This window comes from Chelmon rostratus, chromosome 2, assembly GCF_017976325.1.
Source record: "Chelmon rostratus isolate fCheRos1 chromosome 2, fCheRos1.pri, whole genome shotgun sequence".
Classification (NCBI taxonomy): Eukaryota; Metazoa; Chordata; class Actinopteri; order Chaetodontiformes; family Chaetodontidae; genus Chelmon; species Chelmon rostratus.
In genome coordinates, this window is record NC_055659.1 from 4,432,841 (window position 1) to 4,504,929 (window position 72,089).

The window sequence follows — 72,089 nt, forward strand, 5'->3', positions numbered from 1 at the left end:
ACCCAATTCAGTCTTCAAAGACAGGCTGCGATAAAGAGGGAAAGACAGAGACAAAGAATGACCACACCTGGGTGTCCGTGTGGGTGACTCAGACCCTTCAGACGGTAAACTGACTCACTGCCAGCTCGACTATCATTGTCTCAGCCCGCTGCCTGTGCCAAGGCCTTCTACAGATAACACACAGACAAACAGAGGAGCTCTGTCTCTTCTGCTTTTACTACATTAGAATTTATGTGTGAGGAGATTTTCAGTGAACGAACGGCACGTGTTGAGAAGGATAACTTTACATCGCGGTTCAGACGCACCAAACTGCATTCAAATTTCAGCGAAAATAACACAAAGAGGGGAGCAAAGTAAGATGTAGTGCTCTACCTTTGAGAAGTAATTTTATTCAAAAATTAATACACTGAACGCCTTAATAAATTCTTTTTATCTGTGCGCAGGTGTTTATTCCAGAAGCAGGTACAGTATGAACTAATCATCTTTTCAAAGTGGGACAGACGATTTGTTAATGTTTGTTAACCTGCCAATGCATTTTAAGACTATTCTAGCATGCCAACATACATTAACATGGTAATACATGTAAATATATGTAATGTAATGGAAATTAGGAAACATCTGTGCATTTGTTTGAATCCTAACAAGCTGCACATGCTAATTTATCATGCTAATGAATTTTAGCCTGCTAGTGCTTTACGCAGCATCGGTGTACTCACATGGAGAAGCAAAGCGTCACAAACTGAGGGCTGGTTGACATCAGGACTGGATTAATTAGTTGTTTGTTGATACCGATGTACCCACACATGTATGTCCTCTTCAACTGTTCCCCTGCAGCTCGACTAATTTACTAAATAGAAGGGAATAACAGTCATTAATGAGCATGTAAGCTATCACAATCATATTCACTGTGTAGATGTGGTTCAATTACCTTAAAAACTCTTGGTAGTGAGTAAACTACTAGCTCCCTCCTGCTAGAGATGGCAATGATGTTGGTCAGTCCACCACTTTGGTCCAGACTGTTATATCTGAACATGTATTGGATGGATTACCATGAATATTTGCACATCATGTTCTTCAGAAGATGAAACATGCTGGCTGTCATTTTCTTTCCTGTAGTGCCACCCTGACATCCAAATTTATTTATTTATTTATTTATTTTTTTTTTTTTAGTGAAACATGTTACAGCTAATGGATGGTTTGCCTCAGTATAGAATTTAGGTGTCCACAGTGCCCAGGTCATATTCTTAATGACTGTTGTGATCCCTGATGACTTTTCCTGTAGTGCCACCAGCAGGTAAAAGTTTCCACCTATTCTGTGAATGGTGGATCTACTGCACGGACTGACACAACATTTTGTATAGATGTTCCCATTTTGTTCTAATTATCAAATGGCAGCATGGCAACATGTCAAACTAAGATGATACACATGGTGAACATTAGGCTACCTGCTAATCATCACCTTGTGAGTTGGGAGAAATCAGATTTAAGCCTTAAGGCCACTGCAATCACAAGAGCTTTTTCTCTACAGCTCAGCACAGAGAATGAGGTAAGATGTTCATCCCTTATCTCTATGATCCAGTATCTCACTGGGGGGTGTTCAGAACTTGACAACAGCAGAACAAGGGAGGTGTGTTACCATTATTTTGTTTAGCCTCTGCACAGTCCAGGTGGTATCAGTGCTGCTGGAGTCCAGCAGGGGGCAGCAGAGGCCCTATACACACTGCAGTACACTTGCGGATCTTATTTATGGAGTGAGTGGACTGCTATTCTGCAATCCCATTGAAGTTAATGGCAATCAGCCTGAAAGGTGGACCTGATTTATCGTCTTATTTAAACCTGACTGGAAGGTGTTACCATATCATTGAAGAAGTATTCACAGGCTACAGTTAAATGAACATGCTAGAAGAGTCAATTTACACAAATTACAGTAAAAAAAATACTGTTTTAATTCATGAAATTATGAGATTCCTACTTGAATATGTTTTTTTTGTAATTAAAAAAAAACTATCCTTTAATAAGTTAGTTATAATCACGTCTACCAACAGAAATGTCAGTTCAAAACTGCTGGAATGAGGCTTAAATAGTTACCTCAGTGGTCACAGGTCTGGCCCCTCAGCAGCTATATGTCCTTTGATCATTTGTCAGTTACTTTTGATCAGATTTCAGATTTCAACACTTTTCTTGCAAAAGCGCCATTTAAAAAAAAAAGTTGTATTTTTCTGCACAAACTGCACAAAAAATTGGGCAGTATATGTTTTTCTTTCTACAAGATTATGGCTTTGGCGAGTCCAGCTGGCCAATAAAACCACTTTAACATGCAGCAATAAACTCAAGCAGACCTAAATTGAAAGTTGACTCAGATGAGACATGCTGTTACAGTCTCGCCCCATTGGTCCCTGGGGCCTGTCAATCACGGAGGTGACGTAATGCTGTCTGGCTTTGTCGACCCACTGCGCGCACACACACACACACACCCAGACACTGATATTCAACATTTTGAGTCAGCTTTTATAGCACTTTTGGGTTTATAAATAATTTAAAAGTCGCGTGGATATCTGGATACATGTGTCTGCTGCTGTAAAATTCTCAGCTAAGTTCTTAATGGGTTTTTGCCTGCATGGCTATTAAGCATGTGTAACTGAAATGAGAAAGTCGGCTTATATTTTGGCAACACATTTCGAGTGGCAATATAATATGCTGTGTTTACATGTTTTGTCACAAGACTTAGAGCTATGCTGAAGTTCATTCCACCCCTATTTGGACCTTTCATCAGTGAAGGCCACAAAATAAGGGTGAAAACAGCAACGAGTCAGCGGTGGAAGGCTTTCGTTATGAAGCTGCTGCCAAGTGTTGACTTTTAACCACAAGAGTTTGACACTGAATTATAACTTTTATACACCAGTTAGTATTTCTTGCAAATTAAGATAAAGTTTTTTGCAACAATAGTAACAGAAATCTAAGGCTGTTGTTGTCAGTTCGTTAATGAAGACCATGAGATGTGGCTGACAGCCCAACAAAGCTAGTAACATGATCTGGAGTTAAAATCATTTTTCCATGCATACTGACACTTTGGATTCAACCTGTTGAACATGTGTTGTGTTGTGAATGGTTAAAACGCTTTGTGTGCGTCACTGAGAATCCCAGAAGTTGCAATACCCAGTGCGGCCACTAGGCCAAAATCGCTCCACAGCCCAGCATCGCTGCTGGGGGCTGTAACCACTGTTTCTATTCAAAAGCAGTTCTTGGTCTGGTTGAAAGCTCTGGAAAAAGATAGAAAGTGGTCATAATTGTATCTTTGACTTTCCTTAAACACATGTTAAAATCTTAACATCACTGTTTAGCATAAATCATGACCACGAAGGAGACGAGTTATTTATGTGCACAATTTATTTATTTCAGAGCACAAATTACACAAGTTAAGAACATGAATCAGTCATTTGTGTGCAACCTATTAATTCAGGTGCACAAATTAAAATTTGTGTGCACGATTTATCAATTTGAGAGCAGGAGTTAAGGAACCGGCCAGCGTCAATTTGCAATTTTTACACGCAATTTATGAATTTGAGAGCACAAATGAGTCATTTGTGTGCACAGTGTATTAATTCAACAGCATGAATTAGCAATTAGCGGACCTGTTTCATTTTATGACACCTGTTTGGCTCCATAACAAAGCACCGTTATTGTTTAGATAATTATCTGCTGTGTAGAGCTCTCATGTGGCTACATCATCATCATCATCATCATCACCATTATAGTCTAGTAGATTATAGAGGGTTTTTTTTTCTTTTGTGGATGAATGCAAAACTGGAAATAATTTAGGTGCCATCTAGTCATTAGCAAATTCACTTGTTCAAGGCCTTGTGTGTTCAGTTAAGTCCTCTGGGGCTAAATAAATAGCAGAAACAGACTCGACTCGACTCGTCATCGTCTTTATTTTTCCTTTATCTGCTGTTTCCCCTGCTCGCTCTGGCTGAGCTGCGAGGTGCCAAAAAAAACAGTGGAAATTGGAAATGAGAGACAGACAGAGACAGTGTCACTGAGAGGGGGGGGGGGGGGGGGGGGGGGGGAGAGTCACTGAGAAATCCCTGGAGAGAGAGAGAGAGAGAAAGACAGCGAGAGAGGGGGAGAGAGACAGAGAGAGAAAGAGAGACAGAGACAGACAGAGAGAGAGAGACACAGAGAGAGACAGTGTCACTGCGGGGAGGGGGGGTCACTGAGAAATCCCTGGAGAGAGAGAGACAGACAGACAGAAAAAGAAACAGACAGACACACAGAGAGAGAATGAGACAAGTGAGAGACAGAGACATATAGACAGAGAAGGAGACAGACAGACAGAGAAACAGACAGACAGAGAGAGAGAGACAGGAGAGAGAGAGTGTGTGTGTGAGAAAAAGACAGACAGAGTGAGAGAGGAGACAGACAGACAGATAGAGAGAGAGAGACAGACAGAGAGAGAGAGACAGAGAGAGAGAGGAGAGAGGGACAGACATACAGACAGAGACAGACAGACAGACGGATAGACAGGGAGAGAGAGAGAGAGAGAGAGAGAGAGAGAGAGAGAGACAGAGAGAGTGAGAGGAGAGAGGGACAGACAGACAGACAGACAGACAGACTGAGAGAGGAGCAGACAGGCGGCCGTTAGCAGATTAGTCTCCGGCCGGTCACTCGGCTGAAATCACGGAACCATCAGAGCTGCTTTGGAAGCGGACATTTAAACTAGCGGTGAACTACATCTGAGCTGCGTTCAAACTACATTCAGCGGCTCCAACGACACTCTGACGGCTCATAGATAGATAGACAGATAGATAGATATTCGGAGGAAGAGGAGGAGAAAACCGACGAGAGGAGGAGGAGAGAGCCGAGACAGGAGGAGGACTGACGGACCGGAGGGGAAGGAGAGGAGGCTGGAGAGAAAAGAGAAAAGGGAGGATTTTTTGGGGGGAGTTTGGTGCGGTTTTTGGTCCCCTCTCCTTCTTCCGATCGCTTCCTCCTCTCCAGCCCTTCTCTGTCTTCCTCTGCTGGAGTATTTATGTCTGATTTTAGGAGTCCGTAAATGTTGAACTTGATGGGTGTTTTAAACACCACCGCCGCCAATGTCTCCTGTACTTGTAACTGCAAGCGCTACACCTCCCTCCAGAGCATGGAAATCAGTGAGTACGAGTCGGCTTTCATGACTTTTTGTGTTGCTAATTCACTGTATTTACATCGTGACTGCGAAGCTAACGTTGCACACCCAGTTTTTAGGATTAATAAGTCACCGGAGCTAGTTTTTGTGTCATCGGCTGGTTGTCTGCACCTCCTCACAAGTGCAGAAAGGAGAAAATGTGCTTCATGTTGTAGTTTGCGGAGTGTTAGCGGATAGTGTTTGGCATATGTGATGTTGGGCTGTGTTTCTGTGACACGCATTTGTCTTTTCACCTCACAAAATGTCCTCATTTTTCATTTTGGGGCTATTTAACGTCCGTTATTAATGCAAATTGAGCCTTTAACGTTGTTTTTTTTATCAAGACCGGTTAACCTTATGCGGGTTACTGTTTATATTAAATTAGCAACTAAGCTAGTGAGGTAACTGGCTAGCTTAATTAAAAGAGTTTTCCCCTCCGTGAACCCTTTAATTACCCAATTGTGACTAACGCTTGATTTTGAACTTGAACCAAAACCGCAAGCTTCCCATCTCTTTCCGCACAGCCGATGTGAATAAATATCCTTTTTTGCTTCATTTATACATTTTAGGGTTTTTTTCTAAGCTGTTCTGGTCGCTATGAAAGCTAAGTTTGATAAATATTGTGATTTTTCGGTCGGCTTCCAGAGCCGCTGGCGTTGTGTCTGCTTTTTGATCTCAACGTTCAGCTTACTTCATTTGAAAGACATTGCCTCTTCGCTGGGTTTTTAACGGTAAAAATACGCCTTGAAGTGCGTTCAAACTACCGGCAAGTTACCGTAGAGGACACTGAAAGCTTAACGTTGTCGGGAAAGGTGGGTTTTCTCGGTGGAAACGGGGGGGAGTTGGAAGTTTTGTCGCCGCTTCGTCATTCGAGCAAAGCCAGACGTCTGTCTAGCAGTCTGCTGCGCGCGCTTGCGCGCTCGTATGTGTGTGCGCGCGTGCACGGTTATGCGTGTGTGTGTGTGGTCGTATCCGGGAAATCCCTGTGTTTGCATGTGTGTGTATGTTTATATATGAGTGTGCTTTTACGTGAGTATCTTTGTGTTGGTGAAGCAAGGCACTAAACCTTGCCCGGTTAGGGGTTCTAGTCTGGTCCCACTGGGGACACCCATGCTGGTAATGTATACAGTCATAATACTGAAAGGTCATTTAGATGAAAGCTGTGTGTGTGTGTGTGTGTGTGTGTGTGTGTGTGTGTGTGTGTGTGTTTCCAGCTGAAGTCACTAGCAGGTCTGACTCAGACAGCTTCAGAGCTGAAGCAGGTATGATTCAACTGTTTGGACAAGACGATGCAAAGAAATGCAAAAAATAAAAGGTTCAAGATATTGTCTTCAAATGTCTTGTTTTGTCACAAACAGTTGATGAAGATATTCAGTTTGCGGTCATAGAACGATAAGAAAACCAGAAAATTCACTCTAGAGAAGCAGGAGCCAGAGACTCAGAATGATTAATTGATAATCAGGGTTGCTGCAGATGAATATCCAGCAGATCAATTAATCTACTAATTGTAGTAGTGGTAATACTAGAAGTATGAGTAATAGTAGAATAGCTGAAGATATTATTCAGTCTACAGAAAAATAATGGGCAACTACTTTAGTAACTGACCAGTTGTTCAATCATTTTCTAGGAAACATTTCCTGGTTTAGCTTCTCATTGTGAGGATTTGCTGCTTTATTTTGACACATTAGTTTGTGCTAATCATTGCAGCTCTTTACTCAGTTAATCTAGCAAATAATGAAAATATTATTGATGTAAATTTGAACATGCTCATAATGGAATGGAAGCAGGCATTTAAACTCACAAAGCCGGACTATATATTCGCCGGGTTCAGTTCATACAGCATGATTGGAGCCTGGAAAACATGCGCAGCGATTAATTCAGCCTTCAAAACCCCAAAACCTTGTGAAAAACAATTTGCTACAGACTTGGACTGGCTGTGGAGATACTTTGACAGGCTTTTTATGGCTTTCCGGGTTTAAATTTGGAAGAAAGAATCACTGAAATCCCAGTGAGTAATTTGTTCACCTAATCATGTGTAGGAAGTGTTCATGCTGGTGACACCAGTCATCTGCAGCCTACTCGAAATGTTATTTGTCCCACGCAGATGCTTGTTGAGCCTTGTGAGACCAGTTTAAACACCAGTAAAACCATCATACATGATAGTCTTAATATACTCAGTTATCATCTTAGTAATAGCATTTGTATCAATATAATAGTGTAAAAGAGTATTATTTGTAAATGTAGTATTTTTAGTAGTAATAGTGGTAATAGTAACAGAAGCAACAGCAGTTGAAGTAATACTAGTACCAGTACTCAGCAGTAGTTTGGTTTTGGTCCTGTACAGTCAGAGCTGCAGGAGTATTAGTAGTAGCAATAGTTCTACCTCTTTATTCAGTACAATTGCAGTATCACACCAAGTATTAGCAATAATAATAGCAGTACATTACATGGCCAAAAGTACGAGCATGCTGGAGCATTTTCTTGGGCATTAACTTGCTGCTTGTAACAGCCTCCTCTCTTCCTGTTTCCGCTTTGCATTTCATCCCAAGGTGTTTGATGTGCTTGAAGGCAGGCCTCGGTGCAGCCCAGTCAGGTTCTTCCGCACCAAACTGGGAAAACCACTTCTTTATTGACCTGTGTACGCACTGTCATGTCGAAACAGGAAAGGGCCTTCGCCAAAGCGTGGCCACAAAGTTTGAAGTACATTATTGTCTGACATATCATGGCATGCTTCAGATTTCCCTCCCCTGGATGTGAGGGGTATGTCTGCATAGATCTCAACAGTTGTAATGGTAATAGTAGGATAGTAATCAATCAGTGAAATACAGGTCATTGTCTGGACAGACACACACACACACACACACACACACACACACACACACACACACACAGACACACACACACGCACACACAATTCCTCTGTCTGAGAACGGACATGATGTTTAGTCTGGAAGACAGAGGGAGGGAAGCAGATAAACCAAAGCAGGCCGCCTTTATTTGAAAAAACAGTGTTATGTTTGAGGTATTTCGGCTTTGCTGGGCATTACGCAGTGGAGTGTGACAGCACAGATGAAAGACACGGTGAGAAGGAATAACAGAGGATAATCCACGCTGTACACTTGAGATGTGGTGATCAAAGACAGGGGTTTCCAAAATTTCTACTTCAGAAGTTCTCAAGAATAGACCCATAAAAAGGGCCTCATTTTAAAAGGTCAATTCACCCAAATAAATAATACAAATGTTTTATTAGATTATCTCTCATGCCTCTAGTTGTATCTGTCCATGCAGACAGTTTTGGTGTTATTTGTTCATGTTTTGAACATAATGCAAAATTCAGCGACAACATGTCTTTTCAGATTAAATTACTTCCAAGGATCATTGATAATCTAGGGATCCAAAACAAAATAGCTAGCTATAGCTGCTGTATAGCTCATACATAGCTAAAACATAATAGCAGCTCAGTTGTGGTTGTATTAGGAAAAGGTCAGTTCACTAAAGCTGTTATATATTAACATTAGTGTGAACAGGCAGCTCAGTTTACCTGCAGCCCCATGCACCTGTAACAGCTGTGTCGAAGGCAGTTAAATACTTGTAAGTCTTTAAATTCAGATCAGCTCAGACCTCCCGGACTTGTGAAGGAGCTACAGAGACCCTGACTCACTTCAAACTATCGTTCATCTGTCTGCCTGTCTCTCCTGCACACACTGTTCCTCCTCTGGATCTGCGAAGCTGTAATTGTAGGGTTACATGTACCTGTTACACCCTCTGCCATATAAGAGCGCACACATACACACTCTAAAATGCAAAAACACATCTGTTCTGAGCGGCAGACATTGCTAATCAAAGCACATGACATCAGCATTACTCACAGGCTAGCCATGTGTGTGTGTGTGTGTGTGTGTGTGTGTGTGTGTGTGTGTGTGTCTGTGGTGAAGTCATCGCTGGTATCAGGTCGTAAGAATCATTTCCTACCAGCGGCTTGGTTTCCCTGTACATTTGTTACTACATGTCTGGCCTTCTTTAACACCAACACCTCCACAGTCTGTCTCTATAGCCAACATAAATGTTATGCACAGCGTTTGTCTGAGTGTGTGTGTGTGTGTGTGTGTGTGTGTGTGTGTGTGTGTGTGTGTGTGTGTGTGTGTGTGTGTGTGAGTTCAGCTGGAGGGTAGTGGTATTTTCTTTTTTGGTTATTGAGTTCGAGGAAAAGAGTCAGAGTGTTCCCGTGTGGAAAGGAGAGGACTGCGGCGTCGGGCAAAGGAAGGAAACGCTGTGACTCTTCCTGCTCGACACGCATTCCTGTGCCTGTTCAGCCACAAGTTCGATCCCTTGGGGGAGGGTTTTGTATGCGGGGGTGAACCAGGTGTTGATACAACCTCGATATGTGCTTAGAGTTCAACAGTAATTCATCAACTCTGAATCCAGTGTCCAAATCTGCTCATCGAATGCTGAAACCTTTCCAAAAAGACTCATTTGAGATCATGCTTTTTGTTAGCTGAGTGGGCAGAATCATAATTAACAGCACAAGCTTACAACCTGATAATGAGATGAACATCAGAAGATATTAAATCTTGATGTAATATTTATTGGACACACTGCCCACTTGCAGAGATCGTACAGAGTGCTGCTCACAGTCCTTGGCTGAGCACAGACACCAGCTTGCAGAGAGTGTTTCAACCAGACAGCAGCCAAGTCTCACTGTGGCCTTTTCGGCAGGTGACACAGGACGTCAGTGTTAATGAATTACAGCGGCGGTTAAGGGACGCGACTGTCTGCTCAGGCAACATCAGAGCCGCATCAGATCATTTTCTGAACATATTTGGGATTTCCAGCCAAGCTGATGAAGTCAACTGTAAATGTCTTTATCTGTCTGGACATCTCACTGTCACAGTGTCTCTTCTCAGAGGCCGTGTTATCCACTTCTACTTTATTTAAATTAAATATGTGTACAAAAGCACCAGCAGTCAACAATATTTACTGTATTTCTAGCTTGAAAAAAAGTCAGTGTTGCATCTGAAACCTGTCATGTGTCATTCTGTCATCGTCATGTGTCATTCTGAAGAAAAACATCACTCTCCACATCCTGTTCAAGCTGCAGCCCCCCCCACCCCCCACCCCCATGTGACACAGAGATGATGTTCACTAATCAGCGTAAAAAAAAAAAAAGAAGAAGCACTTCCACTTTTGACAGCATATGTATGTGGTGCAAAGCTACGTCCCGAGGCAACCCGCAAGCAGCTCTTTCTTTGATCGCTCAAACTCTAATAGCCGAACCAGAAGCAACGTTTAACTGAAATAACTGTCAGAAACGCGGCTGTCACCGTGGCTCAGCTGACACGGTGCCAGCAAAGAGGCGCAACAATGCAGAGAAAGACAAAGAGTTTGAGAAGACATATGAAGTCAGCCACACGCTGTAACTGAACCGTGCTGGAGTTTTTGTCTGCTCGCGCTGCTCTTTTTGACTTTGTTGTCAGTTTATAGAGGTGTGACGTTTGGGATTTATTGATAGAGGAATATCAGTTGTCCAAACTGATCAGATGTGAGCGGTGTTTGAGTGGCTGCAGCCTGGGAGAGAGATTTCAACTGGGTGCTCCATAAACAAGACAAAAAAAGTGAAACAAGAGTTCAGCTCTCGTATTTTCAATCAGCTGCATCAGGCACTGTTTGTCTTTCTTGTCTCTGTCTTTTAGCTTTCATTGATTGGTTCTTTCTTTCCTTCTGTCTGTGTCTCGTTCTGTCTCTTTTTCTCTCTCACTCAGTGAATCATGGAAATTAAATGATTGAGTCTGTTCTGGCTGGCCTCCTAGACTTATTATGTAAACCTCTCTGTCTGGCTGTCTCAGTAGTCTGTGCGAGTGTGTGTGTGTGTGCGTGCGTGTGTGTTAGTCGGCGTTTGTCTATTAATTTCCCGTCTGTGAGACTGTATATTTTTGTGTGTGCGTATATGTGATGTCGTGATAGTCAGCTGAGGGTGGATTTGTAAAACCGTGTCAAGCATTTTGTTCTACTTTTGCCTCTTCTTGCAGTTAAGAAGACATGCTGATGTCATGTGTGTTTACAGACGCCCGTGTGGATCACACTCAGCCTTTTGTGTTTTCTGTTCTTTGATTGACATCTGGCGTCGTCCCAGCGCCAGAATCGCTTTAATCCACGTATACGATAAACAGACAGCAATTTGTCTGGGAGGAAATGATTTATCCGCCGAAAGTCGACTCAGCTGGGCGCTCTTTGTTTGCCTGCGTCATGTAGCACATGATACTGGGAGCTGCCCAGTACAGCCACGGTCTCACTGGAGCGGTTGCTCAAGAGCACGTCAGTGGTTGCTGTTAATGCATTTCCATTGGTTCATTTTTCCCATAGGCGATGCAACTCGACTCATAGCTGGAGCTTTTCTAGGACTTGGATGGGCATCCAAGTCTCTTGTTTTCAACGAAACAGTTTGAATTTGCTTCCATGCTAACTGGTTTCCTCTCCGTGGCAGTGGCTCATGGGTATTGTAGTATTTATATGAAACAACAGATTTCTCAGAAATCGAGTTGAGGCAATTAAAACTGGTGTCCATAGCATAAACCTGTAGGATCATAACATTATCCAGGAAAGTCCTGCGTTCCTATGTTGAGAAACACTGAAGGTATCATTAATAAACTACAGACTGGAGTGTAGCGCTTTGTGACAGCGAGCTGTGACTTGCGACTCTATATTGTTTAGTCTCTGTTGTCTTAAATATCTTTTTTCCTTCTTCTTTACTCATTTTTAAACTCCTTCTTGACCTCTTTCCGTCTTTGCTCACATCCTTCTCCCTCGCTTCGTTCCTCTCTTCTTTGCTTCCTTCATGCCTTTCATTCAGCCTCTCAGCTGTCCATTGTTTCTTGGTCTAGACACCAATAACACACTCACAGAAACCAGAGAAAGTTACCATCCCGGTCTCATCATGCATATATGTAGATGCATGCAGCATGTGCGTCTAGGGGTCAAGGTCATCCTCAAATTGGGGGTTGTGTGAGTTTATGTGTGCTTTCTGCATATAATCTGCATACAAGACTGCTCAGCTGAGGCCCTTGTAGTCTGCCGGACCCATATTGTCCCATTAATTAGTCTGAAGTCAGAGCCGGCCTTATATGTCTGTCTCGCAGTGTGAATAAATCCATACAGAGACTGTCTGAGGACCGAGAGGCTGCACTATAAATAAAGGCAATGACCGTCTGCCTATATATGCAAAGAGTGTCATGTGACAATGTGGAAGAGATTGTCTCTTGTTTTTCATTAATTAGTCTGAAGCAGAAAAACCCTGTATGGCTGTCTGGTCCTCTAAATACTTCAATTGTAGTCTGTTTTTAAGTAGCTCCAAACAACCGTGTCTGTTCTCTCATTAATTAGTCTGGCTCAGGCGAAGTTGGTGTAGGATTGTCTAGTTTTGCTCACATTAACATCTGATTGTGTGTAAAGGAAACGCTTAAAAGTGTCTTTTGGCCTTTTGTTAATTAGTCTTGTCTGGTCTACAGGCAGCGCTTAGTGTCGTCTGCTAATGTCTCTTCAAACAAGGAGGTATATTTTAATGTCTTCAGATCGGCTTAAAGTGGACCCAGCTCTGCTCTGATTGTTTTGTATTTTAATTAGAAATGAAATAAACCAATTAGACAATCAACACAAACAAGCGATCTGAAGACATCAGATGCCTCTGGCGGACATTTTTCACTGTTTTCTGACACTGAATCAATTCACCAAGAAAAGAATCGGCAGATTAAAGATTATTCTTTGACCATCAGATTACATGTTGTCGGCAGTCATTAGTTTCTAACCTTGAGAAGGTTAGGGCCTTATTGAAAAAAAAAGATATATTTAAGTAATTTTATTGTCTAAGTGTTTGAGTAATTATATGAATTCAAACAACTTTAATTGCATCTGCTTCTGTTGGGACTGAAGTTGACATTTCCTGTGAGCTGTTGAGCCTAAAAGTCAACATATAAACTTGTTTATTGTTTGTTAAAAAGAGAGAGGATCAACTAGTCTGAGCCTGGGTAAACTGCCTTGGCTTTCTAAAGCGTCAGCTGATGACATGGTCTAGATTGCAATTTGTGTTCCATTATTTAGTCAGAGCCATAAGTTCTAGTTTTGTAAACAGCTATGACGCTGTCATTTGGTGTGATTTGTCCTTTGGGTTTCTTTAATTACTCCTATCCACAAAACACAGCACCAAAGTGTCGGTCTAATTAGCGAGCCAGGATTACGTCTTTGCAGTGCTGCTGTCCAGATTTGTAGTATGACACTGAAAACAAACCCAATCGTAAAATAGTCTGAACCAAAACATAGATATAGAGGCAGTTCATCTGTAATGAAATGAAACAAATGAAATGTTTGTTTATGCTGATGGAGCAGCTAAGAGGAGCTGCACTCTTAATGTTTTAGCTGCTGGTGACTCTCTTTAGCTGCCTGAAGGACCATCCGTCGTTCCTTCTGAATTAACTGATATTAATGTTTAATGTGAAAGTAGCAGAGTCATTTTAGACGGGAAGGAAAGAAATGCAGCCGTTCAACAAACGCACATCTATTTTAATGTTATTAAATGTCTGTGCCAGCCTGATAAAGACATGATGTTGGCCCGGTATTAAGAAGAATGTGTCTAAAAGGCCCTACATGAATGATTCAGTCGCACACATTTGGTTAGCCCATAATTACCATTACAAATTCAGATATTCAGATGTGTGCATGCAAATGCTTGTTGTGTTGATGGGGATTTTTTTGCATATGAAACCAACGTTGCTCAGCATCTGCGGGGGGGGGGGTGAAGTGAGGCAGTCCCGGTGTCTGGGAGGGCAAAGGTCAAGGGTCGGGTCAGGAGAAGGCAGGGAGGGGGAGGGGTGAAAGGTTCATTATCACAACAGTGGGGGCTTGGAAATGTGTGTGTGTGTGTGTGTTTGTGTTATTTAGTAATAACACAAACACAAAACATAACTATGTTGAGCTAATTGGCTAATTTTTAATGATCGCATTGTTTATGTAAAGAACAAAATACACCCCTTCAAGTTTCTCTGCACATTTCAAACTTGATGCAGTCACTGAATTCACTGATTACGTTGATTAGTTCTGTGAAATTAGCTTGTTCTATACAGGTAAATATATTTAGGTGTATGTATGAGGCCTTTAATGAAGTGCTACTGATCACTGCTCATCAAGCATTACCTGCTCACAATGCTGCCAGTAAATATGTTGGCCTGATGTGGCAACTGATCATCGTTATGCTAATTAAAGGCTTTGTCTCAGATGACAAAGTTTCACATCAGTCTGGGAACAGTTGCACAGGCTCCAAATATGCTGCATCTGCATGTTGAGTTTACATGTTGATAGCTCTGGCTATTGTTTGAAGGCTTTTGATATTAGTGCCTTTTTGGCAGGCAATATAAACCCCTTTTTTCTTTTAACAACAAATGCAAAATTACCCACTGAATCAGCAGATATAAGCATTTATTGATATTGATTTGACAACACCTATAACTCCTTCTGTGGCACCTGTAAGCGGAGGCTGTTGTGGAAACAGATGATGAAAGACAATATTGTAAAAAGCTGTTGCAGGACTATTAAATATGTCTTTATAGGTGAGTTAATAAGTATTTAGAAATACATAATGTCCTCACATCTGCTTACAACTGCACCACAGTGTGCTTAAAGCACACTAGTGCTCAGTGAGGGCGACAGTAAAGTGTCACAGACTGAAGCTCCATCCATTTTAATGCAGAGCTCAAGCAATTGCACATTATGCATGACTGCATATTGTGGCAGAAAATGTGATTTTCTTTGAACATGCAGATGATCTGAGTGACGCTGACCTGTTCCTGATAAAGTGAAACATATGTTGTTCTCTCAATGCCATGTACATGTACAGTACAGCTGAGACGTCACACAGTCAGCTGGTCTGGTCCTGACCGCGAGACCGAGTCTAGACAATAGACCCCTCAGTCTGCAAACCACACACACACACACACTCAAACCCCCCAACACACATGACATAGATGCTCATGACCATGGGCTTGACCCCTACACATGCACAATCACACACACACACACGCTCAGACACAGACTTGTAGGGAGAACTGTGTCTGCTCGCTTTGCCCTCTGGCCCATAGGAAACAGCTGGGACCACATCATTTGCATCCACACACACACACACACACACACACACACACACACACACACACACGCACACACACACACAGAGGCAACGCTCTGGCCCCACCTCTCTGTTTATATTACTAAAAATGATCATTATACATTCAGCTATGCAAACACACAGGCACAATGCACAAGCAATTCTTATTATAAACAGCCAGCCGGAGAGAAGCCAAGCCCCACTTCAACGACAACAACCCCCACCTTCTCTGACTGACACACACACACACCGAGGCCACACCACAGTGTGTCCCGACAAAGCAGCAGGCTGGGACAGCATACAGACACAGCAGTCAACTTTATTTGCACACTAATGATGTGATTTTAGTGTTTTAAGGGCAACGAGGGGAGCACATGAAAGCCCATGACCACATCAAAATAAGATGTAATCATAATGATGTTGGAAGTAACCGTCACGTTTCGAGAGCTGGGACCAAATCTGAAAACAATCCCTTCTCTCTCCACTCTCGCCCTTTATCCACAGCAATCTGGTGTTTTTCAAACCACAAACCCGAGCTTTTACTCTTCAGAATGGATAAATCTTGAAACTCCAGACTTATGTTTTACTGTTGATGAGGAAAAGAGAGAGTTTGTAAAACGATAACAGGAGCTTGCTCACAGTAACTTTGTGTTGTTGGACAAAAGAAACGCTTTGAAGACTTCATCATGGGCTCTGGGAACTTTTCACTGCCTTCTGAAATTTTAACTTAACCATCAGTTAATTGGAAAAAAAAAAAGTTTTCATGCGGACTGTAATTTTAAGGAATAGGGTGAAAGTCTCTGCACAAGTATGCACAACCTTTTCTTGAATCTTAGCGAAGGTCCAAACAGAACTAAAAAGAGAATGAATACTGGACTTTTATTCATCAGGTGGACACAGCTCCAGAAGAGTGATAATGTTTCTCTGCATGTGTTGGATGTGTAAATATCAGCACTAAACTTGCCAATTTTGATTCCATGAAAATCATTACGAGGACCTTGAGTGCGCAAACCGAGTAAGCACGAGAGCCACAAGAGCTGAGGATGATGGGAAAGCACAAGGCCAAAAATATAAAATTTAAAAGCTCAAAACATGACACCAAAGTCTTACAGCCTTGATCAGATTCAGGCGTCCGATCAAGGTTTGTGCTTTGAATAATCTTTCTGGTTCTGACCTTGAGAGCGTCACGCCGCTATCACGTCAGACTCCGCCTCACCAGCATGTTGTTTTGAGCCCAGTGTCTCAGTCTCGTTCAGCCTTAGAAAGAGAAAGAGAGAGGCTTTTCTTTTCGAGGGGCTTCGTAAAAAGTCGTTATTCTGCCTCCCACGAGCGGGACAGCGAGGGGAGAGTCTTGTTGCAGGAAGTAAACCGCGAGCCAGCAAGTTTCTTGAAAAAAACAGTCCCCATCACACCTGAGATGACAGATTCTTGGCAACATCAGAAACACAATCGCATTGTGCCCAACAACCTCCCACACCTCGTTCAGTGAGGAGAGGGTAGTCCCAGCCAGCTGGCACACACACACACACACACACAGATATATATGAGGCCCATATCGTTTTGTGGTCCGCAGGCACGGAGCCAGTTTCCCAGCCTGTTTGCCATCCATCCATCCATTAAGCCGTCATTACTCAACTACAGATCCACTCATTGTAAACATCTCTGACACTGATGCTGCGGAGAAATGTTGACAACATAAGTCACCGTCAGCTGGGAACTACGTCCAGGTTTGCTCTGCTTGTACACAGAGACCGAAGAAGAAACAGACTGTCCAGGTGTGTGTTGGATTTTTTCCACGCATGTGATAAACGTTCAGAATTTTTCCGAGCAGCAGAAATTCTGTTTTGTATGAAAACTGCTGAGAATCCAGCATGAAATACCCAGACAGTTAAATATTTTCACTTTTTCCTTTGCTTCGCTACGCCTCCCTCCCTCGCTCAGTCTTTCCTTTATTTCAAACTTCCCTTGCTGTGCTTCATTTGAAAGGCTTTGTCACGGTGATCTTGTTTGGGTTTCTGCAGAGATTTGTTGTGTCTCAAGCAGAGGTTATCTCTGTCTCAGACACAAAGGAGAGGGCGAGTTGATTCACGTGGAGGATCATCATTTGAGCAGATTCTCTGAGGAGGAAAGGATCTTTTCAAAGCCAGGTGCTTCTACTGTTTCTTGTGTTTCTAAGGAGCTGCTCTGGTGAGGCAGGTGAAGCTTCAGTGGTGAAACAGACAAAGCATCAAAGCATTTGCATGTTTGTGTTGTTTCTCAGGGCAACACTGGTGGACAGACTGACAGTTTGACGACATTATTTCTGTATTAATTTGATGCTCTTTGCTGAAGATAACTTGTGAAAAGCTTGTGACCCTTTAAAATGAAGCAATGTCCACTTGTGACACCTCGTCACATGTCATGATCACAGTGTGGGCATGAATCATGAGCAGCAAAAAGTTATTTTAGAGGTGGAACTACTCAAGATTTCATGTTGCAATACATATACAAATAATCTTGCGTATTGAAGTATATTTTTTCTGTCTTGCCGTTTTGTTCATGTCAGGACTCCACAGATTTATCTTGAGAGCCCCTGATGTGTACCGACCCCCGGTCTGGGAATCCCTGGCCTGTTATGAAACAACAGGACCGGACTTCTATATGCTAAAGAGACTGAAAATGAATTTCATGAAATTAAAATGAACCCAAAACGCATTGCCAACAATATCTCATTATATAATCCAGAGCTGCATTCATTGATTTTTTGGCCACTTGGTGGCAGAAGAGCTCCACAATGATCTGACAAACTGTCGATCGGATAAATGCAAGTCCAATAATCACCTTCATTCTAGCTCTGGTTTGGTCTCCACCGGCTCCTGAGAATAATACAGTATCAGGCTCATCAGCTGCTAGGTGTTCCTCTGTCTTCATCACCTTGTTGTCTGCTGCTTTGTCGGAGACAGGTAGTGTTTTTATTTGTCTGAGCTTTATTAGTAAAAAGAATATGAGACACAAGAGGCTGAAAAGCTCTGCAGAGCTGCAGGTCGGTGATAATTCTCTGTGGGTTCATCACTGCGAGCGACCTCTTTCACATTATGGGATTCATCGTTAATATGAAATATTGAGCGGTAGAGCTTTCAGTGAGGCCGATGCCGGATGGTCACTCGGGGAAAACAGCCTGTTGAATCACATGAAACACGCACACACACAGCTCGAACACACATACTGTATGGCTTCATGCAATACATTAACATAATTAGTAATATTGACCTGTTTTACACACACATTCACATAAACTGAAGCCGCAGCTTGATGTGCTTTCAATTCGTTGCCATTGTTCCTTAATGTGGAATCGATTTTCCCAGACGCACACGAATACACACACCGGGTCAGACATTCAGAGCATTCAGACATTGTTGTGTCTAGCCAGGTGTGTGTACGTGTGTGTGTGTGTGTGTGTAAGGACCGGCTGAGCTGGTTTTGGTTTGGCAGCAGCACGCTGTTTGTAGAGGGACAGCATGTCTGGCTCACACACGCACACACACACACCCACACACACACACACACTTACCCACACCCCCCTCCTTTGCAGGCTTGACCTCACACCCTCTCGCACAACTGCATTCACTTCATGTAACACACACACACACACACCTGCAGCTTCAGCATAACAGGGTTGTCCTTGAAAGTTGTAAGAAGATTTTAGCCCCTTCACTGCTCCTGACGGTCACTGAAACACCCTCAAAGCTCTCATTCAGACTCTGCAGGGCATCACCGCTAGAAAAAAACATTGTCTCCAGCTTTTAGAAAGTGATGTGAGGTGTTGTTAAAGCACATTTTAGCTTGTTGTGAAAGTCATGAGTCAACTTAAGACCCTCAACTGCGACTGCTGTTTGAGTAGATGGTATTAAAATATTAGCTGTTGGATTTTAGGCAGCAAAGTTCTGCAGAGTTTAGGACACAGAATGGATGGAGAGAGAAAAATAAATGCACGGTTTGCTTTCACAGATTCTAAAAATGTGTAGGGATCAGATGTACCGAATTACAGACCCAGTGAGTTTCATACCGGCCTAAATTTACTCTGCAATTTTCATTATATATAAAGTCCAGATCGGGTAGCTATAATAACAACCAGATGTTGAAAGGAAAGTAGAGCCGCAGTAATTTATCCATTTATTGATTATTCAGTTGACAAAAAATTTACCAGCAATTATTTTGATAATCAATTGATCGCGAAAAGAAAAATGTCAAACATTTCACGTTTTCAGCTTCTGAAGTGGGAGAATCTGCTGCTTTTCGTTGTCTTAACATATTCAGTTGAATCTCTTTGGGTTCTGGGCTGTTGATGATTGAGGAAATAATAATGAAATCACCTTTATCCGTAGAGGAAATGGCCTCTACTAACATTTATCATGATCAAGATGAATGTTAAAAATGGTGGTATAGATTATATATAGATCATTGTGACATAGATTGTAGATTTTGACACCTTGGCTCAAGGGCACGGTGGCAGCACTTGGCTCTGCAGACAGCCGGGACTGAACCTCTGTTACTAACCTGTGAATGTGTGCATTTGTGTACATATAGACCCACTGCAGACTGTTAATGATTACTATTATGTCTAGTATCTCGTTGGACCAGAGCCATCACACACACACACACACACACACACACACACACACACAGCCCTCTGCATGTGACCTGCCCTCTGCGACTCTGTCTGACTTCTCTCTCTCTTTCACATTCAAATGAACACTGTGTGTGTTTGCGTACGAGGGTCTGGCTGCGTGTGTGTGTGTGTGTGTCTGTGTTTGTGTACGAGGGTCTGGCTGCGTGTGTGTGTGTGTGTGTCTGTGTTTGTGTACGAGGGTCTGGCTGCGTGTGTGTGTGTCTGTGTGTGTGTTTGTGTACGGTGGACTGTGTGTGTGTGTGTGTGTGTGTGCGGGGGTGCGAGACGACAGGGGTAGTCTAGCTCCTTCTGGCTAGAATTCTAATGAGCATCACACACACACACACGTACACACCACACACACACACACACACTCACAGAGCCAGACAAGCAGCTGATAATGAGGTTTGATTTTCATATGTTTCAGACAGAATGCTCTGCAGGTCGGCTAGTACACAGAGGAGCAGTGTGTGAGTGTGTGTGTGTGTGTATGTGTGTGTGTGTGAGATTTCTGGTCTTCATCTTGGACTTTGCATATTCTCACTTTTTCCGTCGTTAACATTAATGACCGTGCGTCCATTAGAGCGCTAGGTGTGTCATGCTTTTGTCTGTGTTTAGTCTCTGTTTAACTGATGTTACTGATGTCAGCACAGCCAGACTTCTGTTTAGTTTTTATTTATTTCATTATTTTTTTTTAAAGCACAGCCAGACTGCGGTTTGTGGTTACATTAAAAACCAGAAAAAACATTTAACTTCTTGGACCATGTAAAACACTGTCATGTGTCACTCTGCTCTGACTGATTGCGGGCAGGACCAGAGACTCTCGGTGCGTTCACGCAGTCGTCTGCATTCTGCATTTTCTGTTGCTTTTTATAATGTTGCATCATTTTCTGTTTTATGTTTGGAGAAGTACATTTTAAGACGTCGAAAGGCCGCCTTGTTGCCTTAGTCATTTTCTCAAAGGAAGTGAAATAATGTAAGCTGGAACAAAAGATGAAAAGGTTGCAACATATATGAAGAGTGACTCATTTTGCAGTTGCACCAGCTTCTCTGAAGGCTACATTACTCTTAGGTTGCTAGCGCTGGAATAGCATAGCTTAAGTTATTACAGTCCACATGCTGGTGAAGAACATACCAACCGACATAAACTGTATGGAGATACCTTGTATTCATTTCAACTTCAAACTAACCGTAGTCCATCTCAGCAAGTAAATGAAGAAATAAATCAAAGGGAGACCTTGGAAAATAAAAGTACAAATAATGTATATTTTTGTTTCTTTGAAATTTAATTTCACGATGTTGCATCATTCTGTTGTGTTAGCATGTGTTAAAAAAATTGTTCTTCAGACTAATGTAAAAACAGCTGAATAAAATGACTTTAGAGCTCGTTATTAACCCCAGTGATGTGTACAGCTGCTCTTCAAGCATTTAAAGCTTTAAACGGCTCCAAGCAGCTGTTCGGCCATGCAGCTCTTATTAGTGAAAACAACGAATCACAGATGTGTGATTGGAGGCCAAGTGACGAGTTTAACGCTGGGACGTACTGTTAGCACTAGTCTTTGATGCACAGGTCATAGGGCAGCTTTTAGCCATGCTAGCAGTTTATCTCAGGGGATGCTAACGGCGGTCCACTACTTTGGTCCAGACTGCAGTGTCTCAACAACTTCTGGTTGGATTGCAAAGAAACTTTATCCAGATATTCAAGATCACAAGAGGAGGAATTCTACTGGCTTTGGTGATCCTTTGACTTTTCCTCACACACAACCATGAGATTGATATTTTTGCTCTTTATTGTAGTATCTTAGCAACTATCAGGTGGGATGCTGTGAGGTGTGTTACACACATTCGTGGTCCCCAGGCGATGAATTGGAGAAACTGTGATCCTCTAACTTTTCATGTAGCACCATCATACTTTGGTTTATGATCAAATACCTGCATCATGACATTCCCGTCAGCCTCAGCTGTGCAACAGGTTTCACTAATATGGTGAACATGACAAACATGATACCTGCTCAACATCAATATGCTAGCGTTATTATTGTGAGCGTGCTAGCATGCTGATGCACGGATTTAGCTTAAGTACAGCCAAACAGGGCTGTTAGCTTGACTATAGACTAAATGATTATAGTGCACTGGGTGTTTTAAGGCCAATTGATATTTTAAGTGAGTTGTAAGAATCAGATAACATCTTCATTTATTTTGCATAAACGTAAATCTAAACAACTATAGGCCAACGTGTTTACACATTTGGATAATAATCCTTCAGGTTTCTGTGCTGCAGTTTCTTACCAGCCAACATGTACACCAATACCAGCTCTAATCTTGCTTCTCAATGGGTAGTTTTTTAATGATAACATGAACAACTACAGATGTACCTTTGCTCAGGAAACTGAATTGTACAATGACTGCAGTATCAGCTGCTGCACTATACAGGTGTGTTGTCAACAAATGAATCTAAAATACTGACCCGATCATAATACTAACCTCCTAAAAATGAAGTCTGAGCTTAAACATTTCAGATATATCACAAGTCCTATTCGTTTCTCCTTGATTGTGTGAGCAGGAACTTGTATGAGAGTCTGTGACCTACTCACTGATAGTGTTAGCATTGCTAGCGTTCCAGATGAGACTCACGGTTTAACATGGGAGTTCCCTGGATTAGCACGCTAAATTTAGACCAGGCTAATGCTCCACTCTCCTTCTCCCTGCTCTCATCGACTCTGTTTATTCTACCCAGTCAGTTCGTCAAGTTCACTGTGTCATGATATGCTGTATTTCAGTATCTCAGTATAAAATCTGATTTCGTGTGATTTGCTCGCTCCTGCTGCAGTTTGTCTGTTCGGTTCAAGTGAAACACAACGGTGTCCCGAACGAGATGCGTTGAAAATGTTGTTTCCTTTTTCAGAGCTAAGATAGAAAGACGAGAAGCAGAAAGGAGACGTATAAAAAGATGAGGAGGGATGATGCTAATTGACCTCAACCACACACACACAAACACACACCAACACAAAAATACACACCTCCCTCTCAGCTTTCCCACTGTTGAAACCAGCAGTGGGAGTTTTGTGGACCAAAGTTCCCACACTTGTTGGCTGCACTGTGACCATGACTTCCAAAGTCAATGGAGTGTGTGTGTGTGTGCTTGTGTGTGTGCATGTGCATGTGCATGTGCGTGTGTGTGTGTGTGTGTGTGCCCCCCTCCCACTTCAACCCCCTATAGCCTTTCTCATGGAAATTGGCAAGCGAGCAAATTGTGTGCACCTATGACCTATAACTCTCACTCTCTCTCTCACACACACAAACACACACACGCACACACACACACACACACACACAGCTGTCTGTGCTATTTCTGACTACCCAGACTGTCGAGTCATCCGAGGACTGAGAAAGAAGGGGGGAGGGAGGAATTAGCAAGCTTCTCTCTCTCTTCCTGCCCTTTTCTCCTTCCCTTTCTCCTTTTCCTCTCTTTTCATCATTGATTTTTTTTATTCTCTTTCTCCCTCCTTGTTTCCTCGTTTCCTCTTTCCTTTTATTGCTCCTGTCTTAACTTTGGTTTCCTCCTGATTTCCTATGCCTTTTTCTTCCCTTCCTTTCTTTCCATTTACCCTTCAAGAGCTCTTAAACTGCTTATTTCTTCTTTCCGTCTCTCATGTAGTTTCTGTCCTACCTTCCTTTCCTTCATCCTTTCCTTCCATGCATGCAGGAAGCGGGGGTGCTTAGGGAGGTGCAGCATCTCATGCAACTCAAATGCATTGAGGAGTTTTGGGAAGTTTGGAGATTTTCAAGTGAATCAAAGTTACCAAAGACTTCAGGGCACTGATGATCTTGCCAGACAGACCCCAGTTCAGTCCAGCCAGCCACTAGAGCACACAGCATAACTGTAATTACTGCCACTGTGCAGTCATACTGTACAATGCAATATGTAATTTGATTACAGCCCGTGATTATACAGTAAAACAGAGCTGGTAACTAGAGGTGGCTCTGAAATGTGGAGGTTTGGCAGATTATTCCCTGAAGAGAAAGAGTATGTGCAAATATGGACAGAAGCGGAGAAACTAAAACTTCTTTTGATCATGAAGCCTTAAGTAACTGCTTAATTCTCAGGTGAGGTCTGTAAACTCCACTGCAGGGTGGAGCCTCTGCTAACAGTCACAAACAGCACGAACAGGTCCGTATGTGCACATGCAGATCTGCTCGTACGCCCGTGGCCTGTGTGAAATGGCTGCATCGTCGCTGCGCTGCGTTATTAGAAACTACCGTACGCCGAACTGGTCATAGGCCACGTGTTCGGCCCACGTGCACATCCTGTCCCGCTCCCTCATCTTCTCTTTGGTTTCATGCTTGACTAAAGTGTTCGTGTCTGTGTGGCTGCTGTGACAGAGTATGTTGGTGCTCACGTTTGCTGCCCGTTGTGGTGGAAAATGTTCTAAAATTGGTGTAAAATGTTGCTAACAGCTGATTTAAATGATTCTGGCCATTTAAATCAATGCAAATACTACGACTCTACTGCAGCCTATGTCCTCTTTTCCTTCTCTTCTTTTCCGCCCTTACTTCCTTCACTCCCTCCTTCCTTCTCATATTGTCCTCCTCCTCGTCTTTCTCTATTCTCTCCTCTCTCCTACCATCATATCATCCTCTTTTGCTCCCCTCGCTCCGTCCTCCTGACCCCCCCCCTCCCCCGTCTGTCTGCTCTCTCCGAGCCATCTGACTCGGCAATGACCGGCTGTGACCTTTAGCTGAATGCAGGAGGAGGAGGAGGAGGAGGCAGTAGACGGAGAGCAGGCAGCGGATGACAAATGAGCTAATTGCTTTAGATTAACCATGGAGTGTCTGCCTGCCTGCCAGGCTTACAGCCTCCTCCTGTCTAGACAACACCCCAGAGGGAGGGAAGAGATCAGCAGCCTCTCTCATGCAACATGACCAAGAAGTGAAAATGTTTTAATGGCTTTATTGTTGTTTTCTTCGAAGTTGCACGAGGCAAGTTAAAAGAACTGCAGCTTCAGTGCAGATAAATCCTGTCAGATGAGGTCAGTAATCTGCCCGGAGCAGGAGCGTGCAGCCCGCTCTTTATTATTTAGTGTTGAACTTTCATAAATTTGGGGGACTCACAAACAGACACAGACTTAAAAAAAATGGTGCTGCAGAAGTTGAGATATCCTGACTTTCAGTTCAACAGCCAAAAATCCTGCATTTCCCTGAATGCAGCCTTGAAATGTTTCAACATCCACGTCTTTACTAAACACATTCCAGGTTGTAACACAGGACGTCTGTTATACGGTGTGGTCTCCAGTCTCGAGCTGAGTTCCTTTTAACTTGATTCAGTCAGTAAGTCAGACCATAATAACCAGGATGGTGCGAGGGACAGGTATGAGCCCTGACTTTTGATTGGTCTCTCCTGCCAGTGACCAAACCAGCAGCAGCATCTAATGAGGAACCTTCACAGTGACTCAGTTAGTAGGAAATAACACCTGAATCGGCCTTTTCTGCAAATCTCCTGTGACTGACTGCGAGAAAAACAAGTCGTTAGTGGAAATTAGTCTTTGGCCTGACCACGACACACCGCAAGCCAGTTAGCTGAGAGGCAGAATATCTACCAACATACCACCACAGTTTTCACAGACATGGATGGGCAGTAGCTACCGCTGAGGTCATGTATGGGCACCAGTTTACACATAGAGGCGCTTTGAAAGACAGATACAGATGATAAGTTACTCACTGTGCTTAAATCAGACAGTTTTAGGCCAAAAATAATCAAAATATTTGAATAAATAAAAACATTTTTCCCCAACAGAATGTATTTGTGGCCGAGGTGAGAAACTTTGAAAACAGCCTTTACACCATCATGTAGAAAACCTCTCCGGCTATTTTAAATGAAGAAAACATTAGTGGAATAAAAATATATATATATACTATACGGTGCTGAATGAAGAAGTTGTTCAAACAGATAAAACCACGTCCACGTCTTTTAGAAAGGATCCAGAGGTGAAGGACTGCTCTGACTTACTGTGCCTCAGTATTTCTGGATGCAGTCAGAAAGCAAATCATTCTAAAAGACGGGAGCAGCTGCAAAATTTAGTTTGCGAAAGAAGCTTAAGAAAGTTATGCGTTCAGTATTTTTATTTGGATTCGGCCAATAAAAAGTCGTTGTACGCATTTTGTTGGTGCCATTTGGCTCAGTGTTAAAGAAACTGTGTTATTTTGTGTCTTCACTGAAGCATGCTTTGGCCTCAAGGATGTTTTTCACCGGTGCATCTGCACAACACATTTGCTTTGAAATGATTTTGTCATGCCAAAAAAGCTTCTGAAATTGAAAGGAAGAGACATATAGATAAAGAATGAGTGGTGGGAGGCAGTGGCTGAAGAAGAGAGAAAGGAAAGAAAGTATATTTCATTCCTTTTTATGTTCAGTTTAGTTATACACATAAAAACTTGAGTTGAAAATATGCCGACGTATTCGACAAAAAATGTTTTTCTGCTTTGATACGGTGGAAAAAATGGTGTATTGATGTTATTATATAATCTTGTTGCACCTTCTGTTGGAAATTCACTTACAATGTGCAGAACATCTGGACGGAAACATGACATGAGAGAACGATTTCCTTGTTAGTACGCAGAGTGGAAGGAGTGAGGTAGAGGAGGGATTAGAGACAGCAGGATGTGAAGGAGAAGGGAGCAAAGGGAGAGCATGAAAAATACGAAAGGACAAGAAAGAGGAGGGAGGAGGTCTGCTGACCGAGCCGCTGACCTCCCCATTTGGGAGGTGACAAGTTTTACTGCAGGCTGGCACGCACACACACACACACACACACACACACACGCACACACACACACACTGTTAGGAAGTATTTTTCTATGAATTATGACTCATCAAATCAGAGAGGCTGAATGGAAACAGCTTATTTTCATTACATTTCCTCAATACTGCAGCAAACCAGCCACACTCTGTGAGCCATGATCTAATGATTAATAAGATAATAATTAGAGTGTAGGAAATATATGTGTGACTCTGACACTGAATGGGCAAAAAGACATTTTTCCCCAGCAGAGATCAAACATGGGCGTCATGATGGCGATCATTATTGAGCCATCAGTGATGTTTTCAGGTCCACCTGCTTTTTCATTGTTGGAATATGTCAAAATATTAATCTGGAAACCATGAGGAAGTACAGGATGGACTCATTTACAGGAAAGAGAAGAATCAAACACCTCAGTCAAGCCAAAAGTGTGAAGAAGCAGCAGAGTCTTGTTGTGGCAGTGTGGGCAAAGTTAAAGTTTTTGCATTTGCTTAAGAGGAAGTAATGAAAAAACATTCATACAGGTTGATTAAAATGCACCAATTTAAGTGATGATGAGGAGTGAAATCTATTCATATTCTAAAGGAAACAGTCAAGAAAAACAGTTTGGGAACTGCTGCGCTAATCATTTAAGTCAGTAATAATACAATGAAGACTGATCAAATTGTTGTTTTATAACAACACAACAGGGATTTTTTTCCAGGAAAGGTGGGACGCTGTATAAAACATAAAACAGAATGTGATGACCTGCTAAAAACAGCACAAAGACAATTTATTTAATGCTTGAGCTCATCAGCTTCATTGATTTGTGTAAATATCTGCTTATTCTGAATCTGATGCAGCAACTAAAGACTGGGAAAGCTGTGGAACGCTCCAAAAACACCTGTTTGGATCATTCCACAGGTAAACAGGTTGATTGGTAACAGGTGATAGTATCATGATTGAAAGGCTCAGTGGTTCACAGCGAGGATGGACACTTTGTGAACATGTGATTAAAGGACGTTACTACATGGGCTCAGGAACACTTCAGGAAACTGCTGTTTGTCAGTGTCACAGTTCATTTTTATTTACCTTTCACTCAGTGTCCCAACTGTCCTGGAATCAGGGTTCTGTGTTTGAGTTTGTAAAGAGAGATGAACACTAAAGACGGAGAGAAAGGAAGGAGGAATGAGCTGTGGGAGTGTTTTGGCTGAAAGATGGAGTTCAGCACCAGCTGACAGAACAGAGAGACAGACAAGCTGTCAGCAGGCAGAGTGCCCACACACACACACACACACACACACACACACAGTGGAGGTCTGGGTGGCTTCACACAGATGGAGAGGCTGGCACCACAGTGTGTTTGAGGGTCTGTTCCTTTTTGCCTTTTGCGATGATAACAGTCTTAAATAAGCAGAGGAATGCGACTGTTTACATTTATCTTCCTCCATGTGTATGATGGTTTCCTTCCCTTCTTCCTTCCTTCACTCCTTCCTTTCCTCAGTTTTCCCACAATCGTAACTACAATGAAGACGATTGTGAAACTACAGGGAGAGATCAGGTTGTGCAGGATTTGTGCAGCACATTCAAATCCTGCGTTCGTTGGTCTGAGACGGATGTTTACAGAAGCAGCGCTGTGAACCAGACCAGCGGGTATTTACCTGTGACAGAAGTCAGTTACACACAGTCAAACTGGGAACCTGGAACCGCTAGGATCCTCTTCACTTCATCAGACATTCATGTACTCTGATAGCTGTTTTAATGTCCTCAGCAGTGAAACTTTACCTTCTGATTTGTCCGTGTTGCATCTTTTTAAACAGTTTATGGGCTGTTTGGGCTTATTTCAGCCAGCAGGTGCAGAGAACATGGGTAGTTTAGCTAAGCCCAAACACTCAATAACAGGAAACCCCCAAACCATAACCCTCCCTGCACACTGAAGACCTTCTCAAACCACTCCTGCAGGATAATCCACACCTCCACATCTCCACCAGGGGCATGTTTAGTAACCCTTTGATCGACATTTCTTGTAAAATCTTAGCGATACGTTTGCCACAGATTTATTGCTTTAAAATTGTGGATTTTCAGTCCGTCCTAATGAGAGGAGAGGTTCAAGCTTCACCCGCCCTCCCCCGTCTCTGTCTCTCATCATTATTCTGTCCGTCCCTCTGACCCATCTGTGTCTCCCAGACGCTCCCACCACTCCCCCTCTTTTCCTCTCCCCTCTCTCTGTCTCTCCCCCCCTCCCCCTCCTCCCTCACATTGACCCCTTTTGTTCACAGCTATTGGGTGGTGGTGGCGGCGAGGCCGGGGGTGGTTGGGGGGGGGGGTCCGGTCAGCTGTTTCCTCAGTGTGTGTGCGTCTGGACAGTGTGGGAATTCGTGTGAGAAAAAGTTGCAGACAAAGCTCAGCGGAGCCTCAGAGTGTGCGTGTCGACCGGTGAGGACACACACGGCGTCGCGGCATCCGCAGGACATGTAGCTCGGAGTCGATCTGCAGCGGGAACATTTCTTTTAGTTTCTTTTATTTTTGTCGTTTTGGGTTTTATTTTAGCTCGTTAGCTTCGGAAAAGATCTTCGGTTATAGTCCCTGGAATACAAACGTTCAGGAGTCTCGGTCTGAGCAAAGGTTTTGCACTGCGGAGACTATGCAGCCTTCATCGGGGAGTCACAACCATGACAACTGTGTTCAGACGCAACTGTGCGGTGAGTTTCTCATCGTGCTCACAGAAAAGATCCGATCTTAGATCAGCTGACGCCTTTTGCTTGTTTCTGCTCTGTGTTGATGTGTCTCAGACACTCGGCACTGACTGCTGCTGACTTACTGCAGCCAGAAGAAGTTGGGAGGGAGATGCTCCTCAAGTTATTTTGTTTTTCCTTTAAATATGTGTTGTTAAGGACAGTAGAGTTGTCTGGAACTATTGATCAATTAGTTGATAATCTTCACTTCATTTGTCAAGTAAAAGTGGCAAATATTTTCTGGTTTCAGCCTCTCAAATGTGACGATTTGCTGCTTTTGTGTGGTTTGTATCTCTATAAATTGAATATCTGTGTGACAGTTGGTCAGCACAATTTAAAGACATCTTTGGAAAACAGTGATGGGGGTTGCCAGTGTAGAAAATGTTAATGTTTACTAAGTTGTCAATAAACAGATTTAATGATAACTAGCTAAAAACAAAATGCAAGTGTCCTGCTGGGGGAGGATGAACACCAGCCGGAGAGATTTTTCACAAGCTTATTATTAACAGCTTATAACTGATCTATAACCATTAACTGTTAGTGATTAGTTAGACAGCTTTTAAACTCTTTCAATCTGAGAGGCCTCATTGGAGAAGTTGTACCTGACGCTCCAGAAAATGAACCAGACTGTGATGTATATTCATTTTGTGAGAAAAAATGATGCAGACTGTGGGAGAGGATTTCCACTGCTCAGTTCAGGTTGATAACCTTCATGTCGACATCCAGCTCTGCTCTGAAAGTCAAGCTTGCTGTAAAACGTACTGCTGTTCCCATGGAGCTGGCTTTTATTTTGAAACCGGCGTTGGAGGTGATGAAACGTCTAAGCAGCCTTCATTTCGAGGTCTTCTGTTCTGGTCGCACAGCTGCAGTGGCTGGTTAAACTCTGAGAAGAAAAGCCTCTCAACACCAGACCGCAGATAAAAACTTGGCTGGAACTGAGTCCGATCACCTGGACTGTGGGACTTAAAGCAGGTTTCATGGAGTTTATTGAGGTTGCTGTACAGGACAGTGCACAACTGGTTTCAGATAGCAGCAGTTTTAGCCTACTCGTGTCATATAGACTGAGACTCTGTGGGCTGTGTTGCTGTTTTATTTATCTAAGGCGATCATGTAGTGTGTAACTAAGTTAAAATAAAGGTTTGAGAGTCTAGTTTATGAATGGTCATGAACTGAGTTAAAGGAGTCACCTGACTCTGTGTCTCTTCATGCTGTGTAATGGTTAGACAAGGTGGTCAGAAGAACAGAACAGGGCTGTGAGAAGTGTGTGCGTGTGTGTGTGTGTGCGTGTGTGTGTGTGTGTGTGTGTGTGCTGTCTGCAGGCTACTTTCTGTTCTTCTGTCTGACTTGGCCCTGACCTTTGCCTGCTCCCTGTGAAAAAAAAGTGTGAGAAAAATGCTCTGTTTGTGTGTGTCCTGGTGGTGGTGGTGGTGGTGGTGGTGGTGTCGGTGGGGGTGGTGGATGCAGAGGGGGTGTTAGAGCAGACTGTCTCTAAACAAAGCTAGCCCTGTCTGTCTGGTCTGGTCTGGCTCTCTCTCTCTGTGTGTGTGTGTGTGTGTCTCAGACACCCTGACCCCCACATAAGGACTACATCCCTGTCTGGACTGTGTCTGGACCTTTCTTCTCTCTCACAACACAGAAACATAGAAACCTTGTCCTTGTTTATGTGCATTTAGAGTAAGAAGTTATTTTATTGGCGAACTGCTGATTGAAGTCGCAGCATCATGAGCCTCAGTTGTCACAGGAGACTTATAGTGAGGATATTTCATTATTTATTACTGGAGCTCTTTCATTTTTTATCACCATATCCAATGAAGATGCCCAAAGCGACTATAAATGTATCACATACTGGAACGATAAGCTGATTTATTCACAGTTGTCTGCAGATAATTATTTATATTATAGTAATAAGCAATAGTTTCAATCGCTGTGTGGTTCTCCAATATAAAGATTCACTGCTGTTGTTGGTTTTATATCATTTTAAACTTAATATCTTTGGGATTTATATATCACTCTATGTATTTTAATTGATTGTCACTCATCACTGATTGATCATGTAACCACAGCTTGACGTACTGCAGCTTCTTCCTCTTTGGCTGACCACACAAGAGCACATAAAAATACAAGGAGCCATTCTGTTGGTTTGGTATTTTTATCATGATATTTTATTTTCAGATCTAACCCTCACAGAAAAAGGAATAAATCTGAATTCATACCACAACTCATTTTTATTCACGTATGAACAATTTCTCCCGATGATGACGATGATGCTCAGTGATGATTTTGAATGGGTCTGTGACAGAGTTGTATAAAAGGGACATTACACTAATTTATTCTGCACTTCCATGTAGTTGGAGGACGTGTAAATGTAAAAAAAAAAGGTCAAAGTAGTCCCTATTATGAGTCAAGCTCCTAAAATACTTCATCCAACACTTCCCATAATGCAACTGTTTTACCCATAATGTTGTGCAAACACTATGCCCCAGTTTGTAAAGCTGGCTTTTGTTCAAATCTGCAGCTGATGACATCACAGTGATGTCATCAGGGTTATTTTCCCAGATCGTACAGAGCAGGGCTAACCGTGACGGGTAAACTGACCGTGATGTTCCTTCCTGTGTTGCTGTTGTAGCCCAGCTGGAGTTCGTCCAGATCCTGGTGATCGTGGTGGTGATGATGGTGATGGTGGTGGTCATCACCTGTCTGCTGAACCACTACCGCCTGTCAGCACGCTCCCTCCTCTCCAGACACGCCCCCACACGCAGGAGACACCTGCCATTGGCCAGCGTAAGTCTAACACTTTGCAGTTGCACCTAGTCTGTCCTGATCTAGATTGTGTCCACATATGATTTAACTGCATTACTCTCACATGTCTGATCAGAAATGGGTGTTATCACAATTACATCATGAGAAGAAAACAAAATAAATTGAACATCAATCGAACATATTGCACTGAAGCGATTTAAACACATAGCGGTGTTAATATTTCTGCCTCCAACTTCAAAGCTCACTAAGGAATCTGATTAGATTCATATTTGGTACATCTAGAACTGGATTTTAGGAAAGTAAGTGTGACCAGATGGCTTCCTGATTATTTAAGACGCATATTTTTCACATGTGTGAACGTGGCGACACTCAGGGCCACAAGCTTTGGTTTCTTAAAGAAAAAGGTGGCTAAATAAGATGAATATGATATGAATGCCTGTATGCAAATTGAGCCGCATCTTAACAGTCACAGAGAAGGGAAGTGGGATGTTTAAACATGGGAAGCAAACGGAGAACATAGAGTATAACCAGCAGCATGTAAGGGAAACGTTTGAATTACAGCCATCATGATAGAAACATCTGAAATAACTTTACATGATTCAAAGACAAAGAAACTCATTAAAAAAATTGTGAATTAAAAATAATAAGTATATGTATTCTGAGAACAAAGGAACATTATAAGAACTGTTTGAGGAGCTGCTGAGTGACAGCATGTGATCATAGTGATTAAACACTGCCGCGGGCTAATGCTAACACACTGACTCATTTCTTCATTAAGGGCCGCAGCGGCTCGCAAAGACTAATTCAAGACACACACACGCAAGCTGACTTACACCTGAGGCTTCTGCAAACATATGACTTCACTTGTGCTCCCTGAATCACCTGCTACTGAATCACTGATGTGTGTGTGAGTGTGTGTAAGATATGAGTAAAGGATGAAGCATAAGCATGCACACAGAGAGAGAGAGAGCAAGAGAGAGAGCTGCTGATAAGCTCAGGGGAGTCATTGTCCTAGTTAATTCGGATTAGCAGACAGACACACTGACACACATACAGTCAGTCAGACACGCAAGCAGGCGGACGGGACGGACAACTGTCGCCAGAGAACAGAAAACCTGCACGAAAGTTGAAAAAAAGTTCCTTCCAGACATTTCTATCGAGGCAAAGAGCTGCTTTTGTCCTCTCCTCACTGCGAGCTGCGACCAAGTGGAGGCACTGAGACACAACAATGTGTATTCAGTCGAGGAGAGAAGTCAGTCCGAGCTTGTTGCTCCATGTACTGTGTTATCAAGTCACTCACGGATTCACGTAGACTGATGGTCATTTACCGGAGGCACCAGAGTCACCTCACAGTTGTTAACTAAATGCAACTTGAAGAATCTGCATGTGGACACTGAGTCATCAAAGCAAGACAGATTTGCAACACCTAAGACTTTGACAAAGTATGAAATGCTCAACACTGATGGATTAAGCAAAAATATTTGCGTGTAAAATTTGAGACGTTGTTCAGTATTACCAAGATGTAAAGACACTGCAGTTAAAGCAGGCCTCATAAAGTCAACACTTTGTCACTATATGGACGTTTAAAGAAAAGCCCTGTAGCTGTGAGGGTTTGTCGTGCGGCAGCAGAGCCCTCTAGTGGACAAATGTGCAATTAAACAACAAAAAGCACAAAAGACAAAGCTTGCTGGTCTGATGGTAAAGGCTTTCTGGCAAAACAAAACATAATACAAACAATAAATATATTTCTGCAACACTGACTTCTAAAGTAAGTCTCAACAGTAGTGTATAGTATAGACTTAATGGCGTATATATAGTACGACTACTTTTTAGTTTGGAGAATGAGCACATGTAGAAATAGTACTAAATGTGTATATGATATATTTGGTGAATGGGTTTAAATCAAAGTGAATTTAATCTATCAACCCTCTCTCTCTGTCAGGAGGGAAGTCTGTGGTCGTCTGAGGGCACAGGGACAAACAGTGGTCTGAATGAGGTGAGTTCATCTTCAATTAAGAGTTAACATTTAGACACTGTAAGTCTATTTAAATCAGCCAAAACCAGCACAACTCAGTTTATTCTAATACAGTATGACACAGCAGTAATGTGATGTCATTCCTCACCACAGCACCAGGTGTATAACCCACGTCCCCCAGACAGAGGGGTCCCCTCATCCTACCTACAGCGGGAGCCTCAGCACGCCCAGCCCCAGTCCCAGCCTCCTCTCCAGTCCCAGCGCTTCCAGCACACGTACGCCCCGAGTCGCTTCCAGCCCACGTATCCCTACCTGCCCCAGAGCCTCATCGATCTTCCACCCACCATCTGCCTCTCAGACGGGGAGGAGCCCCCGCCGTACCAGGGCCCCTGCACCCTGCAGCTTCGAGACCCGGAGCAACAGATGGAGCTGAACCGCGAGTCGGTCAGAGCGCCGCCCAACCGAACAGTGTTCGACTCCCACCCTCTGGACCCGTCCAGCTCCTGTCTGCAGGCCAGGTAGCACGACACCAGCTAACATGAGTCATTTGTTGCGTTTGAAATCATGCCTTCACACTGAACACACAAACAACAGTAAAGTTTATCATGGAGTTACACATATTCAGCATGAGCTAGTTGCATGCCTCTGTTTTAGGCTAGGAACCACAGTTTAGGAACTGAATTCTCCTGGAGAAGTTCCTGCTGACATCGCTCTAATTCATGACCCTTATTGTTGTGCCTCCAGGCTGCAGGCCCCTCCTCCGAGCGTCCACCCAGGCATCAGTGTGTTAGAAGCCCAGGAGGGCTTGTCCCGGCAGCAGAAGCAGGGCTCCCGAGTAGAAGGGGCTCCCCCAACCTACAGCGAGGTGATTGGGCACTACTACCACCCGACATCCCTAACCCCCAGCCACAACCATCGGACTGTTTCGTCCTCACAATCACCCGCGTCCTCGTTCATTCACGGTCTGCTCCGACCTCCGCTTCAGCAGCAAGGAAGTGTGGAAAACAGGAATGCAAAGAATACGAAGGAGAAATCCCAGAAGCCCCAGCAGGTGTGACAGTACTGCTTCCTCATTCCTAGCCTGTGCGAAAACCAGGATTATGTCTGCTCGCCGCTTGGGAAATGGTCAGTAGCGAATGAGGAACACCCTGGTCAATGGTAAAATCTGCTCTGAATGGTCGAAGGGCTGGTTGACGTTAGATGTAGTCGTAGCTGACACGTGGTCAGTTCCAGTTTCCCCACTTCACGGATCGGGCTAGGACTGGGAAGCAGCACATGCACGCTTCTCGTTTAGGTAAGAACACCTGGAAACCACATCGCTCCTGCAGAGCACAGTTGCAGGAGAAAATCTGGTACTTCCTGTTCCACAACTTCTTACTTCCTGTCTGAGGAGCACTTCGGATGAACCGCTGATGATGTCAGAGAAGGGGGCGGAAGGTGCAAAGGGAAGGGCGGAGTCAGAAGCCTCCTTCTTCCCTTAACAGCTCCACCTCCTCCCTCCTCTATTAGACTGATCTAACTAGTCTTTCATTCATTATAAATATTTACTTGTTCTGTTTGTTTCTATAGAAGTTTTTCTTTCTTTGTTCGTCTTTTTCGCGCTTACAGCAAAATTCCTATCCCGTCAAATGGCGAAACGTTGCAATCTTCTTGGTTCTTCCAGGTTTTGTTTTGTTTTCTAGTGATAATCGCCCTCGCTGCTTCGACTCCATTCAGTTCTGTTTCACGCTCGCGACCGCACAGTCCGCCGCCGGCAGCGACTCCTGCTCCAGGCTTTAGCTGCATCACCGGGACATGTGAGCACATTAGAGTCTCTCCAGACTGAGTTCAGATTAGTTCGTGTTAGCTTAAACTAGCTTACCAGTTGTAGCACAGTGCTAAAAGTCCTCGAGCTAAACATTCTGCCTTATATCGACCAACCGATGCAGGATTCGTCGCTGAAATCCTTTTTCAGTCTTTTGTTTTTATATTATTTTATGTTTTCTAAAGAAGGTTTGCACAAAGTTCACAGAAAAAGAAAGAAATCCGCGACACGATTGATACGAGAGAAAACAGAGAAAGTAGGGGTATTTTTCTAAACTTGATAGATTCTTATGAGTAAAGATGTTTTTTTTTTTCTGTTTTATATGTTGTCTAGTTTTAGAAAAAGAAACAAACATCAGTAAACTGTTGGGGTGCCAACTCTCTCATTGAACATTTTGCTGCATACATGTTGGCATGTATATATGTTACAGACTGAGTATATATACACACATGTATGCAAACCGAGAGCGAACTTAAAAAGCACGAATTTAGAGTTATTTATATAATTGCTGAAAAGAATTGCACTATTTTTTAGGATGCGCAGATGGAACGTGTGAGAGAGACTTTTATTGTGAAGGAGCTCTGTCTATTGAGGCGCAAACAGACGGAGAGAGACCTGAAACCACAGGGACTGACCGGGCGGTCGGACCAGCTCAGTGCACAGGTATCACGGTAACATATCACGGGCAGATTCTGACTTTGGCTCGACAGACTCGGATCGACCGCTACTGTACCATTGATTCAAAGAATAAATAAATCCCTCGTTTATGCAAATGCCTGAGTCCTGCGAGCCAACCACAAGTCAGCGTTCAACCTGCGGGCCCAATCAGAAGCTCTGCTTGTCGCTCTCTCTTTCACCCTTTTGGCCGAATCGTTAGCCAATCCCAAAGCTGGCTGTCACTACCTCGACCAAACAAGTCAAGCACATACGCGTGAATCAGACTCCGTCACGCCGACAAGCGTCTGAACTAATCAAGACGATGTGTAATGTAACAGTAGAGAGTAGAGCAGGATGTGATAGACTTAGTTTTTAATCCTTGCGCGTGTTATTTTATTTGAGTGTCAGAATTTTTGTTCGTCGGGTGCAAAGAGAGAGAAACGACGCAGATCCGGCGGCAGCGAACGGCCCTTTGGTCGTGCACTGAGGGAAGAAGCCAGCTCGCCCTGCAGGCCCGAAATAAGTGATACACTGACTGTGCACTGATGAAGACCACACACACCTCCAGTTTATCTCCTGCCTTCTGAACACACACACACACACACACACACACACACACCCTCCCTCTGGTCAGTCTCTCTCTCTTGCAGGCATCTCTGAGCACTTTACTGCACCAGGAAAGAGACAACAATCTTCTGTCAGCCAGCGCCGGCCTCGGCTCGCCGCCACGTGATAAAGACTACTGTAGAGTCCTTCAGTTCTAGAGGTTCAGTTCCAGACCTTCACACTTTTAAAAGATGCAAAGAGTTCTGCTCCAAAACTTTAAACATCCTTCAAGTGGAGAACAAATCATCATCCCACTGCCTGAAACATGATTTATTCCTCTGAAGTCTGCACGGTATTGTCACTTATTACCAGTAAAGTGCCAGACTCTCAGTACCAGGACCAACATTTTTGATCCTCACTTTAAGAAATGTAGACGCGTTTCTCAACAAAACCTTCTTTTCATAACTGTTACATGTCCTTTGGGACACACATGGGACACATTTTGGGACCCAGCCGTGACCTCGTGTCCATTTCAGAGTAAATCTCATTGTTTATTTTGAACCTGGGGATATTTCAGTCTTGGAACAGAACTCTTTGTGCGTTGAACGCAGCACGAGACGGGTTGTGGCAAACTAGACACATTGAAGTGTTGAAAAGTGACACGAGTGTTGACAGCAGCTCGTCTTTTGTCGTCTCTTTAAGAGTGTGGAGATGAAGATTAGAATATTCAGACGTTTGTGGTTTTTGCTGCTTGTGTGACGGGTTGAGCGTGACGCCCGCTCTTTTAACCCGGACGGTTCCACAGGCCCGAACGAAGCCAGCGCCCTTTAGTGTCCAGTCTATATGCAACAGCGCCCTCCACAGGGACCAAACCGCAGCCAAAACCCCCGAAGCTGAGTCAGCCTAACTTTGTCAAAAGGCCAAAAAAAAAGACGTTTTCTATTCTGATGAGGTGAATCCTTAAATCCTTTACTTCTGTTTTCCCTCTTGTGTCCATCACAGTCACACAGCCGAGCATCTGTGTTTCTGAGAGATAAATCTTAACAACACTTTGCGCTGTTTTCCCAGAATCCTCAAAGAGCCATCCGACCATCTGGATGCGAAAAAAAAAAAAAAAAAAAGTAAAAATCATTTTTATCAGATTGAATTAGATCGAAGAGTCTTTGAGGATTCTGGAAAAACACCAGAGGTGAAGATTTTCAGGGATTTGCCTTCCAGATGAACAGACGCTCTGTGACCGAACATTGGATGTTTGTTTGTATGTGTTAGACAAACTGTAGGAGAACTGATCCCATCAAACCTTTTAGGGATTTGTAAAAACAGGCTCCTCCTCAGACGAACAGCAGACGTTACCTCTCTGTTGTTGAATGAATTCTGCCTTAAATATCAAATAATCAAAAGTCACTTCTTTGCCGGTCTTGTTTACCGTCTCTCTTTCTGATTTGTTCCTGTGCTGCACTGCCCTTTTCATTTAACGACGAGCACTTGAAGAAAGAAAATCACGACCTAAAGAAATTAATCTCTTGACCCAAAGCAGCTGAAGGAGCGACGAGTGGATCAATCAAAGGACGAATCACCTTTGACTTCGGAGTGAGATTACGAGCCCGGTCCCAATATACGTTTTGATAACTTATTGACCTTCACTTCCTGTGCTATGCTTGTGTTTGGACCGGGCTCTTTGCTTTTTAAACGGTTTGGTTCCCTGCACTGGAGGGTTCGCAGCGGGTATGAGCAGACTGGACAGGCTCTGATCGGGGCGTCACAGTAGAAACAGATGATAGTCATTTAGATTAATTTACCTAGAATTCATGAGAAGTAAACAGTGTAGGATCAATCTCTCGCTTCAGGGAAACCTGCGCTGGCTGACGATACAAAAAAAAAAAAGACGGGAGGAGAGGAGGGAAAAACTCCTTCAGAGGCTCAGTGGAAACACAAATCACACATTCGCTCACAGGTGAGCTCATTTTACAGGTGCTGCTGACACACCACATGACCTACACATGCAGAGAGGTGCTTTCCATCTTTTACATTAGACTCTTCAAAGCTTCAAAGGCTTTTCTTCACGGACAGAAAGGACGATTACAGCAACTGTTTTCATAAACAGTCTTGGAAATACCCGGACACGTCCTTTAAAGTTCATCTTAGGTTGAGCTTAGCTTGAGCTAAATCCACATAAACACCTGAAATGTGTCCGAGCCAGAAATAATCTGTGTCTGTTTGAAGCGGTCGCACATTTCTCTCTGCTGTAAGCCGGCGTGAAGAAGTGTTTTTGTCAAGTCAGCAGATAATGTCTTTTCCCAGGGCAGTGTGTGTGTGTGTGTGTGTGCGTGTGTGAGCACCTGTGTGTGACTGTGTGTATGCTCTGTTAATGTACACTGACTTGCCCTGGGAAAGACCTCCAGCTGTCTAGACAAAAACTAAACACACACACAGACACACACACGCACACACACGCACAAACACACACGCACACAGCAGACTAAACAAACCTAAGAACCAGACCTTCCACACACACAGGTGTACTTCCATTCATCCACATTCATTTTTATCCTTATTGTGGACCACACAAGATAGCAAAAACATTTATCACACACACACACACACACCGGGATCGCCTCGAGAGTTACCTCCTCCTCCTTCCTGTCTGAGCGAGCTCTTCCTGTTCCCTAGAGATGCCTGCTGTCCAATGACAGAGCTCCTCTCAGACCAGCCCTCGTTGCCATTGGCTGGCTGTCTTTCGGTCTCCGAGGAAAAGTCCATCGTTTATTGTTGCTATGTCGTACAAGTGTGCCTGCCTGCGCTGAGACGGGCAAAATGTGAGTGGCCAGTTTGGGCTGTCAATCATCCCAGGCCACGCCTCCTTACTGTCTCAGATGATGATGATGATTGGATGATGATGATGATGATGATGATGAGATTGAGGATGATGAAGATAGATGTTTTTGATAGTGATGCCGCAGAGAGCGTTGCAATACACCTACTATTTGCCTTTTTGATAATATTAGTCATATTTTAACGTAGTGTGCTAAATGCAAGTTTTTTTATTGTTGTTATTATTGTTGTTGTTTATTCACTTGAGGACAAAAAAGTTCATTTTGCTTCGATCCATCGACTCACAAAAACTTTTTTTTTTCATTTGTAAAACCAACTTTGAGAGTGTAAAACTACCTAACACAACACGACAGCTGCAGATCGCTGGGAGGACGTGTGCTTCTAAGTGTCCTTTCCAGCCTAAAGAGCGAACGGGGGCTGAACTTTGACCTGACGTCGGCTCAGTTTGTGCAAACCACCACCGCTCACTGACCGGCGCGCTTCGTGCAGCCCCGCCGTCTTCTTTTTGAGCACGCTTTGCTCGCGCACTTACAAGTTCAAGTATACTTCTTCATGCATGTGGACATCAAGTCCCGCTAAACCCAGTTTGTTCACTACGTCCCCAATCATCAGCTCTCCTCGCCCGGCCCAGCGTCTACACGTGTGCCTTCTGGCGTCCGGGCTCAAAGGAGACTTCGTCCGTCTGTGAAATGTGTTAGAGTGTAATGAAGCCCTCAAATACTCCAGTACTGTTGCCTTGTGACACTGCAGACGAAACACACTCATCACATGGCCGTGACGCACAGAAGCTCATTCATGGCAAAAGGGAAAAAATAGACGAAATGCGAGAATGACTGACAGAAAAATACTCACAGAGTCTTGTCAAATTAATAAGATTTGCTTCATGTTGACTCACAAAGTCACATTTATGACTGTTTCACCATGTTAAGCGAGTATTTTTTTCTTTCATCATTTAAACTTTTCAGGATTTTTGCTTCTTTTCCTGCAGATATGTGCTTCTATAGTGACGAAAAAAGATGCTGAATGTTTTCAAATTTAGCTTATTACGTACTTGTGTTGCGTTCCAGAGACGTCAGAAAGTCAGACATTTTGTTAACATCTAGCGTCATGTATGCTGGAGTTGTATTCTTAGCACAGCACGACCTTTAATGCATCATATTAGCAGTGCTAACAGTCGAAAAGCTCACTTCCTGTGTACATGTCATCCATCGGAAAGCAGACAGCTTTTTCATGTTCGAGTTAATCTGTCAGTAAACTTCGACCTTTCAGCCAAGATTTGTGTTTCACTGCAATTTCCCAGCTTGGGATAAATAAAGTATATCTATCTATCTATCTATTCACTTCTGACATTTACTGGAACGCAACAGAAGAAATGGCGACGCCAACATGGCTGCTATGTAAACAAACATGGCCTCCCGTACGCACACAAAAGCCCAGTTTTCTGTCCACAGCACCATTAAAGACATTTCCAAAGAAGGAATCATCCTAAACGAGACTCTTTGTCCCTGACTTTTTATGTTCTTTGGGAAAACACGTTGTTTTGCAGACGTCTTTCTCCAGCCGCTGTGAAGCGGTTCAAGTTCACAATAAGACTTGTTTGAAAGGACGAATAACTCGTCGTGAACCTTTACGCTCGTGGCGGCCTGGAGGAAGACGAGGTGTAAAAGAAGCTGTGTTTTCGCCCTTCCTGCATCGTCGTGTTGTTTCCTGCTCGCTCTGCTCTTTGAATCAGCGCTGCACGGCGCCTTTCCTCCGACAATGTTTGAAGAAAAGATGAGAAAACGCTCTCTTTTGGTTGCAGTTTGTACGTGTGCGTGTTCAAACAAGCCTCCGTATCTCACGGGACACGGCAGCGCCCTGATGCCTGTCCGCCGCAGTGACTATTGTAGAAGTCTTCCACCTGTTTTATCCCGCGCGCATGTCAAATGTGGGACTTGTACAATAGACCAGTTTGTTGTGGTCAGGGTTCCTGCGCGCAGCTAAAACGCTGTGATTCTGTCTAAAACACGTAACTCCACACGAATCATCATCAGCTCGGAGTGACGCGCAGGAACCCTGATCTGTCTTTGTAGAAAAATGTTGGGTCTCCCTGAACTCAGATTCATCGCCGGGCTCATGGTCCTTCCATCGAAGTGAAGCGGAAGGACGATGAACCCAGTGCTGAAGCGTTGAGGGTTCGAATCCCGTCTGTTCTCTGTCACAGCATGGCTCACACACTTATATAGAGGCCTACTTATTCTCAATGATGATAACTGCTTATTTGTGTATTAAAACAGTTTATTTTAATTTATATTGGATGGTCTACGTGTTGCGAGGTTTGTTACGTTGTTATTTTCTTCTCTGTTTGTTGCAAACAGAAGACAATGGTTTATCGTTGTTGTCACAGAACATGGTATGAATCGGACACATTTCAGTTAGCCTTCGATTTAAAAAATGAATAAAAAGTTTTATAAATACGTCCGTGTCTCCTCTGGTTATTTATTTATTTATTTGTCCCGTGTTTCATGCTCTGAACAGACGGAGTGATGATGTCACTTCCTTTTCCTCTTCCTTCCAAACATCATGTTCGTTTTATGCAGTATTATTATGTCACAGTATAAACACGGATCTGAACCACCTGTGCTGTAGGGCTAATGTCAGCCAGCTGCCAGCAGGTGGCGCCCTCCACTCCTGTTTGTTTTTTGACTCAGTCAGGTCTCATGTCCTGAAGTCTGATGTTCACTTCATTCACTCTGCTCAGTTCACATTTACTCAATACTAGAGTTCTAGCAAGTACATTTAAAGGTACTTGTACATTTCTGGTGTATTTCTTTTATTTTTCAACTGCTTTATACTTCAGCTCCACTGTATCAGAGAGAAATATTGAGCTCTTCACTCCTCACTAACAACTTAATAAACTATAAGAACACCTGCAGCGTTATTAATATAAATAATCAAATAAGCCTGAGGAAAGGAGAATAATCTGAATATAAGGCAGAAAGGGTGGGATTAAGGGCGGATGAATGGAGATGAAGGAGGTGAAGGTGAAGATAAAGTGTGTTTCCTGATATAGATACTGTGTGTTCTCTGCGGTTTACTTCGATCCAGCATCTTCATCCTGCCGGCTTCTGTAAACAGAAACAATCTCTGCCGGTCAAGTTAAATGAAATTATGTTTCAGAGACATATAAACATATAAAAAGAGACATATAAACACATAAAATATTAAATATGATTTTTTTTAAGGATTGAATAAAGAAGACACACAGACGAACAGACGTGAGGTTATTACGGAGCTCTGAGCCAAAGCTGGACAGACTTGGACTCGAACACACAGATGAAGGCCTAAGATTTGACTAAGCTGAGACAAAAACACTCAAGTTTCAAGTTCTGACCTGCAGAAATTGACAATAAAGAAGCAGCAGCAGGAGGAGAGATCTGATGTCTGTTACATAAAAACACCCAGACATGAAAGGAGCATTTTTAAATGTCGTGATCTGCATTCAAAAGTCTGACGAACTTGTCATTCGACTTCATCTGTCTTAAGATGCTGTTTGACTTGGACTGGATTGAATCAAGACTTCCCTGGACTGCCTTGGGCTTTAAATGACGTGAGACCATTGACCTCCACAGAAAAGCAGGACTTAACTTCAAGGACTTGAGGTTCGAAACAGGATAGATGACTTGGACTTGGACTCGAGGTCAGCTCTGCTCTCTGCAGGTGAGCTGCAGGTGTGACCGGACTGCGTCAGCTGGGAGCTGCCCGGTCACTGGCTGACCCCCGGCCGGATGAATCTGAACCAGTTATTGATCGGATTCCGGTGACTTTAATCTGCATTGCACTGTTTTCTCTTCCTGCCAAGTGTGTTACGTCAGCCCTCACCTCAGCGAGCGAGGTCACTCACTCTACTATCTGCCTGTCTCTCTCTACTATCTGTCTGTCTCTCTCTACTATCTGCCTGTCTCTCTGTCTTGCCACACAGTTGGCAGTCGTCCCAGTAGACGAGCACCGTTCAGGTTGCTCTAGGACTCGCTTGGCAGAGCAGATGAAAGGCTTGCATGGGTGTAAAAAGGAGATGGGGTGATGAATAAGGTCATGAAAAAAATGCAGGTTGATTACTGAAACAGATTCCAAAGATCATTCACGTATTGTCCTTCTTTCCTTGCTCCCCTGTTTTAAATAGTTTTGGTCATTAACTTTACTTTTACTACTTTATGAAAATCAGCTTCTTTTTAGACTTTTGTTTTCAGAAATCAGTTACATAAAGATTAATTCCAGGTGTGTTCAGGTGTCACAAAACTCTTTTGTGGTGCGTTCAAGGACTTGTTGCATGCACTACTGCTGTTTTTGCAGGAGACAAACAAGAAGTCACACAAAAGGTTAAAGCAAGTTTGCTTGTTTCTTGTTGTTCATCAGCTCCAGGCATGAAAATGTGACTGAAATATCTGAAAAACTATTGAATGGATTACTGCGACATTTTGTGTTCATGCTCCCCAGAGGATGAATCCACTGACTGTGCTGATCCCCAGACGTTTCCTCTGCCCCCGTCTCATCAGGTTGTCAATACCTGCTGAGACTACTGACGTTCCCATCAGCCTCAGCTGCACAAACGCAAAGTGCAGGTGCACTTACAAGCATGCTAATATGCTAAACTGTGATAGCGAATGTGGTTGATATTGCATCTGCTTGATGTCATGTTGGTATCTTTAATGTGAGGATGTTAGCATGCTGACGTTAGCATTTAACTGAGAGTGGTTTATTGGTTCGGGAGCTCGAGCAGACAGAAAGCTTATCGTTCTAATCTAATCATCATTTATGGATGATTTAAACCCGTAAATAAAACAAGAATAAACTGTAAACTGACAGTCAATTGTAAATAATAGAGATTCAAGATTACAGACAGTTAATTACCATAAATTTGTGTCAGAAAGCGATATACATGCATTAGCATATTTCAGACCATGTTGGGAGTTTTTGAATGCACTCTGTAATTAATGACTTTCACAGTAAATATAATGCAGCAGCGACCAATCCCGGCCCAGTCCTGGTCAGCATCACCGCTGACGTCAGGGAGCGGGTGAGCGTCCGACCTGACCCTGAGTGATGTCACTGTGTCACCTCTGTCACTACGCAAGACCACACACAACACACACACACATCTGATAAGACCTTAACTTTGCTGTCCGTCCACCTTTCATTGCACAACTTCCCTCCTGTTCACTCTGCAGCTCGACTTTTCCTTCATTCCTTCTCCAGGTGACACATTTTTCACGTTTCCTTACCATAAACAGCAAAAATTCTTCATTTTCACAATAATTTCTAAACACCACTAATGAGTATTTTCAGTGTTAAAGTATAAAACTGGTGTTGTACATCATGATAAGACCAAAACCAGCAAATTCTTTAAATGCTGTGTCGATGCTGTGGGGAAAATCCAAGCCCATTGTGTGATGCATGGACTCTTGTTAACTGCATTTTATGCGTTCCAGTATCTTTTACTTTCTGTCATTATTCAGCTTGTTCACCTTATTCACTTTCACTCATCACCTGTTCTCAATCATCCAATCAGTTCCCCCAGTACTTATATATACCTCCTGCAGACTCGAGCTCCAGCCTCTGTGATCCCTGCTGTTGCTTTGTAGTGTTTGATCCCTGTCTGATGTTTGAGTTTTCATTATTGCTTGGCTGACTTTCTGTTGTGCTTGTCAATCTTTTAAATTTTTGGACATGTCTCATCCGTGTACCTGAGTCTCTTGAAGTTCTGAGCATTACACATTGGTTCCTTTTTAAAAAACATATAACCTGAATTCTAAAGAATAAATAGTTTAATTTTTAAAAAAATATATATACATATATATATATATATTTACAACAGCTGGGGAGTTTAGTTTTTGGCAAATGTTACTCAAACAGGTGGCAACAGAGTAATTCTTGGGGACTACTTTCAGTGGAGGATTAATCCACATATGCTGCTCTAGTGAGTAGTCCAGCTGCATGCAAGGAACACGTCACTCAGTGCAACAGTGTGACTCACTGATGTGGTTTTAATGGTTTTCGCCAGACAAAATGCACGTTATGTCTGACAAGCTGAACATCCTGAGGCACCATGCTTTTAGCTTTAGCCAAGCTAGCGACGTGGCTCTGTGGATGCAAAAACTGTTTGTCTGTTTCTCTTGGACGGTGTGAGACTCCGCATCTACTTGTCTTTTCTTGATGGCCGCCATGACACATCGACGTGATATCAGCGCTACGTCTGCATCCTTCAGCTTACGGGGTCATCTTATGTTTATTAGCAAGAAAGATTAGCCATTGATAATAAAGAAAATACATAAAGAAGTTTATAATCAGCTCCTTGATCTTGTTGCTGAATGTGGGCCAGGTTATAGTCCACAACAACAGGTTCTGGACCTCCTCCCTTTAGACCATCACGTCCTTGTTGTTGCTCAGTTGTGGGACTTCAGAGTCAGGGTGGAGGAGGTGTAATTGACTGGGCTCTGCTGGTTACAGACGGAGGTGCAGATTCAAAAGCCATCAACTTTGGTGACTAATTTGGAAAAATGTACCTTTTGTTTTGACAGCAACACGTCGAAATCTCCTCTGAGATTAACTGTCAGGACACAGTTTGCTTATCTGATGCAAATCTTTTGTGAAAGGCATGTTGCAAGAATTAAAGAGGAGAAGAAGAGATAAGGTTCATCCATACAGGTAAGGCACAGTGATATGAGACAGATATCACCATGGAGATCAGCAGGTCGGCCTGCAGGACAAACACCACCCTGGATGTTTTATGATGCCGTTGGCAGAGGAGGTGGACAGATCTTAACGTGATAATAAATCTCAAATCTGATGTTTGAATGAGGCAATTAAAGAATGTAGAACAATCGCCTGAACAGTGAGCTGAGTCCAAAGGTTGTTTAGAGCTGGGCGGATTAGGAAGCAAGGAAGCAAGGCAGGATGGAAGGAAGAATGGGAGGGAGGAAGATTTTGAACATCACAACTTTGACGTTTCTTCACTTCTTTGTCATTGATTAAAATTCATTAAAGCTACATTGTGTGACATTTCAGCAATGTCTAAAAATGACTAAACTGATGTTATGATATATTGTTTGAGTTGTGTCTTTACATCCCAACTGCTTCCAACAATGTCCAATCCAGAGAAATCTGTAGTTTTATTCAAGGTAACGTTTCATTTGGTCGTCTGTCAGCGGCGACACAGGAAGCTTCAGATGCGTCAGAGAGTTAGGAAGGAGGTCAACAAACGTGACTAAACATAACGTGAATCAAACTTTAACACGTTCCCTCGTCTGTGAACATTTCTGACTGAGTCATGTTAGAATTTCAACGGCGGCTGTTTAACAATGAAGACAATGACTCCCATGATCCCACGCTGCCTCACCAATCCACCGAGCTCCGTTTCTTGTTTTCATTGGTTTGATTGAGGCGCTACAGTGGCCGATAAGAGGAAAACATGCTGCAAAAAGGCCAAAACGTTTCCATTAGTTAGAAACATGCTGCAGCTTCGGAAACGATGCCAACTAAAACTTTTAACTTGCAGCCCATTGCCATTTTTTTTTCTCCTCATGGAAATGTTTTGGGCTTTTGCAGCATGTTTGCCCTTATCGGCCACCATGAAAGACCCCTGGTGGCAGACGTTACATACTGCATGTTTAACGTTCCATTGAAAGACGTGGACGGTACGACGCACTCACACCTTGACGCTGGGAACAGCTTTTGGTGTTTTATCAATACTGCTGATACACACTCCACAGTCAGCATCCTCACAGATATCAGCACTGGTTTCCCTCCTTAAGATAAAGCTGCCTGCTGCCGTTCATGTTCAGTGTGATGACTTCCACTGAGTGAGATAACGTCTAATCATGAAGAAACTTCCTGTTTTAACCTTGAGTATTTTCACATCACCTACAAACTTTAGCATCACACTGCACTTTTATTCATTCATTTATTTTTACTAAGAGCTGTTTTCCGTCTTCCACAGTCTCTTGAATATGGGTGACTTCTCTGACATCTGGTTGGTTATTGTTGACTGATATGGCTCTTTGAATCATTTTTTTAAATTCTTATCGGACCTCATGGCTCAAAGTAGGACAATGCAAAGAGTCAGTTTGTGGTGTCTCAGAAAATTGTATGTAAATTCATGTATTGGTGACACGTTAGCAAACACTTCTCTACTTATGCACCCTGCAGAGATAAAGCAACGTTATCATTCATCCATTAACTTCTAAGAAATACAGTATTTGTCACTTTAGCTGGTTGATGTTCAACGTTTTTTCACCAGCTAGTTTCTCACTTTGTTTTTTGGGTTTTTTTTTTTGCCAGAGAGGGAGTGTACAGTGGATTTGCTCAATCATCATTGCAGGAAATAGACTGTAGCATGCAGTAAATGCACTGAGAAACCTCAGCAGTCCTGTCTGGGCTCATCACTATGAGAGACATCTTTCACATTACATTATAGAGTCTTTTGATTTGGCGTTAATATTAAAGTGATTCCTTATAAAGTTATATGATACCTGTCGAGAATGTCCTAATTTTTTTTTTTTTTTTGTAGTCATGATTGCCTGCTTCAGTGACCTCCATGTAACATCTTGATTATGCTTCATTTGGCATTCAAGAATATGTTTTACATGCAATAAAACTAAATCATAAAAACCTGGAAAGATAAAGAGGAACATAAAGGCTAAAGAACAATAGTGAACACAGTTTAAAGGGTTAGATAGTAAATGTGCATGCAGCACAAGTATGGCTCCTGCATGCTTGCGGGGTAATTATTCCCTCAGATAAGGCTGCTGAAAATCACAAACTCTCAGATGCTCCATGATGTAGAACAAAAGCAGTCAATCATTGTCTCAAAAAATAATTTCCAACAACTAAATAAGACAAACAGGCCTGTCGTTGTGAAGAGCAGTAACATATGAAGGCTTTTCTTTGTACTGTTGAAGTCGCATGTTGAGAGATTAACAGAGTCACAGTGAACATACAGACACATACTGTCCAAGATCAACACAAGCCAACATGCAGCTGACGGGAAGTGCAATCAACAGCACACTCCGCATACCACAGTGCCTGTGTACGCATCGAGAGGAGGATCAGTTCCAACACTTCCCATGATTCCTGCAGCATCGCCAGGACACATTTGATCTCAGTGCAGAACGTGTTAGTAGACACTTATAGTATTAGAAACATGAGTATACACAAAACATGATCATGAATATTAGGCCACACTGCAACAAGTCCACTTCTGTTCCAGTCGTTCTCTCCACCAAGGAGGTTTAGCTTTCAGTCCGGTTTGTTGGTTTCTTTGTTTGTCTGCAGGATTACAGAAAAAAACGCAAGTACCAGTAATCCTCTGGTGTAGCCGACATACAGGAAGGAGTCATTATGGCAGTTTTTTCTCAAACTTCAGTGTTGCTACGTAAATACGCACATACTATGCAACTAATAATACTCTTACACTCTTAACGTGAAATTCCAGTTTTGGGGATACATCCAGACACATAAAGTGGTTGCACTTGCAGATTTGCATATCATAGTAGTGTGGACTGTTGGGCGTTGGCGGTCTGCGCTCTCCCTCTGGTTTATATATGGAGTTGAATTCTTGGATTTTTTTCCTCAAACAGGTTTTTGTTTTTCTTCTAAATTCAACCTTTCCAAAGAGTCGAGTTTTCTTTTTTTTGACTGGGGTGCAGTGACCTTTCTTATTCTTCTCATTCCTAGTACACACACTCCTTCTGTGATGGCAGATTATTTAAGACTTCAAGGACTCAGTTTCAGGGAAAAATAACATGATGCATTTTTCCAGTGTGAGTCCCTTCAAGCTGTGCTCCTCTCTATATTCTCTCCAACCCCACCTGGACGTTAATGAAGCTGCAGCTTCACTAAAAGCATCTCACAGTTTTTACTTTTGTTGAGCGAATCAGATTGGTGGCTAAAAATTGGGAGGCAGAGTGACTTCTAATCCTTCTTTAATGCCAGTAACCTGTTTGTAATTCTCAAATTCAACCCGGGACTAAAAGAACATCACACACAACAAATTCCTGCACAATCTGCACGCCTGATTGAAATCAGCCTCTGAATACTTCACCGCGTTGTGTTTTGTTCTGAGAACCCTTCGCTGAAAAACATTACAACAGCAACACGGTACATGAGCACATGAGCACACAGGATTTGCATCACAGATAGTGTCAAAAACAAGTGAGTGATGATTAACTTCTGTCACCGTCATTATCTTCATGTCTTACACAACAGCAGTGAACCATGGGACAAAAACATGTTTCCTCAGACAGCCGTCCAGCTAACTGCACCTGAATTCTGTGGGAAGTTTTAGACAAATGAATGTATTTTTTGACACATGTGATGTTTTTGCATGTGTGAACCTACATTATATATGTTAAAAACATGCACTGTAGTATGTTTACTTTAGTTACTTTATATGGCAAAAGCGTTTGGATATATGTGTGTATACATATTTGTGTGCATAATGCATTCCTGGTTAAACAGACGAGGTGATTTTAATTATTTTTAGCTGATTAGATTTCCAATCATTGTCGGTATGGAAACATTGTGAGAGAGATAAAATAAGATATTAATTTATTTAGCCCTCGCCAGACAGCAGCAGTAGTAGCATGAATATAAAAGGAGACATATATGAGATATATGATACATATATATGGAAACAATGTGAGAATAAAAGATAATAAAAGGTCATTTACACACACACACACACACACACACACACACACACACATATATGTCTAGGCCTGGTGTGAAAGACAAATATGTGATACTGCAGAAAAAATATGTAATAATGCACATTTGCACATTTTGCATGGATTTAATAAGATATTGAAACATAAATCACACAGTAGTTTTTATGCTTCCTGACCTCTCCCTCATTCAAATTACACCTTTATTATTTTTATTTGTACATGTTGTCTGGTGATCTCACATTAGTTCCAGCCAAGCTCCATGTTCAGTCTGAAAACACCTGAGTGGGAGTGAAAAGACTTATGATTTTTATTTTTATACTGAATCAAAGTCATCTAAAGGGGTCTTGATAAGATAAGATATATATGGACAATCCGACTATTGCACACTGTTATTTTGCACAACTGCACTACTATGCACATATTTAACTGCTCAAATGTTTATCCTGTATTACAGATGTTTATCCTGTATAGCCAGATGTTAAGACGTTTATCCTGGATAGCCTAGTTCCTTATTTTTACTTCACTATTTTTTCTTATATTGTTGTTTTGTATTTTGTAGTGTATTTTTACCTCCAACTTGAAAGTTGTTCTTTACTAGTGAGTTGATCTCTACTTGTAAGTTGTTCATTACTTGAAAGTAGTTCTTGTTCTTTTTTGCATGCCCTTGTGTGTCCACCTTTTGAGCTGCTGGAACTGCAAATTTCTCTTCGGAGATGAATAAAGTATCTATCTATCTATCTATAAGAGTCTTGTGAGGTCTTCATAATTAGGATTGTTGTTTTTTTTTAAATTACTATTAAGTAAATATCTTAACAGCCTGAATGCATGGCACTTATAACTCTTAATCATCACATTCTCTGTGCAGCCAACATACTGTTGTTTAATGGCGAGGTCTTGGTTTTACCCCCCTGACATCCATTGATAAACATAAAGTCAGAGGTTGAGAAAAAATTTTAACTGAAGGTCCACTTCGTAAATTTGCATTTACAGCAGACATTTACTGAACTTTAATTAAATTAACTTTTAAATAAACTTTAAAATAAATTAAATGTAAGTTAAGCTCTGGGTTTAAGGTTTATCTGAAAAAAAAATTGAACTTTTACGCTTCATGGGAGCAAGAAATGAAGCTCAGGTGAAAGTTCAGTCAGGACGATGGTGCTGAGACCTGAAGCTTCGCTCTCAAACCATCCTGCATTCACTCCTCTCATCCTCGCACTCGTAATGCCTTTGCAGTCATTGTCTGGGGTTGTCAATTGAGATATCAGCTGTTCTCATCAGCTGATCACATCTGTCCAATAGTAGAGCGACACACCTTCACTCACCTTCAGCCTATCATCTCTCTCTGCCTTGGTTCTTCATGCTGCTGTTATGCTGCACCCCTCCACCTCCCCATCAAAGCCCAGTCTTTGAAGATCTTCAGCTTCAGCCGCCGCCACCACCACCACCAGTGTCTGGACTTGATCTTATCTTGCTGCTGCTCAGGGCGATGCCCCTCGATTATAAAACTTCCTGCAGAATCTAAACGACTTCTGATGAGACTTAATCATCACATCGTCTGTCACAATGAACAAATATCTTTACTTCTTTCACTTGTTCTCTCCTGATTGAAATACTATTGATGGTGAAGTTTGTGGTTGCAGATCTCATAGAAGAGTGGAGTATTGGTGGAGGTCTCCGGTGTTTTTTTTAATAAAATAAAAATAAGACCAGATGAAAAATGAAACAGAATCACTGATAACTTTAAATACCTTTATTATTGTCTCCCCTCTTCGGGGGCTCAAGATTATGACAAAACAGGGTTCAGAGATACCAACAGACAACAGTGTACAAAAATAAATTAAGGCAAAAAAATAACAATCGGAACAGAAAACATACACTTCCCTCATGCTCGAGGGTCAAACATCTCTGGACTCATTTACTCTTTCTGCGCCATACAAATGGAAATGATGTGCGTTCATAATAAGTTATTATTAAATAGTGGAATTCAGACAAACAGTCGGACAATACATTGGAACAACAATGACGACATGTGACTGGATGGACAGGAAACATTTCCTGTTGAAACCATCAGTCCAGACTGGCATCACCTGGCTGTCGTACTGACGACGAGCACGGCGAGGAATGTTGTCTCAACATCCCAGGCGGACTTTAAAAGAAGCTTTTTCAGAATAATTATTTGAAAAAAGGGGGAGGATTTCTAGTGAGAAAAGGAAACACAGCAGTAAAAGTAATAATCAGCGGAGAATTGATCCTCTGTCATGAAGGTTCCACCTCAAAGAAGAGAATTTTTTAAAAATCAGAGTTCCTCAGTACAACAGTGACAATTTCCAACATGGTGTTGCAAAAATTACTAAATCTCTGGTCTAGAATTTCTGATATGTTTCTCTAGAATTACTAAAATTCAGTTCTAGAATTACACACAAGCTGTTCTAGTATCACCACCATCCTCCTTCAGAGTCGCTAACATGCTTTCCTTTCCTTCCTTTTCCTTCCTTTACATCTGCTTCACTCTCTGCTGCAGGAGCTCCAGCTGCCGGGCCATCTCGTTCGGCAGGTCGTCGTTCACCTGCGTGGTGAAGTACTTCCTCACCTCCTCCACCTCCCTCTGCCAGAACTCCTGATCCAGGGAGAACAGCTCATTGAGGTCCACGTCCTCCTGCAGGCCCTGGAGGTTCAGGGAGTTACAGCAGGGCAGGTAGCCCACGGCAGAGGGCATGGCGCCAGCCTCGCCGTTCACCCGCCTGAACATCCAGTCCAGCACCCGGATGTTGTCGCCGAAACCGGGCCACAGGAATCCGGCGGTGGGGCTCTTGCGGAACCAGTTGACGTGGAAGATCTTGGGGAGCTTGGCGCCGGGGCGGTCGGCCATGCTCAGCCAGTGAGACAGGTACTGTCCAAAGTTGTAGCCGAAGAAGGGACGCATGGCGAAGGGGTCGTGCATGATCACCTTGCCTGCAGAAAAGAGGAGGGATGAGGTGAGCATCTTTTCAGTTCTCTCCCAGAGCTTAAATCTATCTTTCTTTGTTGGAATGTCACAAAACCAGCATTTGTGGCTTAGTATTTTGTTAAATCTAATAGATATCCAGGCAAACAGCCGTTTTCTGACTTCATTTCAAAGATCTAACGCTGCAGTCCTGAGGATAGTCCAGATTTTGGTCAGACTCAAGTATCTTGAGGCAGATTAGGTACTGACCTTTGTGCTCAGCTGCAGCGGTGGCCTCTGACCTCATGGCTGCTCCAACAAACACTCCGTGCTGCCAGCTGAAAGCTTCGTAAACCAGAGGGACACCTGAAGGAAGCAGAGATTTAAGTTGGATCAGAACTATCTGATTGGTTTCTCATATGTTTTTCTACCAGGCTTGTGGTTTCAGGTTTTCCACCCAGTTCCTGCTCACCTTCTGGCCTGCGCCCTCCGAAGATGATGGCCTCAATCGGCACTCCCTCCGAGGATTCCCACAGTGGGTCGATGATGGGACACTGACCGGCCGGAGTGCAGAAACGGGAGTTGGGGTGAGCCGAGGGTTCACCTGAGGAGCGAGAAAAACAGGAAGGAAAGTTTTATTTCACAAGATCGTGCCCTTACTCTTAAAGTGTGTGATGGTCTCTCGTTTTATCATCCTTCACATCACAGAGGTTGGCTGAAGAACATCGAACAAACTCTCACCATCCTCTGAGCTCCAGGGTTTGTTCTTCCAGGAAGTGACGGTGACTCCCTCTGGCAGTGATTGGTCCATTCCTTCCCAGTACACGCCGCCATCGCTGGTTTCAGCCACATTGGTGAAAAGAGTGTTTTTGATGATGGTCTCCATGGCGTTGGGGTTGGTTTTGGCTGAGGTGCCGGGCGCAACTCCGAAAAAGCCGTTCTCAGGGTTGATGGCACGTAGATTGCCTAGTGACAAGAAACGAAGAGGAAAATATAAATTGTCAGTAACAGAAGTGTTAGTTTGTAATATAATTATGGTTGTAATCTTAATGTCCCTGATGGTGAATTGAACTTGAGTCCCTCACCTTGATCATCGAACTTCATCCAGGCGATATCGTCTCCCACACACTCGACCTTCCAGCCCGGCAGCGTGGGGCAGAGCATGGCCAGATTCGTCTTCCCGCAGGCGCTGGGGAAGGCGGCTGCCATGTACTTCTTCTCCCCAGCAGGGTTGGTGACGCCCAGGATCTGAGCAGGAGAAACATTTGGTTTGATGAGAATGGACAGGTCGTCGTAGGAAGTCCCAATGATTTGGTTTATTTGTCTCTTAATTGATAAATCCTTTTCTTTTCATTCCTTACCAGCATGTGCTCTGCCAGCCAGCCCTCCTCCTTGGCTATACGTGAGGCAATGCGGAGGGCAAAGCACTTCTTCCCCAGCAGGGAGTTTCCTCCATAACCGCTACCGAATGAGATGATCTGCCTGCGGTCTGGGATGTGGGCGATTAACGTCTGGTCGGGGTTACAGGGCCAGTTGTTCACCAAGGGCTCTGAGAGAGGAATCAGTAGATTTGAATCAGTGGACAGCACTTGTTTCAGTAAATTATACTGATATATTTGTAATGCAAGTATTAGCAGTAGTCGTAGCAGTAATGACAGTATCATTAGTATTCAGCACTGCCTCGAGTTGACGTTGTCGACATACTCTTGAGCGGCAGAGGACAGCCGACGGAGTGCAGGCAGCGGACGAACTCGCCAGTCCCCAGAGCGGACAGCACGGCCTTCCCCATGCGGGTCATCACCCTCATGCTGGCCACCACGTAGGGAGAGTCCGTCAGCTCCACCCCGATCTTAGAGAGGGGGGACCCTACCGGACCCATGCTGAAGGGGATCACATACATGGTGCGACCTGAGGACAGACAGTCAGAGATGTCAGCGTTTGAACTGTGCTGACGTTGTGGACTTCACTGCAGCTGATGAGATGTCCGTTATTGTCTTTAAATGTATCAAAGCATCAGCTCTGAAAGCTAAAACTGATCACTTCACTTTAGCTTTAGCTTAGCATTAGCTATGACTTTCTGATGCAGGCCTGAGGCGTTTGTGCTTTCCTTCTTGCTTATGCACCGCTGCACTTCTTTTAGGTTGTTGTATTTTACTTGATTTCATGATTTCATGCATTCTGTGTAATCTATTTTTCATTATTTTATTTTGTAGTTTTATTTTCCATCTCATGTTATGCATCAGATTTCTTTTCATCCTCATTCTATCTTACTTTTTTACCATCATTATCACGTGGGTTTCATTCTCCATCTTATTTTACTTTTTTTTGTCGTTGCATGCATGTGATTTCTTTACACTTTGAGAGGCAATTCCTGCATGAAAGCTTATTGTATTATTATTAATGTTGTTATTATCAGAAAATTGTGGAGCCAATCAGTGAAAAGATAAAAGTCGTCTGACCTTGTGCACACTTCCTGCTAAAAAAAATAATTTTCAATGTGTCTTCTCTGAAATAAGTAACTTTTGTTAAGTTGAGGAGGGGAGTCCTGTGCATCCCTCATTTCAAACTGAAGCTTGGTTGTCCTACATACTTCACATCAAGAGAGAGATTACCACTTCAGCTGCCAAATAAGATCTACATATATCACAGTGCTGTATAAGAACTGATTATTGATAAGACAGAAAATCTCATTCAGACTGTTCTGTCTGGTTAATACTGAACATCCTCTCTGTGGTACCTTTCATGCAGCCGGGGAACCTCTGAGCCATGGCTTTATCGAACTCCTCCGGGGACATCCAGCGTCCCAGTTGGCTGACCCCGCCGCCCAGAGGTGTGGGCACCGTGTCCCTCTGGTCCTGGGTCACGATCACAGTCTTGCTCTCCACGCGAGCCACGTCCCTCGGGTCGGTCCTGGCCAACCAGCTGCAGGAGGAGGAAGGGGGGAATGGAGGTAGGAGGAGAAAAAGGAAGGAAGAAGGAGAGGGATGGAGGGGAAGAGGCAGAAAGGGGAAGGAGAGTAGGAAGACATTAGAGCTTCTTTTTGATTCAGATTTGACATTTTAAAATTCCTTTTTTGCAAAGTAGTGGGATAAGTTTAATGTTGTTGTTGTTATCTGAAGACAAGTTCATGCCAAAGGCTGGAGGAGACTCTCCATGTTGACTGTACGCCTGCAGAAATGTTGTTTGAGTATGTATTTGCTTGGGAGCAGCTAATCGGCTTGGGAGCTTTCTGACCGAGCGAGCCGGACTTACTGGTTTGTCAGAGTGAAGAGAGAATTGTTGTTTCTCTAAACAGCTGCTGACGGTCGACTGATGCACGTTGTCTTAAACAACAACATGACGGGGCAGTCTGCCAATTACTTTGAGTTACCGCCATCTCAGGAACAAAAACAACCACAGCAATGACCGCTGACTGTCAAAAGCGCTTTACCTCTGCTTCACCTCACGAAGAAAGATCAAAATACAGCTAAAATTTAAGAAAATGTCCTGTGATTATATACATTTCTCACCCAGAAACCACCTAAAATACAACTTAATGTCAACCCACCAGTTCTCATATTTGCTGAGCTTCTTGATCATCCCTTGCTCCTCCAGCTGGGTGAGGATGGCACGGTTCTCCTCCTCCGAGCCGTCACAGATGTGGAGGGAGTCTGGCTGACACAGGCTCACGTTGGCATCCACAAACTCCTTAACGGCCGGACTGAGGGCACTGAGATCGCCCTGCAGGATCCTGGGCCCGCTCTGGTTCTGGGACTGGAGCTGAGGAGGCATGGCGGAGGAGTCTGGAGAGAGAGAGAAAGAGAGCCGAAAGACGGAGAAAGAAGAGACGAGAGGAAGTCTAGGAAAAGAAAGGAACGAGGAAGAGGGGTAAACATGAGGACAAGGAAGGAAAAAGGAGGGTAAGAAGGAGGAAGAGAGGACATGAGAACAGCATAATAAGGGTAGGGAGGGAGGAGGGTGAGAAGGAAAAGAAAGGACATGACGGGTAAAGGGTGATAAAGGGGGGCAGGGGTAGAAGAGGAGAGGCAAAGACAGTATAATAAACTGTTCAAATTTTAAATACGTCCTTCAGTTAACTTCGTTATCCACCTTTCTTGACTCCGGGCCTGTTACGAGCCGCTAGATTTCACCTCATTTCTGCTGTTTTGCACTAGAAACACCTCAATCTTCATCAAATATCTAGAGACGGCTGCAGCCTCCAGGTCAGACAGACTCCGGGTGATGCAACAGCATCCCGCTGCAGAGCTTCTCACATTCAACATCCCTCCACACATGACATAGAAAGAGCATCCGGTTACCTTCAGGAGCAGGTTCAGAGCAGAGCGCCTTTAGCTTGGCCTCATCTGGCGACGATGTTTTCAGGAGAGTCCAGCACTGTTTCTACTCCTCAGTGAGTTGTATCACTGTGGAGAACTTGTTCTCTTTATACTCCGGGGAGTCCTGCAGGAGGAGGGAGGGCTGGCGTAGGAGGGAGGAGGAGGAGGGGTGGGTGTGTGTGTGTGTGGGGGGGGTGGCTCATCCTCTGGGTTATTTGCATGAACCTGTTGTTCTCTGCAGATGTGAAAAACACGGTGTTGCAGACAAGTGAATCATTAATCAGCAAAGCGACGTAACATTCTTCACATAACCGGTTTCCTCTGCCCTCAGCTGAGTCAGATCCCAGAGAGAGACAGACAGCTCTGTCCTCGTCACTGGCACTGTCTCCCTGCGTAACACGCTCGCCCTGAGAGGAAACAGCCGGGCCGATAACGTTGAAAGCTGAACCAGTCTGAATTCAATTAGTCCTTTTCTGGGTTTCAGAGTGTTAATTTCAATGCAAGCTGGGTAAAGTTTGAAATCAAATAGCAAGTAGTAAAGAACTAAACAGGTGTGTTCATATCCGTCCCTGCATTATGTTCTCAGGTGTAAAAGAAAAGTGCATTTGCATGTTTTTTTTTTACTCTTTTTCCTCTAGTTCAGCTAAATTCGTCATCTCTCATTTCTTTTCTTTTCCTTTTTTGTTTTCGGTTAATCATCATATAAGAGCCGTGATTTTTTCGGAAAAACACTTTTGTCATATTTTTCCCTCCCTCCCTGTCCTCTGGGTGTGGAACCCTCTTGCGCTCTCGCAGCAGCTGTTGTTGAACTTTGACCCACATTGCGAAGTCGTGCAAGTTCAGAGTTCGGCATCGTCAGGCCGGCGTGTGACGCGGGCAGCGTCTTGGCTGGCCTCCATTTCATTGGCTGGCGGACAGGGGCTTGCCCTTGTGTGGTCAAAGGTCAGCCAAGTGAATGTGTGTGTGTGTGTGTGTGTGTGTGTGTGCAGCAGTTAAAAGGAATCTTTGAACAAAGGCAAAGACAAAAGTTATGAGAGTTGCAGTTGAGTTAAAGTTAGAAGTGTTCATATTTACTACCACCACTTGTATTAGTTACAACAGTAATGATGGCAATCTTTGAAGTGGCTGATATGTTGTATATATGTACAGGAATAATGTGAAAAAAGTGAGCTTTTATTTTATCCTGAAGAAAAATGCTTTGAAAATAACCAAATAAACAAAAATTAGAACAATATTTGCATATCAAACTAACTTATGGCCCTGAATCATGATGCATTTTGTTAATTTCAGAGCTTCAGATCTTTAGTTGCACATGTGAAAGCTGCGATGCTTAGTCTGGCTGTCGAGGTTGGCAGATTGTGAAGAGAGCAATGTGACTTGACAGTGAGTTTCATTTCCTTTTATAATGTACAAACTGAAGATTTTATGAAGCGTTCTGCTGTAGAGACGGTCGTTTAGTTGTTGAAGTTTGCAGACATGAAGGTCTGCTTTCTTAATTGATGTTCACTGTCTGCACTGATGTTTCAAAATGTGCAGACTTGTGCATCTGGCTCATATTAATTTGAGGTGTCTTGTAAGCGCATGTGAGCTGAATACACAGTACTTGTGTGCATGAAACTATAAAAACCTTTCTAAAAGTCGCAATAGTACAAGTAGTTGTGTTTCAGATGCAACAGTAAAAGATAGAAAAGTGCAGTAATTGTACTGTAGCATTAATCGCACAGTACCCCAGTAGTACCATTAGTAGTATCAGGAGGGGTGTAGTAGCAGCAGTATTTATACTTAATTGCTGCTGTAGTAGTGGTGGTAGCTGAAGCTGTAATTTAAGCATTGATATTATTTCTAAAAACAAGACTTGAGCTCATTTGGCAGCTTTGGCAACACTGAGCAGGCGGATGTGAATGTGCCCCGTCGCACCTGAACTCGACCTCAGCACCGATGCAGCAGCCTGCAGTAACTGCACAGGAGTCTGATTTAACACTGCACACGATGAGGAACAGACAGGAAAGAAAAGTGCACAATAAAGGCACTTAAAGTTACATAAGACCCTCAGCTCAAGTGTTTTATGAACAGTGCTGCCAGTCGTGCTCTACCCTGTCAGCAGTCGTAAAGCACAGACACCCAGAGGATCTTTAACCCCGCGGTGTTTGCTAACATTTACACCATCAGAGCGAAAGACTTCAAGCGGCAATGACGGACACTGCTACCAACAGAAGAAGCTGATTCATGACAACTGTACAATAATCATGGCACTTAATAGTTCCTAATGTTTTTACATATATTTTCTTCTGTGGTTAGAGAAGCGAGGGACCAGGGGTTCAATCCTGGACAGGATGAACCTGAGTGTGGAGAGTGAAAGCCCCAACCTGCTGCTCGGTGGCCGGCTGATGAGGCTGTGGCTATACCTGCAGCTTCCAGGTGTGAATGTGATCAGGACGTGCAAAGCGCAGCTCAGTGAAACTTCTTCATTCAAATAAAAGTTAAAAAAAAAATAATCAAGTCCGCTTAAACACAAGTGCAGTGGGATGATACTGCTGCTCTGTGTCTGTTGGAGGCGTAAATTAACACCTTTATGAGGTCAGAATATGCTTGTTCTGCAGCAGGTGCCCAAAAACATAAACACAGAACATAAACATGCTCATACGAATCCATTTAATTTATTTTTTTTTTTTTAACTGTGACTAAAAAATACAGAGCAGGAGGTTTTACATCTGAAAAATAAATTTGTTGGGTGTGCTTTGTGAAACATAAATAACACAGTTGTTAATCCTTTCTGACAGAAACTCAATTAAAAACAGCACAAAGACAATATATTTAATGTTTGAGCTCATCTGCTTCATTGATCATTGTAAATATCTGCTTATTCTGAATGTTTCAAACTAGTTGTGACAGGAGCAACAAAAGACTGGGAAAGATGTGGAACGCTCCAAAAACACCTGTTTGGATCATTCCACAGGTAAACAGGTTGATTGGTAACAGGTGATAGTATCATGATTGAAAGGCTCAGTGGTTCACAGCGAGGATGGAGCGAGGTTCAACACTTTGTGAACACATGATTGGATAAAGGAGATTAATACCTGGACTCAGGAACACTTAAGAAAACTGATGTCTGTTTTCTTTTAAACAGAGATTTGAATACAACCTCTCTGCACTCACAGTCTGTTGATGACTGTATCATGCAGCCAGATTAGCAGAACATCAGTGTGTCACATGTGATGGAAACTCTCGGCTCTATGACAACAGCGATAGCACAGACTGAGCTATCAGATAGCGTTCAAAGGAAATGTTTTGAAAACCGAGACAGAGTTTGGTCTATTTATTAATCATGACGTACCGTCGATGTGCTGCAACACAGAACAAGTCAGAACAATCCAAGTCAGAGAATTTAGTCCTTTTATTCCACCCATGTTTGTTCTTGAATGCAGATTGCACATTCTGCAATATTTTAAAGTTTCCATCTTATTAGGTGCAACTAGCTAAAACAGATGCAACCTTATACAACAGAATGTAGTAGATGCAGAGCAGCCCCCAGCCCCCTTAGCTCATTAGAAGTTAATGAGGCCATTATGGCTTCTGGAAAAAAGACACTTCATGAATGGAGTTTCTCTTTGTTCCAGTTCGGGGTCACATCCAGCAGCCAGCACTGCAGCACCGCAGGACACCTCCGCTTTTTGACGATTCCTCCTCGGTGTTATTGTGTCATTGGTTCACCAGTGACCAATGGTTTGTCAGATGTGGTATCTTTAACGTCTGAAAACAACAGATGAGGTGAACCCTCTCATGAGGTGAACAAAACCTGAGAGGCCGGATGGTTTGGATTGAATGATAACATGAAGAAGGATGATGAAGGATTGATTTCAGTTTAAAACCTGTGTGTGTGTGTGTGTGTGTGTGTGTGTGTGTGTGTGTGTGTGTGTGTCAGGGCGGTTCAGCCCATTTACTAGCTTTCTGAGACAAAAACACCGATAGAACAACGCTGACTGAACAACTTTCGTCATTAGCAACTTGCTCAACAGCTGATAATGATATTTTGTGAGCTGTCCCTCTGTGTGTGTGTGTGTGTGTGTGTGTGTGTGTGTGTGTGTGTGTGTGTCACTTGTTGCTGTATTTGTGAAAACCAAAAATCACTGACAAATAGTTGATTGATGAAATTGATTATTGTAACAAAACCAAGTGTTGCGATGTGGTGAAAACGCAGTAGATGACGTTTCCATGTTGGTGACCTGGTTGTGTGTGACAGGCGTCCTCGCGGGACAAAATGTTTCGAAGCGATTACGACATCCTCTGATATGGTTAGACATTCAAAACGTCCACTGCGTGACGTGTCAAACATAAGCCAGGGCTTTGTGTTAAACTGGCACAGGGAGATATGCTATCTCCAGTCTGGTTGTTGTTCTGTGGGTTTGCAGCTGGCAGGACTCTCATTAGCACTTCCAAGAACGCTGCCGACTGAGCAGAACAGACATTTCGACCGTCGGCGTTACAAGATGTCACATCATTTCTTCTATGAATTAAGTCACTATGTTTGTCTTCAAGATACTGGCTTTGGTTGAATGGTTTGTATGGACACATTCTCAGACTGTGATCAATAAGAGTCTGATCAGACTGATTTATTTGCACGTTATAACTCGTGAAAATGCTCTGCTCGAGTTAGCCTTGCTAACGAACAGCGACCTCATGTAAAAAGCCACCGATGCTGATCATGTGATCAGACCCTGATCGGTGATGGGAGTGGAATGAACAGTAAATTTAGCCACACTGGCAGCATGAGTCTGTTGATGGTACACCACTTTTTAAAAATCTGCTGCTTGGATGGTTCATCCTCGTGACTTTTCCTCCAGCGCCACCATGAGGTTGACTTTTCTGGTTTTGAGTGAAAGATCTCAACAACTGCTGGATGGATTGCCATGAATTTTGTTACCGATGTTCATGCCCATCTAAAGGATGAGTTTGCTAAGCCTCTTAAATTTAATTTCCAACCAACCGTGCAATCCCACCGGCCTCAGCTCTACTCTGTGTTTACTACTAATTAGCTATTCTTAGCACGCTAAAGATTGTGGACATAGCAAGCTTTATATCTGCTGAACATCAGCGCGTTAGCATCCTCACTGATGGTAGCATTTAGCAATGCACCGCTGCAAACCCTCACAGAGCTGCTGGCATGGCTGGAGACGCTCAGGCTCAGGGCTCGGATACTTTGCCCTCAGTCACTGTATATACTCATAAACAGTATACACAGAACACAATCTGTATCATATCTATAGATAATCTCACTGTTTATCTCTGGTTTATGGTTGGAGGAAGAAAGAGTTTGACTATCTGTTAAGAAAAAAGCCCAGATAACACAGGATGAGCAGATGACATACAGACAAGCAATTAAACTGAACACACCGGCGGCTGTGAGTTCATAAAACCCCTGAAGTGATGCAGAACACACACACACAGTGCAGCAGGGTGAATATATGACAAAGTGAAAGAGGTCCACCATTTAAAAAACAGCTTTTAAACGATGATGGACAGTAAAAATCTACATGTTTCAACTGTGTTATGAACCTTCACAGCTTCACAGATACACGTTTAGAATGAAGTGCTGTTGTTTGATTTAGCTGTGATGATAATTCAGCTTCAGTTTGGTCACTTTAACGGACTCAGACCCAGACCAGCTGCACACATCAACATGTCATGGCGAAACTTGTAGTTCTGTAACTGCCATTTTGATCAATACCATCCAAATCTGACCAGCAGGTACGTGAGATTGTTGGGGTGCAGGAGGGCTGCAACAATTATTTTCAATATAAACTAATCTGCCAGTTTTTTTTTTTGCTCAATTAATATTAATCCAGAGCCCAATTCTCAGAGTCAGGGGGCATCTTGACAGTCCAAAACCTAAAGATATTCAATTAGTTATCATATAATATTAACAAAACCACCAAAGATTCATACATGAGAGGCTGGAATCTGGGATGTTTTTTCAGGGGGAGACCCTCTTTGTCATAAGACTCATTATTACCTGAGCCTGCAGTTTGTGGTTATTCATGACAATCTGGACACACCTGCAGGTTTTGGGTCTGGGTGTTGCCCTTCAGGTTCAGGCAGGTGAGACCGTAACCTGGGGCCACCTGGCCGGTCCATCCTCACGCCTTCCCTCTCTCACTCCATCTCTGGCTGGTATCCCCAGGCTGAACAGGCTTTTCACTCAGGCCTCTCAGTCCTGGACCATCAGCCATCCTCTCTCTCTCTCTCTCCTGACTGTCAGAGCCTCATTCCAGATGTTTTCACCTGGGTCTTCGTCCTCCAGGATATCCAGCCTCTCCTCAGATCCCTCTCTCTCTGGGTGTCTGTCCTTTTCTCTGTATGGATGATGTGCTTGAGTTTTGTCTCTGATGTGTTTGCTCTTCCTCAGGTTTCTTCCGTTTTTGGGGTCGAGGAGTTTTTTCTGATCTGAATCGAGAGTCTAATCTTCAGATTACAAAGAAGCAAAGCTGTGATAATGGGCTACAGATTGTGACCTGCAGAATGGTCTGATATGAAAGTGACTCCTGGATCTGTGTGGAGAGGAAAACCCGCCTCCCTCACACAGGTTGGTGCCACTGTTGGAAAACCCTGCAGTGATACCTAGTGGACTAAAATAGCAGTGACACATCGAGGAGAGTACTGCTGCTTCACATGGTCACTGTGCAGCACCACAGTGGATTGTGGTTAATGATAATTCTGCTGGATTAATCTAATTTTAGCCTTTTATAGAATTCTTTGGCAGCTAATTAGCTGATTAACCAAATACGTTTTCTCCCAGTAGCTGCTTTAAGTGACATGTTTCTGCCATTATTCAGTTTCAGTGTCACTTAAATGTTGATATTTTTAACTTTTGAGTGATTATCAATCAACATGTGTTTATTGCTGTTAAAATGTTGGTTTAATTTGTGTTCACCTGTCCACCTTTTCTGCCTCTTCTTCTTTCTATTTTGTTGTTTTCCATCCATATAGGACTACCAAGTGTTGTCATTAAAGGTTAGTTCAACTGTTTGGAAAACAGAAAACGAAAAAAAAGTGAAAAATGCTTCAACTGATCTTAAGTTTACCGTCATATTTGAAGAAGAAAACCAGTAAATAGTCTAGCTGAGAAGTGACATGTCCCTTTTGGTGTTTGTGCTAAAGAAATTACTTAAACAATGACTCAGTTATCAAAATAGCTGTCAGTACAAACACAGACAGACAGACTATTATCAACTGTGGTTAAGCTGCTTCAGAACCTGATGTGGAACAAAATAACACTTGATATATCTCCTCCAGGCTCTCTTTTTTGATATGCTTGACACAACATGTCTCCTTCTTTATTCAAAGGTTCCTTCTCAGTTTCCACATCACTCCTGCTGGTCAGTCACCAGTGAAACCAGCTGCTGCTGTCCCAGAGCCAGACTGGTTGCAACCCTAAGTTGTCCATCTCTCACCAACAAAGACGTCACTGGTTCTGCATCTGGAGACCTGAAATGTTCAGTATTAAATGAATGATCTCTCAAATCAAGACAAACAGGGCAGATCCAGTCATCTGATTGGCTGTTGCTGTGGTTGGAATCAGCTGACAGCCAAACAGGCTCTGTCCCGTTTGGGAAACAAACAGGGGTGGATGGAAATGTGTGCTCCTCAGCAGTTTATAGTGACCTGACTACGCTGTACTTCATCTTCTATGTCACACTTACAAATACTCTGAATATGTCCTCAAAGATCAGGTACATTCTCATCCAGCAGGGGGTGCTGCTGGACTCTTTCCTCTGCACAGCTGTGGGCTCTGATTGTGTCTGAAAGAGCTGCTATCTGCTCAGAGCCTCAGTCTTCTCCTTCATCATCTGACTCTTCTGCTCCTCTTCCTCCCTTGGAGCACTGATCCTGGCCTCCTCTTCCTCTTGTAGGAACTGATGAAGCTTCTTAAATAGGCTGCCAAGTTAAAAGTGGGTTGGGAAAGGGGAGGAGCTGACCTACTTTTTGGAGAGGCTGCAGTCTGTGGCCTCTAACTCAGGTTCCTTCTGTTACACAAACAAATGAAAAGCAATGTCCGCAAAATGCTCCATATTTTGCCTCTCAAATCAGCTGCCAATTTGTCATTGAGCTTGGCACATTAAGGGATTGCCCCTTCAGTCTCTGACTGGTAGGAATTCCTGAGCAGCCGCTCCATTTGAGCCCTCTCCCAATCAAAGGGGGCTATTTACGAATGAGGTCTCCATAATATATATATATTAACTATATATTAAAATAGATATGTAATATATATATATATATACATATATATATATATATATATATATATATATACATATATATATATATATATATACATATATATATATATATATATATATATATATACATATATATATATATATATATATATATACATATATATATATATATATATATACATATATATATATATATATATACATATATATATATATATATATATATATATATAAATATATATATATATATATATATATATATATATGGAATCCATCACTTAGTTCAAATGCGTATTTTCACGTTAAAGTATTTTTTTTTCCGTTTTACACTTTTCGACCGCAAATTACTGTACTCAGTTATGACCCACCACTGCCGGCTGCTACTGCTGCTACTGTAAAGTTTCAGCGGCTTTAATGAACCTTGCCTGACAAGAATAAACCTCTGACAGGAATCTCTGGTGGCTTTCTGGGGCTTTAACCACCGTGTGGCGGTGATGTTATGATATTACGTACAGAACGCTGCGTGAATTCTGAGCTAACCTTGGCTAAAGGATGTTAACGCTAGGTTCCGCCCTCATAACCGAACCTTCTTTTCAGCTCTGTCTGTCACACGGTTCACTATGTACCGTCACAAAGGGAGACACTTCAACGTACAACTCTACTTTTGTATCAGCTTATTGTCTTCTGTTCAAAAACACGTACCTCACCAACCGGCATGTCGGACTGTCAGTAAACAGCTTGGGCAGAAGTACGCCTCCTTCGTGTTGGGCTAAAATGGAGCGGGTTTGACTTGCTGCCCCCTTCAGGCTATATGTGATAAATAAGCAAATAGTATTGGCAATTTTTACAACCTGGACTTTATTTGTAGCATTAAATACGCCCATTTACTCACCCAGAAAACTTTGGTGGCATTTGGAGTCGTTTTGAAGAAATCAGCCCCAGAGGAGCGGAGCGTATATCCGTATAATGCGAGTTATCGGGGCACCCGTGCGTAGCCTGTATAAACACATAATCTGCGGCGAAACTCGTTCATATTCCAATATTTTGTTATGATATGCTGGCGCTATTCCCCTCTGAGCCCGTGGTGGCATGTTATTAACATCCAGCGTCTCTAGGAAACTACCTCTGACGTGGATGATGTCATTTTCGAGCGACGCGCGCTGCGAGCAGCCAGCCACAACACGGCTAACTCTGCGGCGGTCGGCTAGCTTAGCTGTAGTTTGGCACAGCTATGGTTCGTTATTGCTTATTTCCAAATTGTCCGAACAAATTGACCAATTGGACGAAGCTCAGCTTCCACAGGCTTCCTCTCCGCAAGCCGGGACTTATTGAAGCTCTGGGTAGTTGCGCTGAAAATGGACCCGAATACTGAAGTGAAAGCATTGAGACGTGCGGATCATCGGGTTTGCAGTGCTCACTTTACGCCGGATGACTTTTTTCCTCCAAAGCCAAGACAAGGCCAGAAAATTCAGCGTCTGAACCTCAGGAAGAATGCTATCCCGATGGCTGCAGAAGGCACAGCAGACACAACGGAGGTAATGCGTTTCAAATGCAGTTTTTTTTTTTTTAAGTATTTTTTTTATTAGGCTATAACCTGTGCACATGGATCGGTGTAATGTAGATAAATAGATAGATAGACCTTTCTAAATCCAAAGCTTGGAAATTACAGTGCAGCAGCAGCAGCAGCATTACACGTAGTGACAATAACAACACAAAGAATAAAATGAACAACCTGTAGATAATAAAATAGCAATTTCAAATGGGAAAATAGACACGCACCCGTACCTACATGTAGGCTACAAATGGAAAGCTAGTGGCCCTGATGACCACTGACCGATCGCCCTCCATCCATAAACTATTGAGAGAAGAATATCCCAAAATACGGCACGAGTTTGACCCCTGGCATGTTGTCAAGGGTAAGTTACTGTTATAAGCCCAAACATTTTATTATCTAACACACAGCATAGTAGTGCATATTGAGTTCTAGAAAGGAGAAGTAGTAATTTACAATCCAATTCCTAGCATGTGTTCATATTGTATTGTTTACTGACTGGGTGACTGTTTTATTTGTGTGTGGGGTTTTTTTGTAGGTGTCAAAAAGAAAATTGTTGCTGCATCGAACAGGAAGGACAGCAAAGAGCTCCTGCCTTGGCTGAAAGCCATTACCAATCATATGTATTGGTCCTGTGAATCGTCAAAGGGAGATCAGGAGGTAAGAATGAAATATTTTGAAAGTCAAAAAACAGCAATGACATAAAAACCATGCTCTTGTGTTTCCACTTACGGAAACATAATGAGCTAAAATAAGAAAAATCTGCAACATACATACTGTAAACTTAGCTTTACAGTCCTGTATTTCATACTTATTTTTGAAGATACAATTTTTGCTTAGGGTCCATTTTCATCATTTCAGCTTTGCATCTTTCGATGGACTTCAGTGCTGAATCACATCTGTGGCGTGCATCGTTGGGAAGAAGACGGTGTTGAGCACACCTGCCTTCATCCTCCGCTGACAGATGAGCAGCAAGAGAGGAAGAAGTGGATTGAACCTGGTTCACATGCTTTCAATGCCCTCAAAGCCATTGTGACAGACAAAAATCTCCTCCGGGATATGAGACAAATGTCACTTTTCCAGATTTTTTATATTTGTAATCTGTCTTTGTTTCTTCTAAATGTGGTGTCGAACTGCAACCTGCAACCTGTAGGCTTAGAATAAGTTTTTATCCATTACCTGTCTTGCCAGAAGGCTGCGCTGTGGCACATAAAAAGATACAATTCAAATAACTCTACGGTTCACAAGAGAATAAAAAATGTAAAAAAAAATGTACTGGTCAAATAAACATATATTATATATTGTCTGTGATTGTCTGTCTGTGACGTTTATTGACACATCCAGACGCGTATCTCCTGGCCGCAAGTCCCACCCTGAGCAACCGAGGCATTCCTCCTCTGTTGTCATCGATGAACATTGTCCACAAGAACACCACCAGTTACCGTCTACTCGTAGGACGCGCAGCCGTTTGTTGTTGTTTGGCCAGCTGTTCCTCTCTCTGCCTCCTCGTCCGTGCACTCTGGCTCAAAACGGTAAGGACGTCCATCGTAAACAAAGTCATCGTCCACCACCTCAGAGTCGGAAAAATATTCATCCATTTTGTGAAAAATAACAGTCGCAAACTACAGCTAAACTAGCCGACCGCCGCAGAGTTAGCCGTGTTGTGGCTGGCTGCTCGCAGCGCGCGCCGCTCGAAAATGACATCATCCACGTCAGAGACGCTGGATGTTGATAACATGCCACCACGGGCTCAGAGGGGAATAGCACCAGCATATCATAACAAAATATTGGAATATGAACGAGTTTCGCCGCAGATTATGCGTTTATAGAGGCTACGCACGGGTGCCCCGATTACTCGCATTATACGGATATACGCGCCGCTCCTCTTGGGTTTATTTCTTCAAAACGACTCCAAATGCCACCAAAGTTGTCTGGGTGAGTAAATGGTCGTATTTAATGCTAGAAATAAAGTCCAGGTTGTAAAAAACTAAAGTTATCCTTTAACAAGGCCTGAAACGGTAAATAACTCTTACTTTAAGCACACTGTGATGGTTAAGATTCTTGACTGGTTCCTTTGCAACTAATCAATAATTAAGATAACAAGCAGTAATTACAAAAAACTTTATTAGTATCTCCCTCTTTACAACACAACATAAATCAGAAGAAAAAAGAACTTGGGGTGAGTTTGTGTTTCTGATAGCTGACACTTCTCATGTGCACAAAACAACTCACTGGTGGAGGTGGTCAACACCAGGGCTGGTTGAGAGTTTGATGAGGTTCATGTTAAACAGAGCAAAACAAACTGTATTCTTCTCAGTGAATATACACAGATCGCAGACGGAGGAAGCAAGGCTGGGGAGCGAACATACATCTTCGCCAGATTTTACTTCTTGCCTGATTTCTTGATGCCACTGCCACCTAGAGGAATTAAAAAAAAGACAGTATGAAAATCTCTAATCTGAACACATTTCATGTGGATTATTACACAAGTGAGTTTAATTGGTCCAATGACCACATTCGTTTACATCATGACTTCCTGCTTGAAGGACAGGTTAGGGTTAGAGTTACTGGTGGCTGCAAAGGGCTGGATATACTCCAAGATGAACAGGGCTGTGCCAATACAACACTGGATGTGTGCAAACATAGATGCATTCACACAGGTTTGTCAGAGTGGATGGTCATTCAACAGTACGTATCTCTATGCAAATTTCTGCAGATATAAGCAGATGATGAAATTTCTATTACATGGACCCCTGTGGCTTTGCAGGCATGGAAAATATAATTTGAAGTTTTAATCTTTGTCCTGGTCGTTCTGTGTATGTTTGTCTCAGACAGCTGAAGCTTCATATTAGCTTCAACTTAGACTGCACTGAATGAGAACGGTGAATTTTGTCATGCGTCCTTTAAAGCTATTGTACAGAAAGCCATCTGCTCACTTTGATTGCTGCTCTCTAGTAGAGCTGAATGATTAAATGATCTTGATTTGAAATTTATGTTGATAATGATGGATAGATCTAGCAGGCTATCACACAGCAGACCTACATGCAGGTGAGTTAGAAGTTTCAGGCTTGCATGTCAAAGTACACACTCATTTCCTACTGCACAATACTGTCTGAGCTACCAGTGAAGACAGTGGATGAGCATGTAGATGTCCTCTGGAAAAGAGGAAAAATAGTAAGTGGAACTGAGTGGCACAAAAGTGACTTTTGCCTGTCTGCCTCTGCCTGTTTGCATAAGGGCTGAGCTCCTCGCACAAAGACAGTGGACAGCAGCGTAACTTCAGAGCAAAGCCCACAGCAGAGGGAGTGAAACAGACTCATATTTCAGTATGATCAGTTTATCAAACACCTGTTCAACAAGCAGACCCTAAAATTGCAAAATATGACATCGTCAACCACTCTGTCTGCAGCAACCTGCCGCCCCTTATTATTCCACATCCAGTGTGATTTCCACAGCCACTTTATGCTTAAGTGCTGAAAATTAACTCGCATTACCCTCCAAAGCTGAAGAAAGATACCATCCCAGCGATCACACGTTTATTTTTAATAAGTTACAAGGCAAGCTAAATTGTTTTATTTTGCTAAGGAAGATAAAGCATGTTGGCGTTTAGATGTTATTCAATATATCCTCTCATCACAAAATAAAAGACAATATGAAGTATAAGCCTAAACCCAGCTCAAATCTTGTACATGTGTATATGTCATGTGAGTATTGAGACAGACTTGAAAAAAAATCTTTAGAGGTTACACACATCATTTAGACCATGGCTGCTTTTCTGGTCTTACCTAGAGGTCCTTTTCCTGAAGCTTTGGCCCTCATCGCCTCCATGGCCTTCTGTTCTTCCTTTTGCTTCTGCTTGAAAGCCACATCATCCTGCAGACACCCAGGCAGTTTCAATCTGTTGATTAAACTCTTTACATGACGTCGCTTCTGTTTTATGTACGTCTTCAGTTTGAATGATACTAACATTTATTTCTGACTATTTTTGTAATTAGTCACTTCAATCCTTAAAATGTACACCAACTTATGTCACAGGTTCTCAGAGCCAAAAACAGCAAACAATACCGAACAAACAAACAACAACAAAGAAATGTTGCTTTTCGGGTTTCTGTTTGTTTGTTCTTTTTTCCTTTACGGCAGACATTCAGCTGACATTTGAAGACATCACGTTGGGCTCTGGGGAATAGTGATGGGGATTTTTCATTATATTCTGACTATTGGTAAACTAAATGACTGAAAATCACAAAGACTGATTGCCACTAGGTAGAAATAACGATCATAAAACCTGATACAGTCCGAAAAGGAAGAAGGGCACACTTA

General features: G+C 42.9%; 3 protein-coding genes across 3 annotated transcripts in view; 1 reads left to right on the forward strand and 2 right to left on the reverse strand.

The window, feature by feature from the left end:
• Positions 1-4,571: 4,571 nt before the first annotated feature.
• pmepa1 (prostate transmembrane protein, androgen induced 1) lies at positions 4,572-38,337 on the forward strand. Its single transcript, XM_041954529.1, has 5 exons — positions 4,572-5,150; positions 32,094-32,248; positions 34,170-34,223; positions 34,356-34,720; positions 34,947-38,337. Exons 1-5 carry the CDS (start codon positions 5,054-5,056, stop codon positions 35,257-35,259), a joined length of 984 nt encoding a protein of 327 aa, XP_041810463.1. The 5' UTR covers positions 4,572-5,053; the 3' UTR covers positions 35,260-38,337.
• Positions 38,338-52,479: 14,142 nt separating this feature from the next.
• Positions 52,480-58,081, reverse strand: pck1 (phosphoenolpyruvate carboxykinase 1 (soluble)). Its single transcript, XM_041948240.1, has 10 exons — positions 57,966-58,081; positions 57,215-57,505; positions 56,405-56,589; positions 55,372-55,575; positions 55,029-55,216; positions 54,753-54,915; positions 54,409-54,633; positions 54,140-54,271; positions 53,938-54,033; positions 52,480-53,696 (listed from the first exon to the last, which is right to left on the reverse strand). Exons 2-10 carry the CDS (start codon positions 57,436-57,438, stop codon positions 53,239-53,241), a joined length of 1,875 nt encoding a protein of 624 aa, XP_041804174.1. The 5' UTR covers positions 57,439-57,505; positions 57,966-58,081; the 3' UTR covers positions 52,480-53,238.
• Positions 58,082-69,876: 11,795 nt separating this feature from the next.
• tma7 (translation machinery associated 7 homolog) overlaps positions 69,877-72,089 on the reverse strand; it is a 2,740-nt gene continuing 527 nt past the window's right edge. Inside the window, exons 3-4 of the mRNA XM_041954466.1 lie at positions 71,555-71,642; positions 69,877-70,187 (exon numbers count right to left, since the gene is read on the reverse strand). Of these exons, the coding sequence (XP_041810400.1) occupies positions 70,153-70,187; positions 71,555-71,642 (123 nt within the window). The 3' untranslated portion in view covers positions 69,877-70,152. The remainder of the gene's footprint in view (positions 70,188-71,554; positions 71,643-72,089) is intronic.

What these genes read in the sequence shown, in the direction of transcription:
- pmepa1 (XM_041954529.1), top strand. Translation starts at nt 5,054, where the DNA reads ATGTTGAACTTGATGGGTGTTTTAAACACCACCGCCGCCAATGTCTCC. An exon ending in CCTCCAGAGCATGGAAATCA is followed by an intron (nt 5,151 to 32,093) that starts GTGAGTACGAGT and finishes TTGCTGTTGTAG; the next exon opens with CCCAGCTGGAGTTCGTCCAG. An exon ending in AGCTCCTGTCTGCAGGCCAG is followed by an intron (nt 34,721 to 34,946) that starts GTAGCACGACAC and finishes TTGTGCCTCCAG; the next exon opens with GCTGCAGGCCCCTCCTCCGA.
- pck1 (XM_041948240.1), bottom strand. Translation starts at nt 57,438, where the DNA reads ATGCCTCCTCAGCTCCAGTCCCAGAACCAGAGCGGGCCCAGGATCCTG. An exon ending in CTCAGCAAATATGAGAACTG is followed by an intron (nt 56,590 to 57,214) that starts GTGGGTTGACAT and finishes CTCCTCCTGCAG; the next exon opens with CTGGTTGGCCAGGACCGACC. An exon ending in CGGAGGGCGCAGGCCAGAAG is followed by an intron (nt 54,034 to 54,139) that starts GTGAGCAGGAAC and finishes TGCTTCCTTCAG; the next exon opens with GTGTCCCTCTGGTTTACGAA.